The following is a 72,089-nucleotide window of genomic DNA, read 5'->3' as shown; positions in this document are numbered from 1 at the left end:
TCATATGTATACACAGTAATCATGAAAAGATAGCGTTTTCTTCTGTCCTTTTCTCAATACGTATTTCAATGTTTATAACCGTAAAATAGTACATGAAAATTCAAATTTTTACAAACTTCAAAACGCTACAGAATATTTACTACTGAATATTAATAAGATATTTTTTTACTAAAATTTTTCTTAAATTCTACTCTACAAAATAGCTATCTTAGATTTTTTTTTTACATTTTATTTAAAATTTAAAAATAATTAATATTTTTAATAAAATGTAAAAAAATTAATTATTGAGATATAGCTATAGACCTAACGTCTAACTAATGTTAAAAAAAAAAATCAGCTAAAAATATTAACTGGATCAAAAGTTATTTAAATTGTCAGTGAGTGGTGGGCCACTCTGTATATAAAGTTCGTTAAATTTTTTTTTTAATAAAATCATATCATATGGATCATTTGTATTATTTTGCTCTATAATAAAATTAAAATATTGCCCCAAAGTCCAAACCTTAACACTAATTTTATGTAAATTAAATTTTTTTAAGTTTAAATAAAATATTATGTATACCGCGATTTCTCCTCTATGTCCTCAATTTTACTCATATTATAAACATATAAGAAAATTGAGAAATTATACACACAGACACAATTTTTTCTCTCTCTCTGGGGAGATTATTAAATCAGAAAATTTGATAACTAAATAAAATTATATATATATATATATATTGCACTAACCTTGGGTCTTCCGGCTAATGGTTTCAAGTAATCCTTGTACTGTAGTGATCGATGGACCTCATTGACGCAAAATTACACGGACACACAAATTTCGATACATTCGAGTTTGGCGCCATTTTATGTCGCACGTCGGTAGTACCCCGACGTAGACACAAAACGTAGTACACAAATTAAATAATGTTTTTGACGACGAGTTCGTCGTTTTTAGCTCTTCTCGAGTCCTCCCGTTGGATACACTGATCAGCCCCAATCCCTCCAATTAGTGAACTACTAAAGGGTAAAAGGGTAGAGTTTAGACCCGTCAGTTGATAAAATTGACAATTTAAGCTAATTTAAATTTTAAACTTACTTTTTTCAAATTAAAAGCAGCAAAAAAATTTTAATTTAACTTTAATTTCTGCGTCAATTAGTTTTATATAATATTCATGAAAATCAGTGTACTCCCCTTATAAGGTATTTTAAAATAAATTAAAATACAATACCAATTATTTGAACACAAAAATAGCATATTTTTAAATATGGTAGCCATTTTTAAGGCTTCGATACAAAAATTTTAAGAAGATAATTTGTGGTTAACTATAAATAAATGGTTTACAAGAAATTTTCTTTAGAGTCAAATATATACTTTTATAAAACATACAACTTTTATTAGTGCCACTACTCAAAATTATATGATAAAATGTTGTAGGGATATTTTAGTAAAAAGATAATAGCATAAGTAAATAAAGCTAAATACTTTTCTATATTAGCAGACGAGACTACTGATACTAGTAATGTTGAACAATTATCAATTAGTAGGTAGATATAGAAACCAAAACAATTGGAGAAAATTTTGTTCAGTTTTTGAAAGTTATTGATTTGAGTAGAAATGCTATAGGAAAAGCTATATAATATATATAAAGTTATAATTGAGCTGTTAAATAAAATAGGTTTAAGTTTAAATAATTTAAAGGATATTTTGGGGCTACTAATATGTCAGATAGAATTAGAGGAGCTGAAGCTTACATTACAAAATATCAACCTCTTGCTACATTTGTTTACTGTTATAGTCATTATTTGAATTTAGCTTTAGTTAAGTCATGTTCTATTCAACATGTAAGAAACGCAATTGGAATTTTTGAAGAAGTAACCAACTTTATTATAGACTCTCATAAACAATTCGAAATGTTCAATAGTAAAATTGACGAACATTGTCCAAGTATTAAAACAAACATATTATTAAAACTATGTACAACTAGATGGGTTGAACGTCGCCCAAAATTTAATTATATGTGCATTACCTTTACAAGTCAATTTCAACTTTTGATATTTGTGTAGCAAGAGGTTCATTTATTTTTTTAGCTTTCTTTTGGACAATTTTAATAACTAATACATCAGAAGAACACGATTTTAATCATGTTGAACTTATGATTACCAGATATTGGAACAAAATCCTTTCATTTTGTCAATTAACACAAATATCACAAAATTATGCTACTGTAAATAATGGTCTCTTCAAAATAACTTTTTTAATAAAATATCTTCAAATTAATAGGAGTATAAAATTGGTTCTTATATTGAATTACACAGTAAAATCACATCACTAAAATATACTATTTATAAATAATGATAGACCAATATACAGAGTGGCCCACCACTCACTGACAACTTAAATAACTTTTGATCCAGTTAATATTTTTAGTTGATTTTTTTTTTAAATAATAGTTATACGTTAGGTCTATAGCTATATCTCAATAATTAATTTTTTTACATTTTATTAAAAATATTAATTATTTTTAAATTTTAAATAAAATGTAAAAAAAAAATCTAAGATAGCTATTTTGTAGAGTAGAATTTAAGAAAAATTTTAGTAAAAAAATATCTTATTAATATTCAGTAGTAAATATTCTGTAGCGTTTTGAAGTTTGTGAAAATTTGAATTTTCATGTACTATTTTACGGTATTAAACATTGAAATACGTATTGAGAAAAGGACAGAAGAAAACGCTATCTTTTCAATATACTTTTGAATGAGAGTGATAAGTAATAATTGCCTTATCTAATTTCTTATCATGGTATTTATGCCAAGTTTGTAATGTATACACACTATCATCATATGTATACACAGTAATCATGAAAAGATAGCGTTTTCTTCTGTCCTTTTCTCAATACGTATTTCAATGTTTATAACCGTAAAATAGTACATGAAAATTCAAATATTTACAAACTTCAAAACGCTACAGAATATTTACTACTGAATATTAATAAGATATTTTTTTACTAAAATTTTTCTTAAATTCTACTCTACAAAATAGCTATCTTAGATTTTTTTTTTACATTTTATTTAAAATTTAAAAATAATTAATATTTTTAATAAAATGTAAAAAAATTAATTATTGAGATATATCTATAGACCTAACGTCTAACTAATGTTTAAAAAAAAAATCAGCTAAAAATATTAACTGGATCAAAAGTTATTTAAATTGTCAGTGAGTGGTGGGCCACTCTGTATTCTTTACTAAACCAAATTTTTAAATTTGATTTCAAATCTAAAATTAGATTTTTTCTATTACCTAATTTTTAAAATTATTACTTACTAGAAATCCAATATTTCCAAATGAAAAATATTTACTAAAAATAAATTTTTACTAGTACATAAAAATACACAATGCATTAACAGTTTTTACTATACTATATTATACATTATATGGAAATTCCTCAAAAAATAATATTTTTAAAATTGATAAATTTAGACATTTTTTTAAATTTTTAGCTTCGATGCGAAGCTGAGGAGGTATTAATTTTATTATAATGTGTTTTTTTTTGTGTGTCACTTTTTCTCAGCTCTCACCGGACCGATTTCTTTCTACTGATACGATCACATTTGCAAATAAAATCGAGAATTTTCACACAATAATAGCATTCGGTACCCATTTTCACCATGAAAACAAAATAAAGTCCGAAATTTTTTTTTTCCATAATAAAGTATATTACATTAGCTTTAATTTAATATATATATAAAAGTGTCAAACTTTCCGGAACATTTTCAAAAGTCAAGTTGAAAAAGTTAATTTTTTGTAAAAAAGTTGTCTTTTTAAATCCCTCCCTGTGGGCAGGTAAAGGGTCAGATTTACAAAAAAAATATACTAAATGAAAGGTAATTATATCATGCATTTACATAAAAATTATATTGATTCGGTTATTATTAAAAAAGTTATGGCAATTTTAAGTAAAAAAAATTGAAAACATTTCAAAATTAGCGATTTTTAAATTTGTAATTTTTTTGTAGATTTCCCCCATTTACGGGGAACGAGAGAATTTTTTTCAATTTTTGAGGGTAATGTCTTAGATACAACTAGATCTTTTGACGTATCATTGAATGAAATCGGTTCGGTGAGAGCTGAGAAAAAGTGATAACAGACACAAAAAAAAAAAATAATAAATAAACACATCTTAGTAAAACCTATAACTTCTCAGCTTCGCATCAAAGCTAAAAAGAATATATACCTCCAATACGTCAAGAAAATGGCACCTTAGCCATAACGGATCAGGGTAAAGCCAACATTTTAGCGGCACAATTGGCAAGAACATTTACTCCCAATACTAATTTATACTCAGACAGTAACTTCAATGAAGGAATAAAAACCTTCTTAACAATTCCACTGCCAATGGTTTTACCAGCCAAATATACAACTCCACGTGAAGTAGAGTATTTAATAAAAAAACTTCCTCTAGGGAAAGCGCCCGGTTATGTCATAAAATTTAAAAAAATGTATCACAAAAAACCATGCTTTTGTTAACATACATTTACAATGCGATGCTAAGGTTATCATATTTTCCTATAATCTGATAATTCGCAACTATTATTTTAATATCAAAGCCAAACAAACCAAAACATATCTCTACGCCTTACAGACCAATAAGTTTATTACCAGTGTTAGGAAAACTTTTCGAAAAAATATTACTCAGAAGACTACGTCCTATTCTATTATTACATAATATTGTACCAAATAGTCAGTTTGGGTTTCACAAAAGACATTCAACAATACATCAAATACACCGACTAACTGATGAAATTGCAACAACGCTTGAAAATAAACATTATTGTGCCGTTCTATTTTTGGACGTAGCCCAGGCCTTTGATAAGATTTGGCATGAAAGCTTACTATTCAAATTAAAACACTATTTACCTGCTCCATATTGTCTCATTATAAAATCGTATGTGGAAAACAGACACTTTGTCGTTCGCCTAGGAAATGAATTCTCATCATACCAAAAAATAAATGCAGGTGTACCTCAAGGAAGTGAGTTATCACCAGACCTTTATAATGCATTCACTGCCGATATCCCTCAAACTTATAAAACAATTTTAGCCACATACGCAGACGTTACAGCAGTATTATCAATTAATAGTGATCCTAACGCAGCCAGTCTTTCACTCCAATATCTTGACAACCTTATTGACTTGTGAGCAAAAAAATGGCGAAAAAAAATCAATGAAGATAAATTTGCTCAAATCACCTTCACTCTAAATTTCAAACCACATGAATGTCCTCAAATTATTATGAATAATATTCCTATACCAATAAAAGAAGAGATCAAGTAATTAGGAATTACGCTTGACAAACGACTGATGTGAAGTCCTTATCTAAAAGAAAAAAGAAACAGACTACATCTTCTACGTCCTCTCCTCATTTGAAAAATTAACTTTTTCAACTTAACTTTTGAAAATGTTCCGGAAGGTCTGACACTTTAATATATAACGTAAATTAAAGCTAATGTAATATACTTTATTATGGAAAAAAAAAAATTGACCTCTGGACTTGTCTTCATGGTGAAAACGGCTACCGAATGCTATTTTTATGTGAAAATTCTCGATTTCATAATTTACATTTTTTACTTTATAATGCTATAACTTATTGAAAAGTGTAAGGATCAACATNGCATCGAAGCGTTTCTTATGATAGTGATTTTAATCACTGTCAGATTAAATCTATCTGGACCCAACTATGCAATGTCTCCATTCTGATAAATGTACTGTAAATAGTAACTATAAAATTTCGAGNCTAGCAGATCATGTAGCTTTTGGAATAATACACCAATTTTTTAAAATTAAACACTATCTAAAGATTTGCATCGAAGCGTTTTTTTTTATAGTGATTTTAATCACTGTCAGATATCATTATACTTGATCCAACTATGCCACGTCACCACTATGCCGCAACCGCACTGTGCTGGGTTTTTTAAATTATTATTACTAACTATAAAGCCAATATTTCCAAATGAAAAATAATTATTAAAAAAAAAATTTATTATCAAGTTATTATTAATTTTTAAAAATAATCTGTACAAAATTTCAATTCACAATGTAATTTTTAACTTATTTTTTTTGATCCTTTAAAGTTATTTTTTATGATAGTTTATAATTTTAAAATGTTGAATTTTTAAACATTATTTTAGCTCAACTTGCAAGTTTAAAATTTATATCATACTCAAAAATATTCCGTGCTTAGTTTCACCTTTGATTTCGTCTTCGGTTGTGTTGTTGAATTTCATTTTAACGTATATTTTTTTGGTTACTTTTTTTTATATATGATAATACTTGTTTTTAATTAATTATTAATAATATCAAATATTAATGATGATGGAAAAAATCTAATTTCAGATTTGAAATCAGGCCGAAAAATTGATAAAGAAAACTATATTTTTGACTTTGATGAATATTCTTTGTAAACCATTTATTCATAATTAACGACAAATTATATTCTGAAAACTTTTGTATTAAGCCCTTCAATTTTTATACATATTTGCCATAAAAGTCTTAACTACTTTACAATTTTTTTTATAAATTCTCCGAAAAAAATACTATACTAAATTATTTATTATCAATTTCATACTATATTTAATTGCAATAATAAATATTTATTCTTTTATTATACTTCTAAAACAAAGAAACACTTACCAAAACTAATAAAAGAAGTAGGAATAAATTTGACTTTTGGTATATCTACCAATTTCTTAAAATTAAACACTACACCCAAAGAAAAACCTCAATCAATTTTGATAGAGAAATTTTATCAAGGGTTTATGATAATGTTTTATTAATACGAACAAAATAATTATTCATATGAATAATTATTGTTCAAGACAAGAAAAAAAATTATCATATTGATAAATATATCATAGATTCAATAGTAATGATATATTTATCAAATTGAACAATGAATTTATTATATAGATCGAGGATTTTCTCTGGGTGTATCTACAGATTTGCATCGAAGCGTTTCTTATGATAATGATGTTAATCACTATCAGGTATCATCTATACTTGTTCTAACTATACTACGTCTACACTGTACTACCGTTTTTTTGGTATTTTTTAAGTTAGTTAAATATGTACGTGGCCATTTAAAGAAATAAAGTTGACATCCTTATAAAGTATAAGAAATTAATTTAAATGAAACTTAATAATTATAAAATGAAGAAATAATTAAATTAAAAAATTCTATAAAATTTTTTTCTAAATAGTTTTTATAATTTTTAGAGAAATACAGTGGCTAACAAAAAAAAAAAAACTGTATACAAAATCTTTATAATTTTTTATAATTTCCTCGTAAAAATACTAAATTATTCAGCATCAATTTTATACTAAATTTAGTTACTATAATAAGTTTTCGTGTATTATACTAATAAATCATAAAATTCAATAAAAATTAAAGCCTTAATTTATAGTCTCTTTTTAATGGACATTAATGTTGAATTTTTATGGTGCCCGAGTCATGTCGGAATCTCGGGCAATGAGATAGCAGACCATCTAGCCAAACTGACTAACTCCTTCAACCGACCACCTATCCTAAAAATTCCCTCTTCCGATCTCCTTTCCTCTTTTCATCTAACTATTAATAAAGCATGGCAAGATAAATGGTCAAATTTAGCTAACTGGCATAAATGTATAGTTTTAACTATTTATAAACGTCTTTGGTTTTACAACCTCCCTCTGTCCCGTTTCCATATTACCTCTTTTTCCCGTCTTAGATTTGGTCATAATCGGTTACCTAGTCATGCCATTAACATGTCACTAAACCATTCCCTCTTCTGCCCCAAACACTATGATGAAGTCCCCTGTAATTTTCCTCATTTACTATTTGATTGCCCAGCTTTACAACATAACTGTTTACTCTTGTTCAATTTCCTGTCCTCCCTTAATATTTCATCCATTAATAGTTTTAATATCCTTAATACAAAATCCTCCTCAATAATTATACTTATAATTTCCTTCGTTCTTTCAGCTGGCTTCGTTATTTTTCTGTATGTTAATTTAATATCCTAGGTCTATTTTGTTTTGTTCTTTCTTTTTTAGTATTTTGAATATGTTTAATTTATTAATTTAACGATATGTTTAATTGTGTTTAATAACAATATTTTTTTTTTTCATTTGTATAGTCTTAGTTCTTATTGTATAGTCTTAGTTTCTATTGTATAGTTTTATTTTAATCGTTTAGCTATAATAATACTTCTGTATTGAAAGCTCATAAAAAAAAAAAAATTATAAAATTGTAATTGGGGTATAATTAAATAAATAAGAGTTCATGTAGCTTTTAGAAAAATTCAATAATTCCTTCAAAAAATTTAACAATATTTAAAAATTTGCAACGAAGCTTTTTTTATGATAATGATTTTAATCACTATCAGATGTTATCTATACTTATCCTACACATATCACAATCCCACTGTGCTAGAATTTTTAGGAATTAAATATGCATATTACCTATTAATAAAAATAAAGTTGACCCCTTTATACTAGATGATTTATAAAGTAATTAATAATTGATAAATTAAAAAATACATGAAATTAGAAAATACCAAAAATAATTTTCTTAACATAACTAGTATTTTTAACACGCTTATATTAGTTTCACCTGTATGTATGTATGTATGTATGTATGTATGTATGTTTGTAACTCTCCAAACGCCACGCGTTATCGCATATTCCGTTGTCTAGACTAGACTGTTATACGCATTCACCCCTCCCCACTCCTCGCTCACCACACACTGGTACACTATTCCTATAAAAATTTATTTTTAGTTATCGTACCCGTACACGCGTGCTTGTCATCAATATTATATATATGTAAACAAATTTTTATTTTGACTGACCAATAACGCCCGCGTCTAATGCGCCTTACGTATATATATATATATTCCTACCGCCGTTTATACCTCGGGTATAACGTTAGTCCGACCCGCCCGGCCATAAAACACAGCTATACTTAGTGCATGATACTTTTACGTAGTTAAGTCGCATTATTTGTATAAATATATATATTCTAATTACTATTAAAATTAATATATTAACACGATTTATTCTAATTAAGAGATATAAAGTATTCATTCCGATTACGAGGGATGATTTCCGTATCGTCATTTTTCGTCACTACCTCCACGTTCCGGGAGTGAGTAATTTACGCGCCTGCTGCTTTCCTTGGATGTGGTAGCCGTTTCTCAGACTCCCTCCCCAGAATCGAACCCTGATTTCCCGTTACCCGTAACAACCATGATATTGATAGTAACTACTATCATAACATGAAACTAAAAAGTAAAAAATAAATATAGTTTAAAAAACTAAAAAAACACGCTTTTAAAGTACATCGAACTAAAAAGTTAAAAATAATTTTTAAAATAATTATGAACAAAAAATACTAGTATTATTGTGATAAAAGCGTGGGTGCTTTGTGCCATATTTTTCGTATATTGAGCGCCCGACGCTTTTATCACAATAATACTAGTATTTTTTGTTCATAATTATTTTAAAAATTATTTTTAACTTTTTAGTTCGATGTGCTTTAAAAGCGTGTTTTTTTAGTTTTTTAAACTATATTTTTTAGAGAAATTGAGTCATTACGAATTATCGTGTATATCAAAAATATTGTATATTTTAGAGCAAGACTCTTCAAGTAAAAAACTTATTTAAAAAGGTTGACAAAAAATGAAAAATATTCCAAATTTAATTTGATTTTATAATCATTTTTTAAGAATTGCTACAATAAATCATAAACGTTTAATATATATATATATATATATTATATATCAATTATATATGTATGTATATATCAAGCATATATTACATAGCGTTATTCTTTTAACGCTAGTCACTCAATTTCTTCTATATCTTTTATAAAATAACTTTTAAATCCATCTTTTATAACTTACAGAGGTGTCAACTTTATTTTTTTTAATGGCAACATACATATTAAACTACTTTATATATAGAAATTGACTGGTCAAAAACAACTTTGAGAATTTTAAAATAAAGACTAGAGGAGAAACAAGCAAGTTGTTGTATTTATCGTAAGTCATTTCTCAAACACTCTCTCACCTATGACCAAAATTGTATAATTGATTTTAAAAGCGGTTAAATAATTATGTTGCTATTTTAAAAAATTAAGTTAACTCCCCTATAATACATAAGGAATTAACATAAAAAAATATTTTATAACAGATAATTCAAGATATGCATATAACTAACAAAATCCAAAAAAAAATTCGTTATTTTAAGAGAAATTGAATAACTAGAGTTAAAAGAAATGCTATGTGTATGATGGTATATAATTATATATCAATAAGACAAAATAGTTATGCAAGTCTTTCTCTTCTTAAAGTAGTACAAAATTGGAATCATATACAAAATCTACAGAGCTATCAATTAATTAAATCTTAATCTTCATTAATTAATTAGAAAGATGAATCCTAGAATTTCTCTAATACAAATAACTTATAATAATTATGTTTTTTAATTATTATCACTTTGAGTTTAAATTCTACAATAGAATACAGATTTTTTATTTAGGGTCAACAATATATTATAATATTTATTAACACAATAAAAACATATAAATATTCCATTTATTAATAAGGTAAGTTACATAAAATATTTTTTAATATAATGGCAACTCATAACTGCAATATTAATGTTTGGATAACTTCAGAAAAACAATGAATGTTATTTTTATAATGATTTAGCGATCTCAAAATATTGCAGTGTTGATAAATTTTAAAATAACAAAATAAATACACATTATCAACATAATTATCAAACATTCAGGCGTACAATTATTTGATTAAAACTAATCAATTACACAATGTGAAATAATAAATGTCCTGTATGGTCTATAAGTAATTGAAATATAAATATATATATATACATATATTTTTTTATATTGTTATAATTGAGAAATCAATAGAACTTTACATCTACAGTCTTTAGACCTGAGAGAATATAAATAATTTTAGGTCAATAATATATGTAACCGCGATTATCATGTACTTGTCAGTCTCTTCAACTTATCAGATTTTTAACAAAAATAGTCATATAATATAATTAATAATAAAAAGTGAAACTATCATAGTAAAAAATATAGTTTATAATTTTTTAATTATAGTCTTGAGAGTTTAACATTCGTATATATTAGTAAATAAAACTTTAAATATTCTTTAAAATTTAACTATATTATTAAATACATAAATCAAAAAGTCATTTTCGCCTCATTTTTTAAAAATATCACATGCGTAAAAAAAAATTGAGAAAAAAGAATAAATAGTTTTTTTTATAAAATTTGTTCATTTACGCGCGTTGAGATCATTAAATCCAGAAAATAAAATTTAGAATTTTTGAAATACTGGGAAATTTTAAACACAATAATAATAATAATAATATAATAGTAATAAAATAATAATAATAAATAATAATAATAACACATAACTGTATGGCATTTAGGATTGTATCCAATTTACATTAAAATAGAGATTGATATTTTAAAATAGAAATATTTTATACAATATTTAAAAAATTTATAAATTTTTCACAATTTTATTTTTTTTTAAACAGATTATAATATTACATATTATGTATAACATATATTTAAATTTATGTTGAATTTTTAACAATATAACGACAAATAAAAATAGGTCTATCTTATTATTATATATAACAAAATTATACAGCTGTAATTTATTTTGATATTTCATCAAGACCAAACAGGTTGATAATAAAAAGCGAATTTATGAACAACTCAAACGGGAAAATTACTGAACATAATTTATAATACTATTATTGACGACTATCGGTAAGAAAACTAAGTTTGTAATTATATTCCTTACTTTATTTTTTTTTTGGCACTACAAAAATAATCTATGAAATTGTCGTAACGTTTACTCTTGATTTTTTTATCGCGTCTTATGACTAAAGAAATCACAAATGGCGGACTGTGTACATTAAAACCGATTTCTTTCTTAAAAGAATGTTATGACAGTAACAGCACACTCGAAAAAGCCAAGAAAAATCATTTTCGCGGTGGCGAAATATTTTGTTTTAATTTACATTTCTTGGCGCACTGAATGCCATAACGTTTATTCATTCAATCAACACTCAACGAAGGGCACGAGTTTGGGTTGGGGGAGGATGGCAATTTAAACAATGTAAAGGCGAAAAAATATAATAACAAAATAATATCGATCGGACAATTTTTCGCGGTATTTCGTTATTAAGTAGCGGGTTCAGGATCTGGCGCCGACCACCGTCTCTTGTTCCGGCCGCCGGTTTTCTTGTCGTCGCCGGCCGACTGTTGATGATGATGAAGTGTTTGGGGCGGCGGTGGCTGTTGTAGAGGGCCAGCGTTGGTGGCCGGTAATTGCTGTCTCCGTTTACCGTAAGCGGCCGCGTCAGAACGTTTTGACAGCGAAACGCACACGTCGCCCACCTGCAACCGCTGGCACGTCAGACCGTACTTGGCCAGCGTCTTGGACGGGCTCCAGGATGCCCAGCCACGGCCGAACACGAAATAAGGATGCTCCGCACCGCTCTCCATCTCCACTTGGTGCGACTTGCTCGGCGCCAACGTCCTTTTGTTGTCCGCTCCGACCTGATGGCAAACAAAATGATTAATTCAACATTCCAAGAACGCCCTCGCGCGCGCCTTAATCTACATTGTCATGTCGAAATCAAAATATTAAGAGCTCTTTATTTATTTATTTTTTTTTTTTTGACGCACGAATATTATTATGGAAATTCGCGACCGTCGGTAGTTTTTACATGCGACACTTGTGCCGCCGATGATAGCACGGTGCGATTAACGTGTCCATAATAACACGGTGCGCACCCGTATACTTATACGAGTATTGGATAGTATCAATTTTTGTGACCGGCAACAATGTTCGTCAACGACGCTCCCACGTCTATTTATAACGTGACACGCAGAGGTGCGTCGCCGGCAGAGGACAAGGGGGTACGCCACTCATTTCTGCTGGAACGCATCGTGTCAGTCGTTCGCAGCAATTAAACTTGTGTTATTTTTTACGTTCAGACACCGTGTGTCGAGATTAGTATGAAATGGATTTTCGTTCCGCATTAAATTCACATAGTCGTTTATTTATATTCGAGTACACGCTATATTCTTGTTATGGTCAATGACGTAAACGTGCGTTGGACGGAAATGAAGGTGGCGCCGGCCCGACAAACGTCCTCCAGCAAGGCCAACTTTCGGAACAGGATTTGGTTTTTGCCAATTACACGGACGAGAAACGCGTTGCCGTGCACCGATTTAACAAAACATTACGGGCAGAGTCGGATCGGGATGAGCACGAGGAGGTTAGAGTCGACGGCCACTGGTTACGGAGAGCGCAACAGGTCAACAAACCTGCCGGCCGACCGGCGGGCGGAGGGGAAACCCGATGGACGGGTACAAACGAGCGCGGGGGACGGTACACGACGTTACTTTTTTTTTTCTCTCTACACAATCCGGGCGATGAGGACAAGGGGCATTACGACGGGGGGCCGACGGCGAAGACGACGACAGGTGAGAGGAGGAGACTAATGTAAAATCCTACTACAACTATACGTTAGCCTACATTAGTAATGACCCTGCCTTGCCTCAAGGACGAAATTCCCCCACCGCCGGTCGGTGGTGGTACTGCCGTGCTGCGCAGACCGCATATATGCTTAGTGCGTTTCAGCCGCGGGTACATGCACGCACTTCATGTACACGCGAGAAAACGCATACTCGACTTAATAATAGTAAATTGGACAATTTAATCGTATGGCTCAAAGGCCAGCGGCCGGTACAAGTGTAACGCCGTGAATGCGATCGGACGCGGCCTCGCCCCTGGTCGGCACAACTTTTCAGCGGTTCACGTACCTCCTCCTCATTATCATAAGCGAACACACGACGGTCGATGCACAAAAATTGCACGGTCTGGGTCACATCTGTACACCTCCTAAACGAACATTTAACGCGTCCCATTTAAACTGAAATTATCATGAACTCGATTCGTGTTAACGTTACAAAAACAGAACGGTTCGATAGCGTCGAATGAAAAAAAAAAAAAAACACTCATCAGATTTGATTGGCTTCGCGACGATATATTACTACTGAACACGTACTACGATCATATAAAAAAAAAAAAAACTATCGACGATTATAGAGATCAAAATCGCGTATTTCAAAACAAAATTATTCACGTGCCGTTCACTGCGAACACCCTAACAAATAAATAAATAATAATATTCATTTTTGGTGACTAATAAAAAATTCATCAGGCGAAGAGTCCAACAATTATCATATTTTCATCTGATGTTTACTTCACGACTATTTCGGACAAGTTATTTTTTTCCTAGACACCCGATCTGTTTGTAGAGAAAAACAACTCTAGTCTTTCAACAGATGAACGTTCTGACACTAAAGTTATTTATACAGAAGTTTATGTCTGCGGATTAACTAAAATGGAGTTTTTTTCTCGAAGAAAAATGTATTAAAAAAAAAAAAACACCTTCGATCGCACAGTATAATTAGTTAGTATTTTATTGCTTTCGCTTTATTTGTTTTATACATAAAACAGTTGACTCGTCAGCAATGATATCAACACAACATAAAAAAAAAAATTACAATAAAATATTTTGAATACTCTCAGTCAGTCTAGTTATCTCATACTGTATTGTTACTTGTAATCAAACTGTATCGCATTGCCGTTACCGTACACGGTAGTAATTACATCTGCACAATATAAACCGTTATGAACACACTCGATGATAATTTTCCACAAATTCAATGCAAACCCAGACGCGGCCTATCGTGTAAACAGTGATAATCGATAACACGGCTAGCTCAATACTTCATCCATCAGACGCCTACTCGTTTTTTAACCGGCAGCAAATAAACAGACTATAGTCGGAAAACGCCGAGAGAATTCGCCATCATAAGTAGACCGGCGGCAATAGAAAACTTGCGTTTAGAGTTACAGCCCTCATAGGTCGAGTAAAAAACTGCGAATACATCAAACGGTTTTGGCAGAAGCTTACTTTGTGTCAAACAATTCGTTAAATATTTGATATACTGAAAATTCTTCTAGAGTACAACAAACGCGTAGGAACAAAAAACACATGTTGAATGCCAAATGTTTGTTTTTTATGAATGGCGAACTAATAGCAGCGAATCGATTAAGCGAAAAACATCAACGTCGTCGAGGTCAGGCCATTGTACGACGCGATACCATCCAGTGAGTGTACACAAACATGTACACACAAAATTTCGCCCACTTGCAAACGACTATCTAATAATAAAGTTGATAAACGACGAATAATTTCACAGAGTTCGGTGGACGTGTTTTTCGCAGATTTCGTTCGCTTAAATTTTGAGGTCTACGGATTGGGTGGTGTTCTTTTGCAGACTTCGGTTTTCCACAGGTTAACGTGCGCGCCTACTGGAAATGACGCTCTGCTGCGCTTTCCCGGGAACGCGGGAGGGGCGCGAAAAACGAAGGGAATTCCGCCATTGAGCGACGGCACGGGTCTTGCGGAATCGAACGGAGTCTATACATGAATGAACGCCCCCGCGCGATTCATAAGCTCACGGAAAAACGGCGTGTGCGCGCGCTCACTACACACACTGTCCGAAAAAAGTTCACACGACTTGGCCGTTTTTTTGCGTACACGACTGAATTATTGACAATTCAGAAATTACGTTTCGTGCGACGGCACGACCCAATTCGATAACAATAAAACCGTAGCCGATAGGAGAGCTTTGTGTTTTCTTATCGGTGCGCACACATGCGCTAATTTTTGTATCCAAACAGTATCTATTTTTTGTGGGTCACGCGTGAAAGTTTGTCGGTTGTGATTTGCTAAGTAATAAATAGAGAGAAAAAATATATAAATATATCGCCGCGCGACCGCAGAACTCGTTTGTTGTTGTCTTTGTTAACTGGGCGTTATCGATTTACGGCGAGTGCTTCTCGGAATCGAATGCACCGCATACACACCCTTTTTCCCGCCACAACGTCCTTTGTTCATTCAGAGCGCCGCGGTCGACCCTTAAACAACGACTGTCGATGAGGCGGACGTGAAGTGTTTGTGGTGAGGGGGGGGGGTGGAATGGAACAAAAACGGCTCACCGACACATAAACACCGTCATTAGTACGAACTGTAAGGGGAGACGGCGGCGTGGCACGTAAGACGCGTACGGATAGACATTAGCATTTCCAACCGACGTCTGCATTCCGACCTTCAGACGATAAAAAGTCACGCGCGCCCGTTCACTTTGCCTCCTCGTGTTGTGCGCGCTTCTGACGTCCATTTTATATTTCTTCGCGTATAAATCCTTACGACTACTCTCCGCCGCTCGGACGACGCGCACCGTGTCTTTTATATCTCGGCGTACGGCTGCTCGTCCGCCGCCGCCGTACGACGTTACCTTTCATGGACATCACGAAACCCGTTTGGTGCGCGCTGGGGAAGTGAAAGAAAGGACGGGCGACAAAATAAAACGAGCATTGTTATAGAACAACAATCGGAATCCCGACGACGAGAGGAGGGGCTGGCGTATTGTGGTAGCCCGAGAAGAACGTGTACGATATTGTATTCGGTACGGAGCAGCCGACGGGCGAACGCCGCGGGGCCAACCGCCGGAGAAAACGACGGCGGTCGCATACCTCGGCTCGCTTTTAATTACTCCACACGGCCCCGTTAAGTCGTGTCTGAATCGGGCCGATCGCAGTGCGTTTCTAAAGGCAACGGAGGGGGTGGCAACTGGTAACGACGCGTCCAGCAAAACAACAACGATCGGTGTATAATTAGGATTGTTGTTGAATGAAATTTATGCGTTTTCGTTAATGACTCCTACTACTGGGCGCGCGCGCGCGCGCACTAAATGCTGCTGCAGACACCGCACGGCGCAGCATTCCGTCGTACACTGCACACGGTGGTATTGTTGTAATAATAATAATGTGTTACACGCCACATTGTTGACCGGTTATTGTTAACGAGCGGTCCGATATAATATGGAGGAGCGGGCGAGGGCGTTACGCTGGCCAGGGGTGTTAATTAACAATTAAATCTGAACGATGATAATATCGCAATGCGCGCGCATTGTTGTTGCTACAGAGATTTTATAGAGCCGACGATTGCATGATAATATGCATCGTTCAAAACCATTATTAAAACAAATACAGTAGTACTGAAAATAGTGTTACATATTTTAAGGCGAGTGTGGCGGCGGCACCCAATTCGAATTTAATCGAATATCATTAAAAAACGATGGGCGCATAAGCTGTGTAACACATTAATGGCGTCAACGTTATGCACAAATCTTAAATGAAAAATCACATTAATGTTTGTCAATACATTTGGCCATAGGCGATGCGTTGTACTTCGTTTTCGATTGACAATTGGTTCGGTCGAAGGGAATGTTTTACATTTGGCAAACGGTTTCCATACGTTACACGTTGAATGGACGATGACATCAATATAGTTTGGCTTCTGCACACGCTGTTCATAAAATATGAATGCGTTTACAAGAGGCAAATTCCGTCGCAGAGGAACGTGGGCTCCGCTGATAAAATGTAATCAAAATTATTTCAATTCGAACGAAACCATTTCTCACTGTACTCGCAACGATCGGTTTCTAACAATAACGAGCAATTTCACGTCGAAAAAAAATTATGCGCTCTCGAGTGTGTGTATTGGTGACTAACGTTTTGCGTTGAACTCTACTCAGAAAGATAAAAACGAATAAATTTTCCGTGACACGTCGTTCATGAAACTATATTGCATTTGTTGCATAGCTGTAACTGTTGTTTTCTCTACAATTCCCAATCGGCGCAGAAACGGCCGTTCCAAATTAATTGTACCCGACAACAACAGACACACAACTCCTAAGGAGTTACGGTCGACCGCTGAATTTCTTCTGAATTGATAATAATTTTAAAATAACTTTTTTCGATTTTGTTTACTTTCGAGCGGTTACATATTTGTTACGTTTTTCCCTTATTACTTAAAAACCGACTTTGTTTTTTATTGATTACGCCATGTATATTTTATTAGTTATATACAAAGCGAAATGATACAACTGAGAAGAAAACGATTGACCGACACAACGACTTTTAAACGGTATTTCGGAAATTATTCATATTTTTAAATGTACACTTGATAAGAGATGTGATAAATGTTGTTTTTTCATGTCACACATCGCTTTGCCGCGCTACTCTTCCCGTCAAAGTATAAAAATATTCATAGGCTTCCTAACTAATGGTTGAAAATTTGTGATCATTTTTTACTATACGAACTGGTTAAATATCTATGTTGCCAATTGAAAAAAATAAGATGTCACTCTTATAAGGGGTACGCTCAAAATATATTTTACCCTGAAAAATCAGCAAATAAACACTACTGAAATAAGCAAAACAATTCTCTAAATTATCTTTGTTTTGGAAGAAATCTGGTGGTGGTCAATGATAAATCAACCGGATGGTACCATACGGTATACATTATTCATTGATAGCAATACAAATTTCTACTCTTATTTCCCACGTGCTCCCGCCGCTGTGCGCTATTACATAAGATCTCTCTAAATTGTCACACGGATACCAAAGCGTGACGGCAATATACAGAGAAGCGTATGATCGAAATTGTTGGCCGGTCAATTGTGCGCTAGTTAACAATGACAACACGTTGGCAAAAACTATCGACAATCTTACGGTGACTGCACGCGGGCTAGTTAATCCAATTGAATTCGATTCACGAAACGCGTACGCTGACGGCGATCGTCTTATCCCAAACGAGTTACGCAAGTCTCCGCGCGAACAAAACGGCGTTGAAATAAAAATACACGTTAAAAAACAAATGCTTCGGAACGATATTCCATGCGGACGAGTATCATGGCCGGCCGAGTCTAAGAATTTCCAAGAACGCGTGTGTAACAGACACGCGCACTTATATGGTCAACTCGTACGTACCACACAATATGGCCGCCTCCACAAACTCCGTCGAGTTGTTCTCAACACTTGTTCGACCAGAACCAGTCTCTCTCTCTCCGGAACAATGTCACTCGACATATTATACTACAACTACTACTACTACTACTACTACTACTACTACTACTACAACTACAACAGCTACAATAATACGCATACAACTACTACTATGACTGTAGTACTCTTGTCGGTGCGGACGACGGCGCGCGAGGTTCCTCTCCGTGCGGACGACGCCCAAGGTCGCCGATTTCATGCCCGTCGCCTCTTCTTCTTCACATGCCCTTCCGAGCGCACACCTCGCCCAGACCGTGATAAAATAAAAAATTATACGCTCGTCTTGGTCACATTCCAGAAGTTATTCAACGCCGCGAGTAGTTCGTTAAACCGCATACTAATGTGGCTCTCTCCTCCGCCCCTCGTCATAAAACCAATACGGCAGAGATAACACGGTATTATTATTACACTAAACTCACACGTATTCGGGGATACATACGGTGCAGAGGAATTCCCTTAATATAACGAGTAACGACATTAACTGTTAGGCGGCTCTTACCCGATTTCTTTGGTCGCCGTAACTGAGGGTGATCCTAATGATGCTGCTCCCTTTGGCAGAGGCCGCGTCCATCACCGGTTCGATTCTGACCACCGTGCTGGGATCTATCCGGTGCTTATCGCTGTTTTCAACTGAACTCAAAAAGTCTTCAGTCCTCATGTCTTCAACTTTTTTGATATGCCCGTTGGCCAGCCGTATTAACGAACCTTTGGTAAAGTTGGACGTTTTGGCCGGTGGCGAAGACGGTTCGGGCGTCGTCCTTATCTTTTTCAATGGGGGCTCCGCTGAGGCCGTGGTCACTACCGCTGGTGGGGGTAGTACTGGGGGCGGAGGCGGCGGCAACAGTTTTGGTTGAGGTTGTTGTTGTGAAACTGACTTATCTCTTCCATTAGGTACTTTGAACTGTTCCGGTGGCGACGATAGAGGACTGGTGCGACTGCTCTTGGTCGGTGGGCTGGGGTACCTGCGTTCTTGTGGCGGCTGCATCAGATGGTGCCTCGTGTCCCTGGGCACGACGGGCGTGTACGGGCTGGTATACACCCCGTAAGGCGCAGGCATTGGATACGAATGATACGGCGATGCGCTCACGTACAGTCTGGGGTGTCCGTACATGGTTGAGTACGGATGGTGCCGGTCGTCCATTCTGAGATGTTCCGACAGCGGTGGTTCTTTGGCTTGAGTCAAGTTGACCGGACGGCAATTGCCGCCGTCCGATGACAAAGGATATTTCGAGGCCCGGGGAACTTTCAACGGGTTCACCGGTGCCGGTTTTGGCAGGGGCCTGAGGAACTCTGGCGTAGCGGAGGCCACCGGTTCGGCCGATTGTGACGACGGTACCGGTACGGCTTTCAAGTACGGTGGTTCCATATACGACATACGATTGTGGACGGGATGGTTATACGGCAGATGGGTCGGCAACCCATGGCCGACACCGTCCACCACGAGACCACTAGTGATCATTGTGAATTACGAGATACGCCTGAAACAGATAAAACAAATTATTTGTTTACAAATGGATCATAGGTTATCTAAAGCCAAACAATATAACTTTGAGGTTATTCGACAAGAAACGGAGAGCACAACTAGCTGCCGCTTTTCGTAAAATCGTCTGAAAATCACTGTAAATTGCGTGTGTGTGTATGAAATTGTTTATTACAGTACAACGAGTCAGAATTAAAATTCTGATAGAAAAACAATTTAAAGGTTATTTAATGTTTAAAAAATCGAGTTATTGGTTCGTGAAGTCACTCAATCCGAACATTTTTGTACAGAAGTATTGATAAAATACAAATAATTTACTACAAGGCATTGCAATGGCTATTGAAAACCATTAACATGAAATATAAATGTCTAGACCATTAACAGCATATTATTAGGATGATAACATCTAATAGTGTTTTATAAATTTTATAAATTTATGAACACTTTCGTAAATAATAGGCCCACTGTGCCTGTACGTCATTCAAAGATAAACCTGATAATAAATTGTCTATAAATTACAAGATAAATCCGTAGTAATTAAATTTTTAATTAATTTTTTTAGATACTTCTATTCTTTTATCATAATTTTAAACATTTTATAATCAATTATTATTAGTTACAAATGATTATTAATTAAAAATGTATATACATTTTTAGTTAAATTAAAATATAATAATTGACTTGGAACTCGGAACTTGATTTATATCTCTTTTTAAATTTAATATTTCGGTTATTTTTGAACTAATTTATACGCCATTTTTACTTCCAAAAGTATATTAAAATGATAATATTCTGGAAGGTCATTTTTTAAGCTATTTATGGGTGTATAATACAGTAGTGTTATTGGTACACAAGCAATACAATAATAGATGACAATAAAGTGTATAAAAATGCTCTTGGTTTTTGTTTTTGCAAGTCAATATTTTACATAGATGTGGATCACTGCATAAACAACATTCGAACTCGGAATAATATTTATGAATGGTTCAACATGTTTATTATTAAAATCCAGTCTTATAAATGATATTTTTAACATGGATTTTTTTACATTTGCACAGTTTTTTTTTTAAATCTGGCCCGATGTGCGTAGGCATATCTGAAAGAAACGTAAAGCAGCAGCACATTATGGAGAAGCCGTGTAACACCGCAGTATACAGACAACGCGTTCAACCGCATGATAAACACACACAACAGACGACAAGAGTTAATAGAGCGATAAAAATTATGTACGATAAAATTTGCTAAGGCGTTTTAAGAAATGATAATAATTTGGACAACGGTAGACTATTGACGAGCGATGGTTATAAAATATCATCGATTTGAATCCGTGAAACGCTGTCGGAAATATCTTGTGGGGAACGCGTGGCAGTAGTGCAGCGACACGTTTGACAACAGATAAAAAATAATTATAAATTACGATAAAAATACATTCTACGGTCGCTTATCGGAGGTCTAAAAATATGGTGTATTTATTTTCCACGCGATCGGCTAAAAAAATGATTCATTACACCGGTGATGTCAATGGGAAAACGGGACAGTTCGACAGCGCTGATAATAAAAATAAACTCGGCGTTGGAAACGAAGCGGTTTATTAGCGTTTTGTTGATAAGTTTCGTTTCATTCAATGATACAACAATGTTGTGTTCCATGTCCGTTTATTACTATTGCCGCGATAGTGTGTTCGAGTGTGACAATAACGACGAAAAAAAGTCATCGCTCTTGACACGTGCATGCTGATAATTAAAATTTGTACATGGCCACGATTCGCGAACTGTAATTTTGTAATCGCTTATCTTGAATTTACGCAAATGTCGAATAATAATAATAACAATAGAAGAATAGCGAACATAAGAGAAAAAACTGGCAGAATAAAAAATAACGTCAAACAGTAGTGTCGAAGAAAAAATTGCCGGCTTCTTGGCCGATGCTCATTGAAAACACAATAATAACAACAAAAGCAAAAAATTTATATTGTCCACTTCTGGTGAAAACCGACAGCGCAAAACAGTTGTGCGTATTCGGCACAATATCGTACGGGGCAGACCGTTCGGTACCACCGGGTCCCAGTCCTTATCAATGTCTCTTATCTGGGATACTACGTTTATGTGCCGACCGTGTCCAACGGACATGTTTTTGCTCTCGGACACAGCCGAAGAGATGGGCAAATTCGAGATAAAAGCACACCGATGATGTATTTTTATTCTCGTGTCGGTGAGCTACAGAGACCAGCCGAGTTTTAAAATAAACACAAGATATCATTGGAGTTTTAACGTAACGATAAATTACGGCCGGTCGGAAAACATGCCGTCGAAAAACAAACGAATCGTTTCTTTGTTTTATTATCGTCGACACGTACGACTCGTTTCTCTCGTCAGAATTAAACGATAAAATTGCTGCGACACATTACAAAATTAGTAACCTCTAAACCGAAAAAGCGTTTGCCGATATTTACACAAAAGTAGAAAACCCTTGGGCCCAAGGCATCCTGCGAACGTTGTTATTCCGCAATCGCAATGACCAAACAATTCACGCACATCAGTTGCATCCCATGTGAGCTCGAGTCACTAATTTGTGTGATTAAAAAAAATTAACGGCGCACCGTCGGTAAAAAAACTTAATCTGAATTAAATTTTTTTTTTTTTTTTCATTTAATCAAGTCCAAGGTTAGCGATTACTACATAGTTTTCGCACCGATTTCACGAGTGGAGCTTGTAATTTTTTTTTTTTTTTAACAACCAGCGGCATAAAGAAATTTAAAATTCAAAACAACAATCGAGATTGAAACCCGCGTATTAAAGTTATTCAAATGAATTCTAACCATAGAAACTTACCTGATGTTCTGTAGGTTTGTGCGCCGGTAAGACTGATAAGCATTTTCCGTCGGGTGCACGCGTAATTACAGCGACCGGCAAACAACTAAAAAACTTCGGCAGCGGTGGTTAAATTCAGACAGTTCTGAATATTAATTGAAAACAATATTATAAAAGGTCGAGTGTGCGGCGCGCGCGAGAAGGCGATTACGTTGCACACAAACAGCACACACTGACACTCGGTCGGTACCTCACTAGTCACTATTACTACTACTACTACGGACGGCGCTGAGCCGGCTCGCGGTTCGAGACGAGGAGAAATGATGCGAGCGACGGAGAGAGAGACAGACCGACCGCTTGGTGTACACACGGTGCGCGCTCCCGGATTGAACAAAGTGTATTATTACACTGGTGGTAGTGTAGTAGTGACAACGCATGCGAAAATACGGACGGAGGCGGCGGAGGTGCGCGGCGCAAATGTACGATTACACAGAGGATAATACACGACGCGACGGCGTATACGACCGTCCAGTTTTCGGGTGGGAGGCACTGCGCGCCCGTGTCCCGGCTGGCTGTGGTGGTGGGGGCGGTGCGCGCGGCGGAGGAGGCGATATTTTTCTATAGAACGTGTCCGAATACTACAACGAGCGCACACACACACACAACGCATTTTTTTAAACGTACGACGAGCTCTAGTGTGTGTGCTCCTCCGCCTGGAGGGACGACGAGAGGAGGGTGTATGACGGCATTCCGTCCGTTGTCTGTTGTGCCGGCCGATCACGACGGCGCGGCGCGTACTACGGTCGCAGCGTAGCAGGTGGATCCGTACGCCGTAACCGAAATACCAAGTTGCGCCGGTGGTACGCGGCGACGGCTCATTCACCAGCGCACAACTTGGACGCGTCTCAATCAAATTATCTCTCGGTTGTGACCATTATGTTGTTTTAATACACGGTTTTTTTTATATTAAATAATAAAAGAAAGAGTTACCTGACGCGGCGAAAAATTCTATAAACAAGTCGGCCCGTCCCTCTCGTGAACGGCAAACTCCACAATGTTATTATTTATAGCTCACAACTCCCCCGCATGGCCGACGATGACTTGGCGGAATACCCGACAACCCAAAGATAAGGAAAAATATAAACAACGCAGTGAACACACTCTAACACCTTTGTCATAACGATAAAAAAATAATATACGAACGTGGTTATCTACGCAATATTATCGGAATTTTTTTTTTTATTCTATTTTTACAGAGCCCAGCTGAGGCCGGGATTATTACACGATAGGTGTAATTAATAAAGTCATTTATTTATTTTTATTACTGAAACAATTAATTGATATAATAAATATTGATCACTTGTACTTAACATTGTTTGAAATGAATTTATTGTATTCACAATTTCTGCTATGAAAACAAAATTTATTATAATTCGCTTGTGTTTTTGGGGTATATTTACCTGAAATTAATTACTTATCCATGTTTTACGTAGAACATTTTTTATGTAAAAACTTTTTAACTAATGATAGTCAACATTGAAAAATAAATGAATGATTTTTTTTTTTAATTATTATCCACAGAATAATTACTTAAATAATAAATCACATTTCAAATAGAATCATCTCTGGATATGATTCAAGCTGATTGACAGAAATCAAAACATTTCAAATAAAAAAAATTATTTAATGAATAGAATATTCGCGATAAATTAGTCCAATTTAATTATATATCTCGTTTTGTACATTTAAAAAGTAGGACTACCATAATTTTTAACAAGTACAATTCTTTAAAATTTACCAGCTTGGTATATTTTTACGGGACTTGTTATTTAATTTTTTGTGTTTACAATTTACTCCGCAGCTCAAACAGATAAAAATAATAACATTCACGATTGTCTTCTATTTATTTCCTTAGCAATGCTTGCAGTATTGCATGAACAGCTCATGAATAAAATATACAAATTAAACTAAAATCCTTTAGTCGAATACGCACCGAGTATGAATAAATATCAAGAAAAGTCATTGACTGGTACCTACACAGTATATTAGTAAACATTTGTTTCACAACGGCCGCAGACTTTGTGTACTAAGTAAAAGATAAAAAGTATTGCTAGTCATTTCTTTCAGTGCCGGCCAGCAAATAATAGGATTGATTGTTTTATTCAAATGAAATACCGATGTCTCGAGAATACGAATAGTATCTAAAGTTAAAAGAACTGTTCTGGATGAACTGAACAAAAGAGTTTTTATAAAAAAAAAAATACCTCATAGAATTGTCTGATTTCACAAACAAAATGTCGAACCATTACGTTCTATTTGCGAGTATTAAAAAACGCAATGTTGTAATTCCACATGTATCCGATTCGCATTAATTGTCCGTGTTGACCGATCGTTAACAGTTCGGTTTAATGGACTCGTTGATAAAATTAGAAGAAATACCAATGCGGTGCAATTAAAACGATTATTGCAATAGACGACGGTGACGAATAACGATAAGTGTTGGACGTTTTGTATTTAAAATTCAAAACGCGTTGCATAACATCCAACAGAATATGAAATACAACGGCAGCCATTGCGTTTACAATGGACAGGTAACGGTGAGATTAAACGTTTCCAATTCGACACGATACTACAATAATTGGATTCCGTTGGGGTTTTTTTCCTCGTTTAATTGCCGTATTAAACATTTACGGACGGATCAAGTGCTGCGAAACGTATTCTCATAAACTGAACGCCTCCTCCTAATGCCGTTCCTGCGGTCTCGTGTACGTGTGGCAATATTGTTGTACACTCGACGGTTGGATGTTACGCGTTCAATGTGCGAACGATGAATAATAATGATAATAATTAAACTCAAATACACGATAACATGATTATCAAGCCATTAGTCACATGTGTACAGTCAATGAGCCGCGTTGAAACAAAAATAAAATATCACGTCGTTGCGCCATCGACGTCCGCCATCGTCATCTAATTGCGCTCGATAGCGTCGTCCATCTCTAATGGGTTTTCAGAGGGTACGCGACAAAAAAAAAAGCCAAACATTTCTCGACGGCTACACTCTTTCTTTTGGCTCTGCTCAAGGGCACCTGTATCCATGACGAACGCGATTCAGTGGAGACACCACAAAGACGACTACGGCCGTACAATATGATCGAACGCGGCTGACAATGAGTACATTATAATTTCAAGTAGAGCGGCCGGATAGCGGCGGCCGAGTGTTAATAAAGCGATTTGTTGGACCGCCTCCGGTTACACAGTTTTGTGAATGACAGTGACTCGCCGCAACACGGTGAACGCGATTGTTATTGTATTATACACAATGCGAAAAACTCGTCTGATGGCGACAACGGCGGCTTTTTATCCCAACTCGGCTACGAACTCACTTTTCAATTCTAACCAACAACATTGTTGTTTATGTTGAACTACACGCTTTGCTAATTTCCATTCTCGACGAACTGAGTGTATGCTGTTCTTCACATTATGTGACTTTTGCGTACCAACATCTTGTGCTCAAACAACACTGTGTGACAATTTTCTAGTAAACAAACGTCCGGAACGCAATGGCTAGAACTCCGCGGGAAACCACATAAATGTAACATATTTTAAAACCTAACGGACTCGGCCACGACGGAAATGGGATTCGATCATTTGCCGTTTATTATTGTTGCAGTACTATTATGTTTTTGTCGTTGTACAGCAAACGCAGTGCCGCGTAATGTGGAAATGAGACCCTATTGTGCCGGAGAGACCGCAAACGACTGTCGTTCTCCAGTGCCGGACGCGTTGGCTTTCTGTGTGGCACTTGCGGTCGACAACTTCCTCGTGTACGTGAAAATGCGCACACGTGTAAAATTCAAAAAATCGAATAAACTGCACACGTCAATCGTCGTAGGGAAGAACGATTTTTTACGATTTCCGCCGTTGACACGCACTGCGCACAATGTGTGGAAATCCTGAGATTAACAACGCTGAGCACAACACTGGCGGGGGCGACTCCGCTCCCTCGGTTATGGCCTGTTGAAAGGCAAGGTGTGAAATCGGTAGAATTCGTGTGAAAATAACGGCGGCGGGCGCTCCGACACCTTTTGTCCGCGCGACGCGTTAAAACAGTGAATTATGAAAAATGTTCAATAGGCGCACAGTAAGAGGGGGGTACACCCGAACGAGATAACCGGGTAAAAGGGGAGAAAAACGATTCCATTATCGGTGGCCCTCCGATAAATCATTTTTTTTTTTTTTCATCTTCGAATCTACTCCCTTTTTCCAGGTATCGAATCCACTGTTTTGTTGTTACATTTGGAACTACACCGGCGTGACGCGGTACACATTATTACCATTGTATCGCTATATACGTACTACAACCGTATAGGTGGTGCGTTTACGCGCACAGGTTGTTCTATGGGATCAGTCGCGGCGCTACACTACGCGACTGTATTATTTTTCTTTGTCCCTTTTCACTACTCGTCCGTGTGTGTGTGTATTATTTATAATGGCCACAAATAATACTCGACGCCGCCTCCGCGTACATAACGCGGCCCTCGTGTATATAGTAATGTACGTTTTATTATGTGTGTACCTATTACGATGAACGCGTTCGCGGGACGTCTATTGTGCGCCAGCACTGCGGAGCGACGACGAAATTGGCGGTATTTCAAGTGGACCGCGCCAGCACAACAGGTACGGCAACGCGATCCGTCACGGGGACAACGGCGTGTTCGGTGTACGCCGAGATGAACACTGCTAATGACGCGGCGGTGAGATGAAACCGGCAAAAACGAATTATAACCGTTGCCCTTTTGACTGTATTGCATAACGTTTAAATTGGCACAATGACACCGTAATGGCGTTTATCGTGTTCGACAAACGGTACGCGNAACGAATTATAACCGTTGCCCTTTTGACTGTATTGCATAACGTTTAAATTGGCACAATGACACCGTAATGGCGTTTATCGTGTGCGACAAACGGTACGCCAAGACAAACGTTCACTTTTGACTTTGAAACGCTTCTACTACTAATACGTTTCGCCCCCAAAATATCGTTACACACAATCGACTTCATTGGCGTTAACGTTCATTGGCAGCGTTTACACGATTTGTATTGACCGGCAAGCTTTTGGTCGTCGGTAAATAAACGGCACGCGGCGATTAATGTTAAAAAAAACACACGAGTTTGGACACACAAAGTTTATAGAATTCCGCGCGAAACAACGTCCGACACGGTAAAAAACCCGCCGTCTTTTCATTCGCAATGAGATTGTTGTTTTTTAGTTGCAAGTAAGGGATTACCGTGCGTCTCAATGATGCGTTTTTGTAGCAAATTATTCGAGTTTATAATTGTGAAACGAATAGATAAGAAAATGGGCAAATTACTCGTTCGGTGCACGTTGATCTGTTAGTTTAAAACATTAATTTATCATATGTCTCGCGCATCCATTATTACATTAAGTTTATAATTAAATGTTTGCACGCTCAAAATAAATAGAGAATCGCTTTACTAGAAATAATTTAGTACGGCAAAACTGCGTCAACAAACTCCAACGGTTCAGTATCGATGAATTTCTATTTCAATAATATGTTGTTGTAACTCATGTCAACACAATGTAACAAATAATTTTATTAATACATAATCAGTGACTTAAATTTATACGGTATTGACTCTAACGAGTTGTATTATATCTTAAAACTCTGTATCTATATTACTGTTTGTTTACTCATGTATTTACTCTTTTTTTTTTTAATGGATTATTAGCATAAAAATATAATGGAGTTTGAAAAATATGTAATCATTATTTGTGTTTTATTTTTGACACAGAAAAAAACACATTAAAAAAAAACAATTGCTAGTTATAAAAAGGTTTATTCTTGGGCCATATAAAATTACTTGGATTAAATAACGCACAAAAATAGCACATTATATTTACGGTTTTGTTTTGTGTCGGCTGGGTATGCAATTTTATTATTGAATTTAACTATCAGATCTAACGACATGTGTTCGTCGAACTATTAACCATTTAGTTTGAAATTGTATTATTACATGGGCGCAGTCCGACTACGTTGCAGACGTTATTAACAGTAGACTAATGAATTTTCACTAATGAGAACAAATGCCGCGTCTCGGGGGGATCATTTCCCTGGAAGGCGACGCACACGGATGTGTCGAGTCAAAACGTTCGTTTGCACGATATACTCGTAAAATGAATATAATTATTTCGACATTAATTGAATCATTACACGAGCCGCGAGTAGTTTGCCACAGGAGTTACCTCCATCTAGAGCCCGAAAATAAATAAAATTTTATGTGAGAACGACTAGCAGCGAGGAGGCGAAAAAAAATTTGTGTAAAAACACTCATCCGTAGCCCCTTTCGGAAAATTGTTCAAGTTACACTGTGACGTGGACGAACGAGTACAAAATGTTCGCACTTTGGAACGCTCAAGGGACTGATATTTAGCAGCTGAAATTGTGCAAGGAAAGCTGAATATAAATATATTAATTTGCAATTATCCGGAGAACAGCAGTTTGAAAACAAAAACATTCTTAGTGTGCAATTTATCCCTCGAGCAAACCGTTTTTTTTTATCACTGAGACTGTAAGATTTCTCTAAAAATATTGCTATTGTTGCACTTATCGAATCTAATGGTTCCAGTTGCTGTGCTTAGCAAAATACCGACAGTTATTATGCGGGCAACAAAAATTGTCAAATAACCCGTTGAGAACATTTATAGAAAATAAACACCGCACCTCGAGAAGCGTATTAAAACTAGTAGGACGCAGTGAAGAGATAAAAATGGTTCTGGCACGTTAACAGCGCCTGAGACAATAGCGTCTCTTTTTTTCATTGTGTTCTAACAATATAACCGATTATACGAGCACCTCCCCTCGAGTTGTCTCCTCCGCTCCGTACGATAACAGTCGTCAACCTGTTTTACTTGACGTCCGGCGCGCGCTTAGTGCAATGCTTTTCTACGGGACGTTTCACTGCCGTGTGTTGATCACGCGGTCGTGACACTCGAGTGTTACGCTGTGAAAAAAACTACTCCAGCCGTCGACTTTGAGAAAAAAACGCGTCACACACGATGACAAGTTGTACGAGCTTAAAGAATTCGGAAAAAAAAAAAAAAAAAAAACCGTTGATCGAAACGAGTCCGACTCGGTCGTGCGTACGTAACGCGCCCGGTGCCCCCCCACCACGACTCCTTTTCTCCAAGACTGCCGGCCCAGAAATGGGGTTTTATTATTATTATTATTATTATTTTTAATAGCTCAGCGCGACGCAGCCTCGCGCGCCACGGGGTTCTAATTTGCTCCACTCTCCGGGGGCGGCGGGCCCATTGTGAACGGTCTGGCGCCATCGATTCATTGTGAGCGCGTGAGGCTTCCCCCGCCGTCGCCTCCACCGTAACCTCGTGCGTTCTCCGCATAATGCCGTGTAGTATTATATTATAGTATTTTTACCCAGAAATGCACAGAGGTCGGTACCGCATTCCTCGCCGATAGTGGCCGTCGCTTGCACGGCGGACGCCGCCGACCGGGAGACCGTAACACGTGAAACGTAACAAAGGGGCGAAAAAAAAAAAAAGAGCGGACCTTTTAATTAAACGTGCCAGTTACACACAATGACGGCAACGATGACCGGCGCGCGGTGATGAATCGCGCGTACCGATTTCGTGGAATCAACACTGTTATTACCGAATTACAAAGGAAAACGACGACGTTTTAAAAATAATAACAAACGCGACGATAATGTGTACAAATGATAGTGTTTTGCGGATTAACGAGAGTTATCATTTTGGGTACGGGCCCGGAAAATAATTATACATTGTTCAAAACGATTGGTGGTGGTGGTAGTTTTACGAGTCGATAGAGTTGTGAACGCCCAGCCGTTAATGACGTTAGGATAAATGCTTGGGGCGTGCAGTTGGATAGGGTTTTATTTTTTTCCTGGGAATTTGCAAAAGGCCCATTCTCAAAACGAGCAATAACTGAAAACGAGTCTATTTTGATGAGCGCACAATGTCGATATCGAGATCGGGATTCATTGTTGAATTGAAAACAACAAGCGACACACTTGTCTGTTAACGTTTTGACAGATTTCGAGTAAAAACATTTCCAGTTAAAATTAGTAATTAAAGAAAACGGTTTTTTTTTTTTTTTTTTTTGTTGTAAAAAATAATTTATAGCAAACGAACACGCCATTACCAATGTAATTTATTATTTTAATTACTGAATGATTTGCTGCGCTTACCTTGTCTGTGCGAGACGATACGATTAAATGCCAGTTGAATGTGATCACGACGAGGTTTTCGACTAGAGAAAACTATGCTTACTCGCTCGGTGAAAAACAGCACAATTTTATTTTTTAGTTGTAACGTTATTTATAACGCACTGTATACACATGTACAGAACATATATTTACCGAGTATATTTGAACGCAAACAATACATGTATACTTTACATTTTTATATTATTTTATACACATTTTTTTTTTGCTTCTATGTGTTTGCAAAATTTTACATACGAATCCGTATGTAATTCGAGCTTAGGTTGCGAGAATAACAGAAAATAATTTATAGTTGGATACGACGACCGAGGAGAAATAGGAGTTTTAAAAAAGGGTTGTTGCGTGGGAAGTGCACTGGCGTGTATAAAATATTGTTGGCGGGCTGACCCTGAAAACTGCTTTCCCAGTGATGAGCGGCAATCGATAGAGCCCAAGGTGGTCGGAGGGCGCACCGATTCAGCTTTGTTGTGTGCGAATATACAGACCGAGTATTTGCTAATTGAAATAACTTTTACAAAAAATTCACATTATTCGTAAAGAATATTTACCTCCTAATATGTTGCAGTTATGATAACAGCAAAGTTACAACTCCAGTAAAAACTTTTGGATATTTTCAATTGCAGTTCATTTGTAGTATAATATATTGTTGAGTCATTTCTATTCATAGAATTATGTTCTCTTTGTATAAAATATTTTCACAAAATATTCAATCGATCATTCGGAATATTTTGTTATGTACAAGCATGCATAAAAAAACGTTATGACACGCGATTATCGTTATTGTTGAGGGAGGGGTTGGTACCAATCTTCCTTCTTTCTGGACACGCTCTTGTGTAAGACGGTAGCGCAATTTCTGAACCGCTTTTATCAAAAAACGCGTGTACTGTGTGCCGCCGAGGGGTGTTGAATTCGATGAATATCAGAAATGAGATGTTTCGTCGATGGGACGCTCGTATTTTTTCTCAGAAACTCTGTCGCGTTCATTGTCACGATTCATTATCGTAGAAATGTTTTAACATAATTAAAAAACAAACCGCAACAATTACGAGAAAACGAAATTTTGTAGACGAGATAAACGGTAGTTGCTATTGCGTCGTGTTGGCGGCGGCCTCCATTGAACTTGTACCGAGAATTGCCAGAGCAGACTTGTTCTCCCGATAACTTATAATTCGATTCTTATCGTCAAGAGTATTATTACAACGCGGATTATTATAAAAACTTGGAGATGTTTTCACTGCATCGACACTGATCGATGAAGGATTTATGCATCGCGATGGTCGCGAGTGTGTACTTTGATGAAATCGAAGGACAGATGGTTTCTCAGAAATCAGCGGAAAACTGCGACATATGTAAACATAACTGTTGGAGCCATCGTCCAGAAGTCCTACGATTACATTGTCGCGTAGAGTCGTCTCGAAGACGTACAAATTATTCTTACAATTAGCCGTAACGTGAGTTTTGTACGGGTTTCAATTGCGAGACGGACAGAATAATTTTTCCTGTAGACAATAGTCGTTAGGGGACGGCAGTAGTAGTAAACACCGAGAACCGCGTCGTTGCTATGAATGGGAACGCGAGCGATTCGTCCAATCAGCTGTTTATCGATTTGTCTCGGTGCAAATTCTGTTACTATGCACTATATCCGACGGCGTGTACTCGACATGTACACGGCCGCTTTGGCACATCGTCCGGTCTCGTGGACATTCGGTTGCATAATATTGTGGTCGCAATATGCTAATCTTTCGTGCAAATCAAAATTATGAATTGGTATAACACGTACAAATGTACATAACAGCGACGTTCGCGCGAACCATAAAAAAAAATTGTGAATCGCCGCGACAGGGCCAGTTCCGCCAGTGTATCCAAATGCGAAACATTTCACCCGGTTTTTCTAGTCCTCGTGGTTTTTAACATATGCTTTTGACACACATAAAACACAATTTATGTTGCTCCAATTGCTTTGAGCGCTGTCGAAAATATACGCCTTAATGTTTTACCGGAGAATGTCATTGTTTTTTACTGACATCAAAATTGAAAATGTCTATTTCTATTTATAAGAGGTAAATGTATAGATAGAAACAGACATTTGAAACAAAGGCATGTCTTACAGTGTAAATAAAGGGAAAAAACTTTGTTGTTATATTCTCAAAATAAACCATCTTACAGTCAGGAGCATTATTTGAGGGCGACAGGGCAGACGCTCGTTTTGATTTTTTAGTAAAACATCAAGATGATGACGCTATGGCCAGTTGCCCATCAAGTACTGGCTCTGTACATATTCAATATTACTTGCGAGATGAGAAAGAGATCTGTCGAATGCCTCATCAAAAAAAAAAAAATGTTAGCAGTACAAAAATAAAGGAGCCATAATGCTCAAGAAAATTGTATTGAAATTAATGAAAAAGAGAAAGAACAAGATATCACTACTTCGATAAAACAGACTTATAAATAACCATTTTTGGTCTTTTTTTTTTTTTTTTCACAATTATGTTTTGTTGAAGGTAATATCTTATACAACATCAATAACCCTGTTGCTGACAAGTATCCGATAAATTCAACACAGTGATATATCAATGGTCATAAATAATATCGAGAAGTTATTTCAAGTCGTGTTTAATTAAAACTATTCAAAGTCATTATGAGAATCATCTAATGATTTTTTCTAACGAGGCTGCGTTACTTTGTGCAAATTTTCGCTAGGGCAGTTTTAAATTAGTTACACATTTTAATGAGACAACCATTTTTTGTATTTAACCTTTTGATTAATATAATAGCTATCAAACAAACACTGAATACTAGTGATGAATGTATTATGAACGATTTAATTGTAAATCGGTTGGCATTCACTTTTCTGGTCAACTTTGAAAAAAAGTCGCGAGAAAAATGTTTATTTTTAACAAAAGTATGAATAATAAGTTTGGGTGGCATATTGAGAGTAATACAAAATGACTGAATTTCATCATCAAAAAAAAAAAAAAAAAAAAAATATGTATATTTTGTCTCTGAACTATCTTTGTTTACATTAAAAATTATGTCCGCTTACTACTATGTCAATTATGGCTGTAATTTTTGTACATTGTGTACATTTTGTATATTGTATATGACAGTGACCTACAAGTTTTTTTGCTAGTGGAAGGTTTTGTATAAATAGAAAAAATTTCCGCGTAATAATTATTACCGCAATTATTTTTATCTAAAATGTCTACTGCATTAGTAGACACATCCATCGGCTAGTTGAAAATTACCAAATGAAATTTTACCAAAATTTATAAAAATATAATTGTAAAACCTAAAAATATAATTTTTGTTTATTGAATTTATAGAATACTGTATGAATCAAAAATAAAAATGTATTAGTATTTTTTTTATGCTTTTTCATTATGAGTTAATTGAATTACACGTCAAAGATATAATATAACCCAAGTTAGGTAGTCGAGAGTGTCTGCTATGTGCAAAGTTGATGTTATTTTTTAAAATAAAAACGAAAACGTTTGATGTCAACAAAAATCTAACTACTCGTTAGATGCGAGAAATACAATTTCAACGTTATACAAATACTAAATGAATAAATTTAAAGAAAGGTGTGTAAATATAAAATTTTATAAAAATCGTCAAGTGCTAATAAACTCTCACTGTCTATATAGTAATTTAGTTGACGCACTGTTAAGTGAAATCACTAGTTTGAAACTCTACTATATTTTTATATGTGACTAATTGTCAAACTTCCGACCTAAATTTACGCGCTAAAAATGCTTACGCCAGTATTGAGACTTCCAAACAATTAGCGTAATACTATGAGACTTGTGTTTTAATTAGGTACATTTTTTGGATTGGCAATGAAATATTTATCATAGTTCACGATAAACTTATCGTACTCGTTGAAAAAAATAATTTACTCAGGAAGAATTAAAATTTGAATTTTCATTTGTTGTTTTTTTTTGAATACCAAAAAACTACTTTTAAAAATCACCATTTAGTTAACGCCCTGTGCTATTTGAATGACCTTGTCTCATCTGATCCACGCGATTCAATATTTGAACAATCCTAGTCGAAAATAATCAATTTTATGATTGTCGTCTTCATTTTATCCTTTGCGTATTTTTAAATGAACATTAATTAAGTACTTTAACCACAATTTTCCGACCAATATGATCGTTAATGGGTAACGGAGTAAGTATGAATTGATTACTCAAAACCGGAATTTTATTCTTCCAAAAATGTATTTGTTTTTTTAGCTGTTAAAAACGATATCCAGACGATTTTTCATGGCACGCTGCCGAAAGTATATTCAATGTCAAATAGGTGATTATTTGCTTATAATACAGGCGACAAGATCATAAAAATAATATATACATGTCATAAAATAAATACTCCACCACCACCGTAATTACACATGGTGCACACGGATGGACCACACATGTTTAGCAGATGCCCATCGGGATTTTTTACTCATTCTTTTATAGCCAAGCAGTTGGCCCTCTTAAGTGGGTGTAGATTGTCATCGTACGTTTACTAAAATATGCAATAGACATGTCAGAAATCACGTGTGTTGTACGAACCCTTCTCGCTCATCAACACGATTGACTGCCGTCTGAACGGTAGTCGCAACACAAAACGAATGTGTCGGAGGAATTAAAAAACAGCACCTTAGTACTGTCCGTTTATTATGTAGGATCAATCAAGGATGAGCGACGGCTAAACATGTGAACAAATTAAACAGAACCGAGCAATGTCGCGAGGGCGGCAAAAGTCAAAGGAGGTGCACACCTGTGACATGACAGCAATGTACGTGGTGGTATTGATTGCACGGGGTCGTTCATGCCCTTGCCCCCCGGCTTTGGCAAAATTAATTCGTGTATTTATAGAAGCTTTTGAAACACTCGCGTGCACCAGCAATATATTTTATAACTCTCGGTTAAGTAATTTTGTGTGCAGCCGAGTTTTGTGCAAATTTGTTTAATCAGACACGTTGTCGGCATGCCCTGCGTATGTGCACAGCTGTCGCCATCACGAGTAACGAAAATGATATTCTGTTTACCCGAAAACTGTTTGAATTTGTAAAATTCTTCAATGAGCTCACGACTACCGCGGCCATTAAAAATAGAAAAAAGAAATTCCAAATAAATCATCGACGCGGTTTTTTCAATTCCAATAAAACAAACGCCATTTGTTTTAGGTAATTGCGGCGGAACGAACGGTAAGCAAATATTTGTCGATTGTTCGAGAATTGAGCACATCTAATAATTTCGTGGATATATCGTTTGTACGGTTCACGACGCACGAGGCCATGGAAACCCAACCGGCGTATGTTTAGACTACAATGGCTATAATTCACAAGTTCAACTCAGATAACCGCCGGACAGGGAGAGAAAAATAAAAAAACCCATCATGAATTTATGCACATGAATTCGCTGATAAATTTTCGTTAACGACTGCTGCGCACTGCACAATAATAAAAAACGCGATTGTTTCACACGGACAAACCTGTACGACTTGTGCGCGCGTCACGACCATCGGAATAAATAATTTTGCCCGGACACCTCCACCGCCACCACAGTTCGCATGCCGACTTATCGGATTATAATGTTACACAATGCTCGGCTACTCGGGGGAGGCTGTGAGGAGGCCCCACAACCTGTAAATTACCACTGCGGTTATGATTTATGACGAGGTCGCGTACCTTATGGCCGACAATAACACAGTGGTGCGTGTTCAGAAATCGATCGCTATTGTTTATCTTCGCACGATTAATGTAGTTTTTTAGAGAAACCGCGTTGGTCCTGCTGCGGACCTTGGCCTATCTAAATGGCGTTTTGTTTTCCGGTGTACTTGAAGTTTAACATTTGCTCGGGCCGGCCGTCCGTCCGTGTTTATTGGCAAACTGCGGTGTTGGAATAATAGAAAAAAAGGATAAAAATAAACAGTCACCACCGGTAAAAAACTCGTACCTCGCTCGCACGATGGACCGTTGAGCTTTGCGCGTAGTCGACTGAATTAAACACTTGTTGCTTTCGACGGTGTGCGTTAAGATCACCGCCCCAAAAATTGTATTCAATTTCTAATGGCGCGCGGTGGTCGTCGTCCGTTTGGTTTTTTTTTTTTTTACGCGCCTCTTCGCGGGCACACGTGTTGGCGTTTGCACTGTGGTCGAGTACACGCACACAGCCCCGAATGAGAACGGAGTGGAAAAACATTGTACCGGACTGAGGTCATGGACCAATATCTGTGTGTACATAATAGTTATAACAATAACAACAACGCTCTTTGTATATTGTAAATAATTTACTACGGTCTGTGCGTAAAGTGTACGCACAATCCTTTTTTTCTATAGTGGTGTCATGTGTGTGTGTGTGTGTGTGTGTGTGTGTCTATACAGTGTGTATATCGTACGCTTTCATCCGGAACGCGATGTGCATGACGGTCAAGGGAATCGTCTCGAATGTAACGATCGTCCCGGACGGACTTGCCTCGGAGGCGAAATGAAGAGAATGAGAGCCGACTGCGGCTCGCATGGAACGTACCAAAGACCGAAGTACAGTGGTTAATGGAATAAAAAAACGCGCATTCACGGCAGAGGGCGTGAAGTATTTACTCGGCCGGCCGACGGTAATGAAGATGACGCACGTGGAATTACGGTCGTGGAGGAGGAGGAGATCATGTACTTTTGATAATTTTCCACACGCCCCGCGTCTACAGTTTTAACGACGGAGTAAAAAAATGTGTTGGTCGTATACGCCGATGACGAACACCGATATCAAACACCAAATACTTGTGTGCGTCTTGCCGCCACAGAGTCCGGCGATTTTGGAATTGTTCTCACGTTTGTGATTTGTGTGTGCGCACTACAGATCGGCGGTAATAAGACAAGTGAGACGGACGTGCTCCGAGATCTACAACAATAATAAATCGTTAGCAACACGCCCCTCGAAATCGTAAATACACGTAGGTATTGAATTGTTCAAACGAGTTTTATGGGTACAATTAACCACCAGCACGTTGAAATCTGTATAACAGTTTTCTAAACAAACGCACCGATTTTTTTACTGTCTTTTTCCATTTTAACCGCACACACACACACACAGTCGAGAGCGGTTATCTTCTGCTACGGAAATGGCGCCATCGTTGCGCTAGTCTAAAATAGAGAGAGACGCCGCTGTCCGCGGAATTGTGTCCAGTCTCTGTTCCCCGTCGTAAAAACGCCGTAAACGAGAACAGCGCGACCACTACGCTAATTGCAACTATTGAGCGTTTGTAAACTTCGGTTACAATACTCAACGGACTCGTTTGAACTGCGAGTCGGTTATTTGCCGTATCTTTTCCGCCGCCGTTCGAAATTACTGTTATTGTTAAGCGTACACGGTAATATACGTGCACATGATGTATTTTTTAAACAAATTTAGGACACGTGTGCCGAGCACGTTGCACAACAGTTGCATTGCATTTATTTTAAACCAGAACGCGTGCAATTCGTTTTAAAATTTGTGTTCAATAGGGATGATGGTCTTCGTTACATTCATTCATTACACAACCAACGACAATATTTATGCTGCGTGTTGAACTAATGAATCGGCGGCGGCGGCGGTAGTCATGTACGACTTCAACAATGACATGTCTATTTCGCCTTAAATGAGAATAACGCTCGTGTTATTTTTACTCGACAAATTTAACCAAGAAATAACACGTTAGGTCGACAGTAAAATATATCGTTACATTAATATAAAATAAATGTGTTATTAAGAACCCAACCGTGTATGCGTTTAGTCATCAACGCAAATATAATAAACCATCAGCTAATAACTTGTGTAAAAAAAAAAAATCAAATAAAATACGAGTGTTTTTATGTAAAACTGTAACGCCATTTATTATGTTTAATAAAATGTTCATTCTGCAACCGTACTAATCGTGTTAAAACAACTAACATAATAATATAATAGGTAATCTCAAAGAGATTATAATTAATGGCCATTATTTCAGGTTATTGACGTTCACATACGTCGTTTGATCAATTTATTGAGATTAATTATCAATTTTTTTTTTTTTTAACGTACTATTCTGAATGTTTAACTCTCGCCTTACCGTTTTACTAACATTGGCATTGAAAAATGGGGCAATCGATGCAATGTAAATACATTTTTAACTGAAATAAATTTTATTTTATACGTAACTCCGCGGTGAATTTATCCAAATCGCTTTGGCTTTCACTTAGGAATATTTGTATGGGCGATATCGATCAACTGAAATATTTTTATAAAAAAAAAATACTTGCGATAAAAAAAATTACGTACATATTGAAAGCAAATCTATTGGTCAATTTAAATATGGCAAACTTTAGACGTTTAAGTTGTTTTCAAAAGGTTAGATTATTATGAAATGGTTCTTTAAGTCCTATCCATCTCAAATGAAAATTGTTTTTTACACAAGTCTAATGCATGATTAATAATAGGTTTATTTTACACGTCGTCAGTAAATATATAATTGATCAAAACAAGTAACGGAGCACATAGTACAAGTTATTTTTAATTTTAACACTAAAATATGCACGTTACGAAATAAAATGAATATATTATAATCTAATGTCGATTAACTGTAACCACTTAAAAATAATACAAACACTTAAATTACATCTGAAAAGTAAATTTTTTAATCAACGAGACATTCGTTGTTTATATAAACTAAGCATTGTCATTATAATAGTGATTTTTTTTTCGAATAATCGTTCTTTATTATTTATCAATGCTTTCGACTTTGAAGTACTTTTATTAGATTTCTAATTTAATGAAATTTAAGACTTTTTAAAGTACTAAAAAGGTGCTTATAAATCACCAGATACTTTGAAATTAAACACATCTTATAAACTGCAAATCGAAGCCTGAAATATGTTTTAATGATACGAGTGCCGACTGACAATAAGTTTGCAATGTCTTTCTTGTCCCATTGATAATCACTAACGTAAAATACTTGTCTAAATTCAAAACACAAAATAACTTTGGACTGTAAAATTTGCATAAATTGTTTGTGTAATAATGGACCCGTGTTAACATTTTATGCAGACAGGAGAAAATAGAATTTGGGTTACTCGAGCCGTTTTAGAGAAACAAAATAGGAAATTATAATTCTTACATTTTATTACTTTGGTTGTTTAGGTTTTCAAAAATCAGAGACGTAATTTTTATTAAGCGTTTACGGAGAGTTAAAACCTCTCAGAGCCTAAAAAAGCCGGAATTTTAATATTATGCGAATAGGTATGAACAATTTAGCTCGTGTAAAATATAAATTATCCTCCCTCAATTATAAAATCCTAAATATGTCATCGTCGGTAATTTCATATAATAATTATTCTTACCTAGAAATGTGGTTTCTTCGTGTAACTTGTACAATTTGTACACAATATTATTTTTTGAAAAATACCTTAAGACGTGTCAAGTAAATTGCATTGTGCAATAATGAAGGTAAATGGAAGTTAAGCTTAGCACAGTCTTATTTACTCCTACATGTAGTATTCTATTAAAAATTATAGTTAGTGTTTTCAACGATAAAATACCATATACTTAGCGAGTAAATAATACTGAAAAATTAAAATCAATTACTTTGCTAGGACGAGTAGAATTAATATCAAGGAAATCTAAGAAAATTCAACTGTTGGCTTATTATTAATAAACCTACAGTTGAATTAATAAGTTATTTTGTAATCTATGATAATACATTCATATGATAGCGGTGTACAAAACATAGCTATTGTTCATTTGTAATAACCACTATATTTATTATTATTTATTCATTTAATCAGTAAGTGAGAAATTTTAATTAGTAGTGTAAATGTGTACCAAATGTATACATTCATTAAAATTTAAAACCAGTAGGAGTAGTTTGACTACAACCTGAGTAAATTCTAGTTTATCTATATTGACTGCATTAGCTATATCGACAGTTAGATTACCCAAACAAAACACTTAATAGGAAATTCGCGTCCATTATTCATAGCAATGTGATATTGTCTAATTAAGATTTCGAAGATTACCGAGGTGTGCCCATGTCAAACATCCAACAGACAATTCTATATATAGCAAAATAGTAATTTATAGTTTAAATATATACTGCATTAATGTTTAGCAAAAGCCACGGAGCTATGAAGTAGAAGAAACCTCCTTAATGTATACATTCAAACGATAGAATAATAATTATACTATCGTACAATACGCGACTAAAATAATAATAATTATTGTTTTAGACGCTTATTGTACAGGCCACACGAAACCTAAGTCAATTCAAAACAGTTTGGGTTTCTTCGTGAATGTTATAAAACATGTCTTTGTGATCGTTATTCGAATTTATAAAAATAGACTAGTAATGAAATCAAAAGGCATTCGGTTGTTCATTGGAGTACATTTGAATAGACTTAAATAATCCATAGTAGTTTTGGATGGGATGTTTTATTTTAATAAGAACAGTTAGTTTTTACTCTTTTGTATAGACACAACACAATTTTCAATATGTTTATTTTATTAAAAGAATAAAAAAATTAGTTGACGACATAACTGTCTTGTTTGAAGTTATATTCAAAAACGTACAGGTATTGTTATTTCTTTGTATTCCATAAAAAATTTTAGTTGTATCGAATTGCCAAAAAATAAAACACCTGTTTCCATTTTTATACCATATTTATGTAGTAATACTGTTGTTTTTTTTATTATTTTCGATTAATTAATTGATCGCATAAGTTGTGATAGAAAAAAACAGTTTTTCAATGATATTTTTTATTGACTTTTTTAAAATAATTCAGCGTACAATGTATGTTGTATTACTATTATCAGAGACGAAAGCAGGTGATTTAAAGGGTTGTAACACACCTTTTATCAAGTTATTAACAATATATATACGTTTTTTGTAGTCATATTTTTCTTTTGCTAAATTTCTCAAATAGCAATGCACAGAAAAAAAAATGTCATAAGCAAAAAAAAATAGGTAATAACCCCACCCTCGAAATTATTATCTTGTTGCGCTTCTGATTATTATTCAGCGTTTAATAATAATCATGAATAATTTAATATTGATAAATTTGTGAAATAATATTTTTACAAACAAGTATATCAAAAAAATTGGAAAACATATCTTCAGTTAAATTATTAAAGTTGTTTGTGCAGTTGAATACAAAATTTGTACTGTCAAATTTACTTAAAGAGTATATAAATGAGACACTAATAAAAAACGTAAACAATATTAAAATAAATCATTCATAAGTTATGTTTAAAAATGGATTTAGGTGTTTTTTAACAAGTTAAAGGTTATAAAATATCGAATTTGACTCTTGTAATTGAATCAATAAGTTTATTAATATTTCTGAATAAATAAAAATAGAATTAAACTATTGTTATATTAATCTATAATAATAATAATAATAATCTATAAATATATTGTATGATTCATTTTGAATCTAAAAAACATTTATACAATTTTTAATCGTAATGGAGCTAAAGCCAATAAACGAAAGACAATAAATGGAATGTCAGTATAAACTCAATGTACATGCTTAAGCGTAGAAAAGTGTAGTTTAAAGATGGAAAGCACAAAAATGTTGATATTATAATATAAATGAAAAAATCATTGTCAAATCAGAATAGTCTTCGCTCAGGGCTGTCCCGAAGTTAAAAATATGAAAGGGGGTTACAGAATTTATTTTTGCCAATTCTATAATGTTTTTTAATGATGTCACCTTTTTAAAATAAGTTTTTTTGGCAACATTCTTTTATATTACAAAATTGCCAACTAAAACGACTAAATATTGTCATATGGAAGGGTGTGAATCCCTCACGCCATTCTCTCGGGATGGCCTTGCCTTCTTCTATTCACTATCGATTATTTATCAATACAATGTTTTAGTAGCGTTTACTACATTCAATACAATTGTATAGAAAAATATTGTTCAAAATGTGCCTTTGTTCGGATTGTTAAGTTATTAAAAATGTATTGTAACTATAGAAAAACGTTTAAAAAGAGATTTTAATGATTAAATAACAAAGCTCAATTCAGAAAAGTTTAGTGCTATAGCCTTTACTCTATTTTAATAATTTGAATAATTGACCTGATGAGAATCTTCCTATGATTTTGCTTTGTGTCTCCTCTCAAAAAAACGCAAAATATTAGTGGGGGGTACATATGTATCTATGAAGAATTCAACCTTCGTTGTGTCATTCAAACTATGCCATCGCTAAGTATTCATTTAGTGGTATTCTCAAATACTATACCAAAATAGTATCGCGGGATAGGACCCAACGCTGTTGGACAAATCAAATTCTATCCTATTTGTTTGAACAAACATTAATTTTTTCTGGAAAATGTACGAAAAAAATTTTTTTTGCTATTCCAAGAAAAAAGTATTTATTTTAAATTATATATTTCTTCATCACAGTTGATAGAACTTCCTCATCCTCAGTAAATATACCATCGGTTATAAATTTTTCTTGTTATTTATTATATTATAAAAGTATTCTTGTTTTATTTATAAATGTATAAAAGGTAAAATAATTTAGTGAGGTATAAAATTTATATAGAAGAAAACACATAAATTATATAAGTTTGTCACTGAGTTTAGATGTTTTAGATAGGCTTGTGTGTGTGTATTGAATATGTTAATTGATTATTTTAATTTATTGGATAAATTTTGAAAAGATTCAATTTTTTTTATGATTTAAAAAATTAAATACAAGTTTCTCAAAATTGTAAAACAGCGCAATGATTTTTATAAAATATACGTGAATCTTGAATGAACAAAAAAAAAAAATGTTTATTTGCGTACAAATATAAGCTACAAATAAGCAATTCTACAAATTTATTTTTCAAGTATCTGAGCTATCCGTTTAAATAAAAATTATAATAATTTATTTTAATAAAAGTATACTTAAAAACAATGCTATTCTAATAGTCAAACAAATTTTTTATACATTTTTTTTTTTATATTTGAATTTTTATTACTTAAAAATAAGTGCAATCCGTTAAATATTATTTTTATCGACGCACACAAATATATATTAGAGAAAAAACATTACAACTTAATTTATTAACCATAAGTGTATAATAAACGTTATAACAGGTTGAATACACATATCGGAGCAAACCTTTATAAATCAGATGAACTCACTCTAAGTATATTTATAGAGTAAACAGCGTAAAGCGTATTTTACAACGTTAATTTAGTCAATTGAAATTGAGGTACACCAATAATGTTACAAAATAAAATATATTTTCTAATGACCGTTGACTGAAAGGATATTCAAAAAATGTATCCGACAGTAAACCCGAAGGAGTATTTCATTTGCCCACTCAGTTTGCTTCTCTAAAACATTATGAATTCATTTGGATGCGCATCGATTTTGTATTTTCCGTTAATTTTATCGTTATTATGTAAAATAATATCTCTGTGAAACAGTTCATGTATCGCCATGTACATATTATATGACTAATCTAAACCGATTTACAGTGTAAAAGTGAGCAACAGCTGCCGCGGTTTTATAAATATACGGCGCCACTGCACAGTTTTCCTACTACGGCCAGATTTGGTCCTTTGGTATGCGTCTACTACGATGTTTTACTACAACAAGTAACCGCATACGATCGACGTGTGTGGATATTATTATACATGTACACGGATACAAGAGGAATACTACTAAGAGCTGCTACCAGCGCTTTGGATCCAGCGCAATGTCGGACGCGAGCAGTGTCGTAAAAAAAAAAAACAAGGATTTAAAAAAAAAAAAGAACCTAACCCGATCACTACCGGTTTCTCTGCCCAATAATAGTTATGACTGTGTACATAAATACACGTGACATGGCGAGTATATTATAGTTCCGATGGAAAGGGCAGGGCGCGCTGTGAGTCACGATGAAATAATTAAATGCGTATGACATCACTTTGCGGACGACAGTTGGAAATTCGACTGGTATTTTATGCAACTTGTTTTACGATAATTGCAACTACCCAAGTCACTTCGAGGGGACTTTCTGATGATCTCCGTTAGCGACCATATCTCTGTTATCTCTGCCGGGGTCGGTGGGAATACATTTTGGGAGTGCGTTCGGTTTTTCGTGGACAGAAGAATGCGGTTGGGGCAGTAAATGTGCTGTGTGAGCAGTCAGAGGAGTATACATTTTTATTACACCGCAGTCTCCGGCGACGGATAAAGGCGACCGCGCGTAGGACTGCGCGAGAACGAGTTTACTTTATGGTACACGGCCATAACAACAATAACAACGTTAACGAAAAATAAAAAACGACCGGCCGGCCAATCAGATCGTTCGAAACGATAGCAGTGTGTATACTCGGGACATTTGATTTTTTTTTACAACAAAGACGGCCGCACAAAAGGATTCTATGCCGCAGTCCGCTGTCGTGTGGGGTGAAAGTTTAAAAATATAACGCAGAGATCACTCACACGTACAAGATCCCGACTAGCAATCGTGTCGCTCAAACGGACGGAATATTGAACGTTAAATAAAAAAAACAAACGATTCCACGGATAGCGTATGGACATCACATTTTTTACGTTCTAAATTTATCTTTGGCATCCCATTGGCTTTTGACAGTTGCTCGAATATTTTAATTGTCGCGCTGTTTTACTCGTCGTGTGAGATGTTCAACGTTTGTTTTTCAACGAGTAAAAGCGTCAACGATGGAATTTCGGTTTGACGTGGTTGGCGCGAATCGATATGTCTGGAGGTAATAATCTCTTTGTCCGTTTTGGGAACGTTTACAGAAAATACCTCAATTTCCGATGGCGCAATCCACCGGCGTCGGAACAATGCGGTCACGTGTGGTATGCTCGTTTCATACCGCGACAAGTCGTCCCATTCTTCCTCCGAGCTCATAATAATAATAATAATAATAATAATAATACAGTGCGCCCGCTTTAATCGATCCGGTAGTCCGGAGCATATTATTCTACTATACTGTTATTATAGTGCATAGTAGTAACAGCCCCAAGGTCGTTTTCCTTGACCGGGTGGTGGGGGGGGGGGGTGTAGAAAAAATGAATTATCAAAGAACGTCGACGGGATCACCGCTCATACGAAAGTGTTCACTAAGCGTAAGTGTACACTACTCATATGATTCATACGACAGTAGTCGACAGTCATCAGTCGAATAATACACACACATATACAGAAAGAGATAGAGACCTCGACCTTAAGTGACAAACTTTTTACTCGTCGCTAACAACTTTCAGTATCAGTTTGAATGTCCAAGTGCATTTAAATGGCAACGGTCAAATGTACTACTCGCTGTTTGGGAAGTGTAAAATATTTGCTATAAAAACAAAAAAAACAATTGTACTTTTTAGGGTGTCATGAAAAATCATATATTTTTAACAAAAAACACTCACGGGGGATATGAGTATCATACATATTTTTTTTAAACTCGCTATTAGGATTTTCAACAATGTTCTGAATTATCGTTTTTTTTAAGTGTTAACTTGTTAAGCAAAAAAATGTTAAGTGTGTCGGAATAATAATTAAAGATTACGTAATAAAAACTAATGTCATTACGTTAGTACATATTTGTAATTTATACATATTTTTTACGATTCGCTTGTATTGACTGGCATTAGCAAAAATAAATTATAATATTTAATAATTAGTATGATAATAAATTCGTATATTCTCCAAACCGTAATTTTCATGATTTGAAAAAATTTCTGCACATTGCAAGGCGAATAGCTGAAATTAAATAATTAACTTTCAATTTCATACGATATTTGTAATTTTTTTCATGTTATCAATTAAAGTTAAAAATTACACAAGTAACTGATTTTTTTTTTTAATTTACATAAACCTTTATTATTATTATTTCAAATAATTCGCCAAGAAACACATGCCTTATGTAGCATTGTTTGAAATTATGAATATAGTTTACTCATTAGGAATGGCTAACCATAAAAGTATTTGTTGTTAATCAAAAGAAGGTGTTACAATTAAAAATGATAAAAATCAAATAAATGCTAAACCACTATGACTATTTAATATTAACTTAGCAGTGTCATTTTTCTACAAATTTATTAATTGAATATTTATAGTGTTTGGTGGTAATGTTACCGAGTCACAAAAATTCCTACAAAATAATACACTTCGAGTATTATAAAAATAAGTTGTGCTTTTGATAACATTATTTTGACTAACCTTAACATAATTGAAAAATGTATTACTAGACATTTTTTGTAATAAATTATTGCTGCTTGCATCGTTACTCTAAGTACACGACTAGATATCATTAAACGAAGGTTGTTGGCAACTATTTTAAAATTACTGTCGATAACTACAGATAATGTAGTGGCCATTAATAATAATGTGCATTTTACAATATTGCATTTTTTATGTCTATAAGCACATATCTGTTGGCACATGTTAAACTGTTATACTATTACTATACATAGATAACGTGCGCAAATTAAATCATTCTATAATATTTGTTTCATTTGAATTTATTTATGCGCTAATTTAAATAGCAGAATTGGATACCTTACACCTGTGTTGAAACGTGAACGTATGTGTTTATCTGTACACCAGTATAATAGTGTAATAAGTAAAAAAAAATCAAAGAGATAAGAATTGAAAGGTACTATAGTCCAAATACGCTAAATATCTCTCGATGTATAATTTATTTTTTTTAGACAGATTTCTGTAGTCCATACTGAAAAAAAATTAAATTGTTTCATAGGTATATAAACAACATAGGTATATAAACAACAGATACCACATTTATCTCGACATTTTGTTTCTTAGAATATTTCCAATGCATTGCGACTACAATGTCATTTCAATAATGCGTTGGTAGGTATATCATTGGAAATCAAGAACCTAAGGAGTTCTATTACTACTACTTATAAAAACGACATTCAATAAAAAAAAAAAATCTTAAAATACCATTTTGAAAATAGTATTTTCAGCACAAAGCATAAAATAAAAGCAAGCATTAGCCTGAATGACGCCCCCTTTTTTAACTGTTGTTCTAGTAGTAGCTAATCAAATTGAATAAAACTTTAGACGACCAGATTTAGTTCTTCATTTATATTTGCCTATACAAAAACATGGCTTTCACAATCTTAGAACAAAATTTGATCCTAATCATGACAAATCGTCTTTAATTATGTATAAAATCAAGCTTAAACTAATCATCGACCATAACTAAATTATTTATGGATTTTGTAGAATACATATGTATTTATTTATCATGTCAAGTAAAACGTAACACGTTCATGCAAAGATTTGAAAACTTTATATTTACATGTGCTGTGTAGTTATCTATTTAAGGTTCTGATAAAATAATGCATAAATTAACATCGTTAAAAAGCAAATTAAAGAACGATTTCAACCTTTAAAAGATAAAAACATCAGATTATAATACTACACTCATATTACAATGCATTTAGCAAAATTTAAATCTGCAGATCTAGCAATAAATTATCTTATCAATAAAATAGTATTAGTATAAAATCATAATACAAAGTGAAGATTTAAAATTAATTCAATAATAAACCTACGGGATTTATTTATTTGCAATAAAATGTCTGATTAGTGTAAAAAAGATTTCGATCATATAATTTATGTTTTGGTACAAATAAAACATATCAATGAAATTCTAATCATACATTATTAATAGTTTCACCTAGCTAAGACCTTGCAAGTTGTGTGTTTGAATAATATTATATGATAATACAATACTTAAATAATTCATAGAACATAATTTTCATACATCACTTAAATACTTAAATAATCTTTTTTGCTAATTACTAGTAATTATTAACAAAAAAATATATATACCATTTAATATTTGGTATGTTAAATATTAAAAAATCATATAAATTTAATTATTTTATGGAGGAATCAATAGACAAGTATCCTGATTTTTTATTCAGATCACAAATCTAATAAATTGGTTTTGATATGGAAGATGAATAGAAATTCTTTCGATAGAAAATTTGATATATTGTAGTGCTAATTATTTTTTACATTGATTTTACTCAATAAGAGAACAAATTATTTGATTACCCACTAAATCTTCTTAATTTTATATTTAAAAAAAGAACATATTTTAACATTATCAAAGTGACTTCCTCTAGGGCTTATCTTGAAAACTTTGTATGGGGAGTTATTTCATAATTTTAGATAATAAATCTATTGGAAAGCTTCTTTACCATAATGTTTTATCTTCCCCTTTCTCCAAAAATTCAATACATTCACAGCCCCCATGCAAACTAGGTTAATGGATTTCTTCAAAATTATATTAAATTTACTAAGGCACATTTCCTTATGACCTGACAATTAATTACTTATCTTATACTTATGAAAATAAGTTAATTGAAATAATACAATAAAATAATATTTCTATATAAGTTTTTTGGGTTAAAATTTCGTTGCCTAGAAATAATTATGATCTTAAACATTCTTTTTTCATAAGATATTTTTTTTAGAATAAAATTAGAANTGCCTAGAAATAATTATGATCTTAAACATTCTTTTTTCGTAAGATATTTTTTTTAGAATAAAGTGATTTATAAGAAATATTCAGTATAAATAATTATATTCTATACAAATATAAATCAATTTTAAGTTTTATTTAAAACTAGTCAGTAAATATAATTTATTTTAGCCACTTACAAAACTATTTGCTTACACCGTGTAATTATTGAGTGAATTATAATTTACAAATAAGAATGTTTAGTTGCCTATTTTATGTGTATTTAGAATGATAATTTCCTTAATATTTGAACATTTGTAATAATGATTATCAAAAAAATAATTTTATAATAGCCATTCATTTTACGTTATTCGACGTTCAGTGTTTAAGGTGCGTTTTGGTGACTAATTCAGAGAATATTTTTTGTTACTTTTTTTTAAACAATAAACTTGTTTATTTTTTCAAATTTTTAGGTACTATCGCGCATTCAATATATATTTATCTAGCTTTTAGTGGGTAAAATTTTTGAAAAATGTTGGATATTTTTAATAAAGAGTTTTTAATTTACTATTTTCTTTATTTAGTCGATTATTGTACATTGTATAAACTAGATAAGTATACATAGATTATAGATTGTCATTGAAAAAAATATAGTTGACACCATTATTGGATATAAAGTATGGATCTAAAAAGTACTTGAAACTAAAGAATCCAAAAAAATATTTTCGATATTACTTATATTTTGTAAGTAATTGAGTAGATTGGGGTATACGAATCACATGTTAAGTGTATAAAAACTACAAAATAACATTATTTAGTATTTCCTATTTAATAAAAAAATAACAAAGAAAAATAAAACGTGACTTCCTTGTTTTTTTATTTAATACCAATAAAATTGATTGGTGTTAATTTAATATAAACTGTATTTCATTGTAAACTGTTTTATCATATCTTACTTATTACATTTTATTTTCATACAATATTATTTTATACTTTGAGTTAATATCAATTTTGTTGTCTTTTTTTTATCTATTCGTTGTTTTATTTATTTTTCAACAATGTTTAATTGTTACCTAATGATGGTCTAGTGCCAAATCTAGTAGTTACCATTTTACATGTATAAAACTACAGACACTTAAAAATTTTAAAATGTACATTTTATTTATTTTATAATTTGTATGATGAGAAGTTTTTTAATTGTATCACATTGAATTACAATTAATATTAGGTTTGTTTTTAACAAAAAAAATATGTAGGTCTTAATATAATATCAATAAAATTTTTCTTTTGTTTTTCTGAATCCTGAAAAATTGTTGAAATAAATATATATATCAACTTTTTAAAAATAGCACCCATATTTTAATGATACGTTGTTTATAAAACAGTTTTATATTTTGATTTAAATTACATTATTACTTTTTTTTAGATAATTTAATCAAATTAAAAAAATGTTAAAATAACAAAAAAATACTTTTTCTAATAACTAGATAATTACTTTTAAATGTTAAGTGCATAAATTAATGGCGTAATTTATCAATATATCCAATGTTAAAGAATCAATAGAAAATTACTGTATGTTGGCACTTTATTTACTAACTATATTAATAAATAAACTTCAAGACAAATTAATTTTGGAAAATAAGATTTTTTTAAATTAAATACAAGTTACAATTATTTATTAAAATTATTAGAAAAACAAAGACTTTTAATAACAGGCAAAATAAAAACTTTAATCTTAGAAAAATTTTTTATAATAAGACCATACTATACACAAACATAACTCAACATTCGTATATAATTTTGTTTGAAAAAATTACAAAATTATAAATATAATAATTACAATAGTAGAAAAATTTATTATGTTCCTATTTACACAAAAATATATAAGCACAAACTAGTATTTAATACTTGTTATGTACTGTCTACAATTTATACCAGTTAGACACGGAACTTATAACTGTAAAACTTCCCTATCTTAAATATAAAGAAATTGGGTCTTTACAAGGTTGTTGACGCAGAATGAATTTATCATGTTGCAATTTGTTATTGTTCCTTTATTCAGTTTTTTTTACTCGTTTTTGTTTAGGACTTAAAGCCTTTTGTTTATCTAAAATATTTAAAAATAAAGCACATTATGTATAATGAAATAATTGTCTATTAAAAGTAATTTACTTAAATGATTGATGACATTCTTAGGTACCCAATCCATATCCACTTGCTTAGTACTCTTAGTTCCAGTTTCTACATTAGCTCTAGCACGGCTGGGTAAACTTCCACTACGTTTCTTACCTACAGAATACAATAATTGCTGTCCACCAACCAAAAGAAGAACACATGCTGCAGCCATCAACAAATATAAGAATAAAGTTTCTCCATCTAAACCTTCTTCAACTTCAACAATATTAATGGTATCATTGTACAATTTGTTAATTGTTTGCTTTCCATCCTATAAAAATTAATTAAAATTTGAACAAGTGTAAAAGGATATATGAAAGTATTAGCTTACATAATCTCTGTAGGCCAGATTAATAACAAGACCAAAAGGGCGGCCAGCAAAAGCATCAGCAGGAATGAAAGCATAACCAATGGTAGCTTCAGAACCAGGAGGAATAGCTTTATCTAAAATAATAGTACTGAAATTTTGAATATGGAAATTGAAGTCCATTGGATAACGAAGGGAAGCATCCAATGTTTCCAAGACTATTTCTTGAGAACCTTTGTTGATAAAGCCTATAAGAAATTCTGACAAACGACCAGCTGGTAATTCTAGAAGTATATAAATAAAAAATTTGATAAATAATTAAATAACCAAGTAAGAATAAATTGGAGGCACTTTCTATGGATAATCTTTATGATAGTAGTTAAACTCAAATGTCACTTAAAATAAACTTGTTACAAAATTATGCTTAAAAATATTTTTATGTTTTGTATAATATATTTTAATAAATCATAGTAATTGAAAATATATATTAATGAAATAGCTTAAAATCATATCAATTTTTATGTTTTTTCAACACAGGTATCTAATATAGTGTATAAATAAAAAAAAAATAATTTTTGTATTTATCTGTATCCTATTATTTTACAATGTATTAATGTATTATTTAAGAAATACTATAGATTCATCAGCTCATTTAACTTTATTCTATCCATGTTAGTCAATTGTGTTTTTGACAAATTTAAGAATTTTAAACGGCTTATGAACTTTAGAAGAAATAACATGGGATAAAAAAATAAGCTTTTAGGTATTAATTTTAAGAACTATTAATGTCAAATTAAAATGAAGCAATTTATAGTTTATCGATTATAATTTAATAAGTATGTCATAAGGTAATACAGTAATTGAAGGGCTCTGTGCTAAAGACAATTCCTATTTTTTAAATCAAATTTTGATAGTTCTGAAGTAAGATTATAATGACAAATACATTTAAACAAAAAAATAGTTTTTATTTTAAATTTTCTTCTATACATGTTAAAAAAATACATTAAAAATGTATTTTTTTAACTTTCTGAAAAATTTTAAATAGTTATCTCGTTTTTGCACAGAGCTTTTAAACTATATGAAAATAAAATTAATACTATTGATTCATATTTCAAAATATCAGTTGATTAGTTAATTATTTGTATCTTACCTATACTAGCTTTATCTTCAAACACTGGTTTAGTAAATAATAAGTATGTATCAGCATCGGATTCAGACAAGTCATCAGTATTAGTTTCTTCTCCATCAGAATCACTAAGTACCTGATCTTCACTAACAGACATATCATCTTCTCCATCAATCTCATCTTCAGCTCGCACCATACCTATTTTTCCATAGCAAATAGATAAAATAGATCGTTATTAAAATTGATTATAAACAAAAAATGTTTAAAATCAATTAATTTTACTAACCACTGGTAGCAATAATCATAGATATGCACAAAAATAAAATCCACTTGAGCTTCATATTGAAATATTTTTTATGATCCTACGACCTAACTTACTATGAGTTCAACTAATAAGTGTAACGGACACGTCTAACAGTATCGTTTCATCATTGAGCGTCCACGAAAACGTCCAATGGGCTTAATGACGTTGCCGGCTGTGCTGTGGACGTGGAAAACGTCACGGCAATGATTACCCGTTGAAACGACAGGTTGGTAAACTATGTTATCTTTGGACAAATTATTAATTTGATGTTTTTTAATTCAAAGCTAGAGTTATTTTTTTAATCGTGCAATTTCTTAAATTTAGAAATTACTATTTTATTTGTGTGTTATAATTCATAATTTTGTTTTGAAACAAAGTTAACTACTGATCACTTCATAACAAATTCATGTTTGCCAACTTAAATTGGTGGTTTATTCAAAATATGATAATAAATATGCCAACAATAAATTTATTGTTTGCATTAATTACATTAACTAAGGTTGTGTGATTAAACTAGAAATGTAAAATTAATTGATTTTATAATCAATATTGAAAAGAGTTGTCCCGGAGAAAAATAAATGAACTTGTAATTATTTCAACAATGCAGAGTTAAATTCAAAAGGTTTGCATTCTATGAATTAAATGGAATAAATACAATCAATGGCGGCGCTTATAAAGAACAAATGAGACATATTTTTAGATCTATCCCTCTTATCTAAAACAATATCTCCGCAAGTATGAAATACCCCGGACTTCACAAAACCTAACGGCGTGCCGGCAATGATTACCAATATTTCATTTTTGACAATTGTAGTTAGTTCATCCACTACACGCTTACATACATTTTGGATATGTTAATAATTTAATTATTGTTAGCTTAATTATGAAATTATTTATTCTTTAACATGCTCAAAAAAACATTAATTTTTCTAGTGTGTATATCATTTGAAATGACTTTTAGACATATAGTCTCATAACATTTAATTCGAATGAAAAATTTTGGAATTAATTTCATTTAACGGTTATGTCAATGTCCTAATATATAAAACGCTAAAAGATAACAAAAAATTTACACCAAATTACATTACAACGTAATGCATGCATTCATTTTTATTTATTTAGATAAAAATATTTTATAGTAAAAAAGGAAAATAATTGAACTGTTGGAATCAGTACGATTAAAATAAATCAACATACAAGCGTTTTAAAAAATATATGTAGTTTAACTTTATTATCAATGAACATTAAAGTCCAATTAAATTCAGTTAGACATTCAAATAAATAATGACTAGTCTAACAGCTAAAATTGAGATTTTGTGTCATAATTGTAGCTATATATACAGTTTTCAATGGCACATTTACAAATTGAAAATAAATTAAAATTCTTCAATTAAAATATTTTACAAATAATACGTGTTGAGAGTCGAAGATAAGTTATTAATCATCGAAGTACCTGAAAAAAAAAATCACAAGAAAATTTAATAAATAAATTAAGTATATTATTGCCAATATTATAAAAATTACAACAGAAATCATATAAAGTTACTTATTAGATTAAATAACTAAAATATAAATAAAAAATTGACATTCTAGAACTGTTTTTTTATATAATGCCCCTTCCATTCTTCAATCACAGCTTGCTTTTTTTTAGCACATTCATAAGGCTAAAATTGTGTATGGATGTAATGTTAATTAAATTATTTTCTAAAACAAAACGTAAACATCGAAATGTTTGCCTATACAAAACTCCTCGATTAAATATTTTTATAATTTTTATTTAATTTGTGATAATTGTGTTCAGTAAGTTTTTTAATGGACAATGCGAATGAAAACATTATAATTTATAATTTTTCAGAAGATGAGTATTACTTTTTTAGTTTGTTTATAGTATTTTAAATAATTCTGTCCAACTAATAAAGCTTTAAATTACAGATTAAATAAATCATTGATACAACAATATTTTACTACTAAAGGAAGTTAACCAAGATAATTTTTAATTCAATAAGTAACTTTCGATAAATACCAGTTTTTGATTACAGTATCGATTTAAACAAAAACTTACTGCGCTTCTCTGTCCCTATGACGGTTGTTGGCTTGGCTTTGAGCTGAGCTAGATGAAAAACTAGCTTGGAAAGGTCCTACTCCGAAGCTAGCCGATTGACTTTGTGCTTGGCTTTGGCTGTGTCCACCACCATGTCCACCAGCGAAGCTACCGGCCGATGCAAAACTGCCGGCACTGCCTCCCTGATAATGTGGCTCGGGTCTGTAGTGGGACTGATGGTTGTGGTGGTAATGGGGTTTTTTATGATGATGGAATTTACGCGATGATTCTTCATCGTAATCTAAATCCGCACCACCAAAAAGGTCGAAAATAGGACTTGGTGAACGTACACGTCTAGGTACTGCAGAAGATGGATCCATTATTTCAACTTGTGCCACGGCTGGTTGATCATCAGATTGCACAACTTGGGCAGCTACAAAGTTTTCGTTTCCTAAAAATTGTTTTTAAATTTATTTTAGTAAATTCTCATTGGATTTACGAAGGCTTAATCGCAGTCATCAATAAAACAAAAGTTTAATATTTTGAGAATTTTTTTTTTATGCGTCGTTAGATGAATTTAAAGTGTACATTTTTTATTGTACTTTTGAAAAATCTTTTAAAAATTGAAAATAAAAAAAAATATATCGTCTTTGTACCTGGATACACTTCTACATAACTCGGGACAGGAATTGCTTGAACGTACAACGAGGTAATTGCTACTGTTAAACAACTACAAACAAACATTTTCTGAGCGACAGACATGTTTATTATACTTTGTTTTTTTTTTTTTTTTTAAGCGTAATGAGACTGTGAACACAAACACACCGCCAATTGAAAACTGGTAAACTGTATCTCAAGAGCTTGTAGTCAGCCGTTATATAGTTTCCCCGCCAGAATAAATATGTATGACTCTTTTCGATAGGCGATATTTTTCCAAGGATACCATCATGAACTTGGCAATATTTTTTTATTTCCGAATAGCGAACCGGCCGTCACGGGCTATTAAGGTGCTTCTTGGGAATTTCGCGGAATACATTTTAAAAATAATTAATTCAATGTTTTGTTTCAAGTGTAGTATGGGACCTACAAATTGTTTAATAAAACATTTAATAGACAATTTTATTTCATAGCTTCGATGTGTCAGATGTTTGAATGTGTAATTGAGAAATATGCAAATGAATGCAAACTCAATGACATCATTTAATGTACTCGTATTTTATTTTGAGTAATTTGAACAAAATCAATGATTCTCGATAAGTTACTTAAAAAACACTGACAATGATATTAACGACCCGCATTCGAATTTAAATAGAACAAAGAATAAATATATTTTTAGATTTCTGTCAAACAGAACAAATCTGTTTATATTATCCGATCTACGAGTAATATAAATATTTTTGAAGATTTTCAATATTTTCTATACTAGACACGCATAAAACATTGATTTAAAATTTCCGTCGAGGGATACTAAAATACATTGAACATTTACTTTTACATATTGCAGTTTGTGGGATGCAGTTTTAATATTTGTCTATTACGATAGTTTATAGTTAAGTGTCTGTAACATGTTAAACAATAGTTATATAGAAATTAGAATTCTTTATAGACTTTCACTGAATCGTAATCAAAATAAAATATTTACAACAGCAAATACTAGTTTCATTTTTTTTCTGCGGGTAAAATAAAATCTATATGTAAGACAATTAAGTAATATGTTATCAGTTAATCGCTAGTCAAAAGCTTACGATTGGTTTATTTTTAAATTAACTGATAAGTAAAATTGTGTCACTAGATATATTTATATATACTGAGTAGTGATTTTAAAGAGTTGTTCTATGATCATAGAATAATGCAGTAATTATATAAATCACTACAGGAGGGTTTCTTTGAGATTTTTAGTATGCTTCTAGCTCATAATGAACTTCAATGAGTAATTTATTGTTACATAAGCATATATACAAGCTGATGAAAAATATTGGAATTTCATTGTTTTTCTTGCTGAGATTTCTAGCGAATAGATGTTTAATTAATATTTTGAGAACATACATACATCTTTCAATCGATAGTTAAAAAATTGATAAATGTTAAATAATTATTCACACAATAATTAGTAAATTTTGTACTACTCTTATTTGTAAGTAGTACACATTTTGCTTAATTAAATATTTACGTATAACAAATAATTTCATAATTAGTTTTCAGCACTTATAATTTGAAATTATTTTTTTGCTAACAAATAGTCTAAAGTATTTTTATGTAAAATATTAATATTAGCTATGCTATTTAATTACTCTTGAGATAATTATTTAAAAAATTTATTCAATTAGTCAAATGCATGTTAAAGTTTAAGGTTAAACATTTTTTTGTAGATATTTCAAAATCTTGCTATGAATTGAATTTAAAATTTGTGTAATTCGACGACCATTCAAAAAATTGTATTTTACTGCACAGAAAATACATAAGCTATGGGTTATTTGACTTAAACAAGTCTCCAACATTTCAATTTTAGCTTTGAAGCGAAGCTAAGAAGGTATTAGTTTTACTATGATGTGTTTTTTTTTTTTGTGTCTGTTACCACTTTTTCTCAGCTCAAATTTTTTTTTTATAAAGTGCTTAAGAGACACATTTAAAATCTGTGAGAAGTAGCAAGATGAGTTTTCTTACACTTATTAACTTTATCTCTGATTATCAGGATCTCGGGAAGTTTCAGTTGAATAATAATATAATTTAGTTACTCATTGTAAGTTTTGTTTTTTTTTGTTCATTTTGTGAATTACACGGAAGAAAATATGGTTACAGTAATCATTTAAATGGTTAATATATAAATAATTGCAATTAAGATGATTGGAATAATTGAAAATTCAATTTAATCAACTATTTATTTAGTTATTTCAACTGTTTTTATTAGAGTTGTCACTATATTAACCGTTAATTTTTTCCGTGTAGGTATTTTCATGGTCAATAATAATTAACATTGTTATTAAATTTAACATTCTTTATTATTTAAAAAAAAACAAGAACTGAAAAAATGATAAAAGCTTTTCATAAACAGTAATAATATTATACTTGTACTATTATTGTATCATCACAAAATATTATATAATATAAAAATAGTGTAGATAAATGAAAAATATCATTATTTATTTGTCTATATGTTATACAATTTTAATGACTAAAAATAAATTGTAAATATCAATATATGTATGATAGACTTGATTAGTAACAAATTGTTGAGGTGTCAATTGATCCTTTTTTATTTTTCTCTTAACACGTAAGAGATTATTGATAAAACAATAAATAATATTACTTTATTATAAAACTAATGGATTGATGTAGTTTAGCCAACCATACTTTTTTTAAATAATTATTTAAGACTCAACAAAATTGATCATTTTTTTAAACTCTTTTTAATGATAATATAAAGATATTAATTATGTCTTATATTTTTATATGCCATTAATTTTACTTACCGTATTACATGCCTAAATTTTTTTTTATGGGAAATTTAACAGGAAGCAAATATCTACTTTTAATGTCCTTGATTCTTATACATATTGAACTGTATACAAACAATTTTCTTGTATAAAAGAGAATAACTAAAATTTGTAACTTATTTATTTTCGCTAGGGTCAATATAGTAGTACTATATCATTGTGGCCGATTTGATGTGGGCGTTGCGATAGTTTTAACCTTGGGTCGTCTCAATTTTAATGACTATATGGGAAATGAATATTTCCTGATCACTTGGTGTATTTTTTTCACTCGAGTTCTCCTGCTTATTATTATGAAATATCGTATTTCTCATCAGTATATAAGCAAATGTTTTATGCGGAACGCGTTTTACTTGGTTCGTGAAAAATTGGTTTCAGTTAATATGGAATCTTTAAAAGTGATATTTACCTTGAACCTCACATAGTTGTTTGTTGTTATTCTTGTCCTTGCCATAACTTCATCTTAAGTTATGCAGGGTTGTTCATAGGAACTCCCGCGGTTATAAAAATACTTCACACTATTTTGATTACAATTTAATAGAGTAGATATGTGTATTCATTATATTTCTTAGATAAATAATAAAATTAATTTATACAGTTTTTAATAAACCATAAAAATTGTAGTCAATTTATAATAAATTGAAAGTATTTGTTAAGAACATATCAATTAATATAAATTATTTTAAATCGTACACTAAAACTTAGATAAATACTGTCTTCAAATATTCGATATAATAGTAACTGTATACAATAATAAAGCCAAAGGCTATTACAAAAGTCATTTAACGTGCGAATGCCAACGGACATACAGTAATTTATACACATTATAGGTAGTTTTAAAAACAATTTATTACTTACTATTTACCACACACAAGAAATATTTGAATTAAAGTAAATGATTATCTCGAGATAGTTCTTATAATTTATCAATTACGCAATCTTAATTTGTTTAATTCAAGGAGGGCATTGCGACAAATGTCTTAAGAAATGATATTGTGGTAATTACTTTAATTATCAATCAAATATACCATTAGCTTAAATAACTATTAAATAATAACAAAATAGAGAAAAACGGCCAAGTGCGTGCTGGGTATATTTTATCATCCCATAACTGTTTTGGCTAACTCTTTATTTTTGAACACAATAAAAATTAACTTCTTATTTAGTTTATAAATATTGCTATTTATCATAGGGCCTTAAATGAAGTGAATGGAATGTAACAATCATCTTAAATGTGATTTCTGTAGGTTAAATACCATGGTAAAGTTATAATTATCAATAGATATAACTATTGCTGACACTAAATATTGCAGGTAACATTTTCTTTTTTTTAAGAAAAAGGGCATTTTTTGTTTTCATCTACTCTTGTGGAGTCTTGTGAGGCACGGGGTTAAAGGCAACTGTATTGGTGACTGCCCTTCCGCCGGCCATAAATATAACTAAAATTAAATCTCTGAGGTGTTGACAATGTTAACTTGACACAATCTGAGTTTTACGTAGCAACTTTCATTTTGAAATAAGAAGTCAAATATACTAATGGTTGAAAATTATATTTAAAATTTTATAAATAAGAGAAAAAATGATTACCATAAGCCTATAACAATTCCTTTACTATATTTCGCTTTAGAACAATTATACAATTAATAAAAAGTTAGACAAAAATAATTTTTAATTTGAATAATAAATATACTTTATGATTTTTTCATTATTATTTAAATAGTAATTATCTATTAATGTCGTCTGTAAAATTATAAATGAATATTATAATGATTAATATTTACCTATAAATTGTAGCTTAGATTCTACTTTATTCAATTTTTTTTTAATAATTATTTAATTACTATCCATTTTGATGAAAAGTTTTCCCTGCATTATAATTATAGATTATCAATTTTGATCTCGTACATACTTTTATACACACGCTACTTAGTAAATATCCATTTTAGTTTTTAGATTACTTCCGCCTTCTACTTTAAACAATGCGTAATTTATATATTCATTGTATCTATAGTTTTGAAAACACTTTAACTTCCTTCATATTTATAGCGTGTACAATATTTTAGTATCACATAGTCAGTTATCTTTTTTGTTAAATATGATTTTTAATACTTATCAAACGATTCGATTATGAAATGTTACTACTTTCTTTCTCCGATAAAAAGTTTTTTAATTATTATTTTTTAAACTGAGAAAACAAATAATTCCATAATAAGTATACAATTTTGTTAAGCGTCACTTCGAGATATTTTCAAAATGGGAATAAATTATTATTAAATCAAGTTTAAGTTTTAGTAGTAATATAAGAGAAAAACAAGCAAAATAATATAATATAACTTATAAAAATAAGTTATTTTTGTCAAATTTAAATTTGGTTTAAATAGTAAACGAGTTATGAAAGCATTTTATCTTTGATGAGTAGATAAGAAGCTATTAATTTCATTCTACTGTGTCTTTTCTTTACTTATAATTTTAGGTATTTTATCATTAACTAATGTATTAAGGTGCATAAAAATAATGTCAACATTTTTTCTTTTCGTTTTTTAATAACGTTCTAAAAAACCTGACTTTAAATACTACATTAAAATAAAGCTAATACAATGTACTCTTAGATGAAAAAAAAAACTCCCCGGAATTATGATTTCTAGTAGTTATCTGTCATCAACGCCAAAAATAATATAATTTTTTGTAAAATGGTAAATTTTTAAATAGTAACGGAATACCTGCATCATTTTAAATTAAAACTTGTTATATCAATATATGATTGAAAAAAGAAAAACTTTATGGTGACTTATACTCAATGAGTAATTGGTCTCTTAAGTCAAAAGTCATGTAACATTTATTTCGCGGGTTTCTATCGCAGTCATTTTTAACAATTTTTTCTTCCATGACAATTGAAAACCATGGTTCAACAAAGCGTCGCAACCGTATGCTTTATATTTTTTCCTAGCGAACGACTACACTGTACGCGATTCCGCTTTGTCGCCGGTCTACTGTCCGCATCGTCCCTTGTAAACATTAAACAACAAATTTCATCCATCGTGTTCCCCCATCCCACCGTGCGGTGTGTTGTCGAGGTTCTCGACCGAGATAGAATATGACAAAAATGGCCGACGGCGTGGACATAGATTTGTACGCCGACGATTTAGAACAAGACTTTGCACAGGTAAATACTGTTTAATCATAAAGTTCGAAAACGGGACACGCCATTGTACAGGACGCACGCCCGGAAACGGACGCCTTGCCGGTTTCGGACGGCGTTGGCTGATGGTAGTTACCTTTGGATACTGCATAATTTTCAACTTTAAGGGTTTAATTGAAAAATCTCTGTCATGTGTGTCAATGTCGTGTCCTACCTCTACTGTTTTGAACCAACTGTGAAATTGTTCGATAGCAATCTTCTGTTATGTCATTGATGATTTTTACAAAAGAATTTATTAAAATATAGCAAATCGTTATCCAAACTATGATTCATTATTTAGTAATTATTCAATAATTACTAAACAGTTAGTGATAGTGTTTTATATCTACTCTACTATTATAATTATCTAGAAAGTTTTGTGAAAATTGATTAATACACTTCTTAGACAACTCGATTATTGTGTAAGAAAAATTTTTGAGAAATGGTGTGTTCCATTTTGGATTATTAACTTGTTAAGTATTATGTGTTAAATATTTGTTTTGTGAGTAAAGCTCACTGATAAAATTTAAATGAAATGCTGACGATCTTATGAATAATAGGTTAGGTAAATTGTTGCAATTAATGACCCTTGTATCATATTTTGTAATGTAAATTCAAAAAAGTTACATTTTATAAGTTTTTATTTAATGTTCAAATTGTAGGAAGAGTTTTCGGGAAATGACAATGTAGATTTATATGATGACGTCATTTCTGGGACTAATGATAGTACCCAGACTCGACAAGCTGATGCGTCTCCTACTTCTAACAGCCAAAATAGTACTCCATTGGTTACAAATGGTTCATCCAATAATAGCACTACAAGTAATAATACTACTACTGGTCGTAGGTACCAGTTATATATTGGAAATTTAACATGGGTTAGTATTAAATAAGTTTTACTGTTATGAATCAATTTATACTTATACACATTGAATCTTTTAATGTTATTCACTTGATTTGTTTTAAAATAAGATAATATTAACATAGTAATCATTTTTTTATTTTATTATTATCATCATTTCCTTAGTCCCTCTATACCAACTATTTGGAGTTGACTCTACCTTATGACTTAATAAGATTCTTACACCGGTTGTAGACTTGTATTCTTATTATAGCTGAGGGAATCATTTTGGGGCAAGGTATGTTCACTGTTAAAGTTCTTGTTTGTTCATCCATTCGGGAAATAACAACAAACAGCATTATTATAAATCAACTAAAGTGGTGATTGATTCACTGTGTCACCCCACATTTACATTTTTAGTATAAAGGGTTAATTAGAAAGTAATTAATAATTAATAAATCAAGAAATATATGAAAAAAAAAAATAATAATAATAATAATTTTCTTAATATAATTATTATTTTAAAAGAGATCAAGTGATTAAGGTTAATACTATGGTTATGCTTAAGTTTTTGTTCAATTTCAGTGGACTACTGATCAAGATATTACAGATAGCGTTACAAGTATTGGTGTGTCAGATTTCATAGAAGTTAAATTTTTTGAAAACCGAGGCAATGGGCAATCTAAAGGTTTTTGTGTTGTTACACTGGGTTCAGAACATAGTTTACGGTTGGTCATGGATAGATTACCCAAAAAAGAATTACATGGACAATCACCAGTTGTCACTTTCCCGACTAAACAAGCACTTTTACAAGTTAGTTACTTACACTTGTTTACTTAAAACTTTCATTAAAATTGTATTAAACATTTTCAGTTTGAATCACAATCTAAAACTAGACCTGTGCCTCCGCCTAATAATCAAAACATGTCTGGTATGGGTATGTCTAGAACTCCTGGACAAGTTATGCAGCAACCAATGCGAGGCCCTATGATGACGCAGCAGCCAATGATGCAACAGCAAGGTATGAGACCCAGAATGCCTATGCAAAGTATGCAACAACCTCCTCAAGGTATGCAACCACCTATGGGCATGACCAATGGTCATCGAATGCCTATGCAACCAGGTGGTCCAATGGGTCCTCATCAACAGGGACCACCACCTCCTGGTTATCAAAATCAATGGAATGGCCCAAATCAGCAAATGGGTAATTATATACTTAAAAATATTTAAAAATCATATTTTTAATTTAAGAAAATAACTTTGTAGGTGGACCTAGACCAGTAATGCCACCACAAGGACCAGTTGGACAGCCACGTGGACCTCCTCCAGGAATGGTATAGTTATTTGAGTATTAATTAAACATATTTCTCAATATATTCATCTCTTTGTAGTATCCCCCTGGTCAAGGACCTCCAAGAATGGGTCCACCTCAAGGTTCACAAGGCCCTCCAGGACCTGCGGGTCCTCGTAATGATTGGAACCGTCCTCCTGGTATGCCTCCTCATCAAATGGCGCCTCCAGGCACAAGTTTTTCTACACATCAACAAGGTCCACCTATGCAAGGTCCTCCTCCTGGTCAAGGTATATATTTTTTACAATTTTTTTTGTATTTGGTAAAAATATCAATGTTACAATCACAAACATTTTTTTTACAAATTTTTGTGATAGGTCCTGTTCAAATGATGTCAAGTGGTCCTGGTCAAGCTCCAGCCCCTCATGTTAATCCTGCATTTTTTCAACAGCCAAGTGGTGCACCTCAAGGGCCTCCAGGTCTTCCTGGATATGGTCCACCTAATGGTGGGCCTGCTTCTCGGCCATACATGGGCAATGAATTGGGAATGTCTGAACAAGAATTAGAAGAAATAATGAGTAGAAATAGAACAGTTTCTAGTTCAGCTATTGCAAGAGCAGTTGCTGATGCTGCTGCTGGTGAATATTCCAATGCTATAGAGACCTTGGTAACTGCAATATCATTGATTAAGCAGTCTAAAGTTGCAAATGATGAACGTTGTAAAATATTGGTCAGTTCTTTACATGATACATTGCATGGTATCGAGTCTAAAAGCTATAGTTCCAGAAGGGGTAATATAAGAAATATTTTTATAATTATTTTCATATTAATCATTATGATTTTTTATAGAGAGATCTAGATCACCACGTGACAGATTACATCGTAGATCAAGGCGTGAACGTAGTAGATCTCGAGAACGTGATTACAGAGATAGAAGTCGTGAACGTGATAGAGACAGAGAAAGAGATCGTGATAAGTAAGACATTTATGATTTTTTTTTTACTAAAATAATTTGCTGCAAGTCTATAGTTATTCCTTTAAAATTTTTTTCGATTTTGGTCTGCAAAAATAAAAGAAGTTTAATATGCGTAAATACTAAATATTATGTTGTACTATCATTTAATAAATGATACTTTTGCCATATAAATTAAACACCATGCTTATTGTGTTGCCATAACAAAGATATGTTGACAGGTATGTTGATCGTTACTATGCAACAGACCGTGATGGTGATAGAGAAAGGGAAAGGGAAAGGGATCGTGAATACAGGGAAAGGAGTCGAGAAGACAGGTAAGACAACTAGAAAAATTAAACAAATTCCTGAAAGTTCTTTTTGGAAGCCTTTTTTACTTTTAAAAATTTCCAATCTTGTTGAGGGTTAGTTTATTTTTTAACAGTTCTGTAAAAGCAAGCAGCCGAAGTAGAAAAATCACTCCGCCTGATGTAACCGAATCTGTTCCTGTATCCTCTAAATCCAGGTAATATCGTCAATCTTCATTTCCTTTCATCAGTTTCCTTATAAAAAAAATACTTTAAATGTCTATAGACTTGTATGTTACTTATATTATTTGAAAAAAAAAATGGAAAAGAATGAATAGGTAATATCTAAAATGTTATATAGTTTCTAACATCATCCCTAAATTATTGTTATATGGATAATAATTTTAAGTTAAATTTCTTATACTAATCACAAATTCTAGATACTATGATGATCGTTATCGAGAACGTGAGCGTGATAGAGATAGGGAACGTGATCGTGATCGGGAACGTGAAAGGGAGCCAGCTTCAAGTAGACGTGCAGTTGATCCCGATCGGGATATTGAACGTGAAAGAGATCGTAGAGAAGATAGAGCTGAATCTTCACACCGTAGTTCTAGACATTAATACATATGTGGTGAGTAATAATATGGTTGTAAGTATTATACTTAAGAGACAACCTTGTGATATTTGTTTGTTATGCATTAATTTAAGGTATATGAATTTTACAATTTTCAATTTCTTTTTAGTATGTCTCCATCAATTATTATTTAACTACTTTTTTTTCACTGCCTTTCTTTAATTGATATACTTTATTTTATTCAATTTTACTTTAAACATTGTTTGTTTATAAAACAATTATTAATTTCTTTACAAATCGTGAATAAAATATAAGGCTGATTGAAAAATATAATAACACATTAAACTATTGTTATGCCTATCATGTCTTATTGTGATATCTGACCTGTGATAATAATAAATTGTAGTATTAAATAAATGTGTTAAAAAATAATAATGTTAAGATGATCTCTATTTGAGATGTATTATTAATATTAGGTCAAAAATAGGTTTTTTATTAGCTAAGTCAATATTTGCAAGAATTTTTGTTGAAAAAAGTAGTATAAGATTATATTATAGTAATATCAAATAATTTTACAATTTATGAAATATTAACCAATTAATTATTGGGGCTATTATTAATGATAAATTTCATATTTATTATATACATATTTGTATATATTATATTGTGTATATTTCTAATTATATAGTATAGTACTATTTTGTTAATATTTATCATCATATTATATTTTTTACATTTATTTGTGTTCCCATTTGAGGTTTAAAATGAGTTTATTTTATATTTTTTTACATTTATTGCAGGAATTTTTTATTGTTAGAAATATTTTCTATTAGTTAATTGTTATGATTATTTATTTGATATAAATCTTTGACTCAATATAGGATTTTAAGTGTAACAGATAAAACATATTAATCGTTTATTACTATTGTTAGTGTGTAACTAATTAATAAACACAATGAATTTGTTTTGTATTGAGAATTCCCAAAAGTAAAAAAAAATTGTTATTTCTAAAGTTTTAGATTTGATAGCTATCCTAGACACTAACTGTCATCAAATATTTTCTTTGTTTTAAATTATTCATTTGAATTTATCTCACTTATCGTTCTTGCATTTTATGTAAATATGTATTTTTAGTCTTCATTATGTACATAATTTCATGTGAATAATATATCTATTATTATTTGTACTAGTCCAAATATAAGCAAAAAAAATTATTATCATGTTTTTTTTTTTTGCCAGACAGTCCTTTTTATATAATTTGATATTCTTATTTGGGATTATGAAATGTATTGTTAATGAATAACAAACTGGACCTAATTATTCAAAGATGAATGTGGTTTAGTGATAATTTTTAATAATTTTGCATCAAATTGATTAGTTGATTAGTCTAACATGATTTATATGAATATTTTTGATCAATTATTTACTTGAACATTTAGGTTATTTAATTTAGAATAATAGATCCAATTTTTAATTAACACAGTCATTTATAATTGTGTAGACTGCCAACATAGCTAGAAAGTAATTATACATATATTTAAAAGAAATTCATTAGATTTTATCCAATTTTCTCTAACACAAGATTTACCAAAGAAGTAACAAAAAATGACTTGTTGGTACATATTTAAAAATAGATCTCGTAGACATTTAATAAGTTTTTTATAAGTAGTAAAGTAGAATTATGATCATAATAACTTGTAATAAAGAACTGGTTGGTTGGGTTGTAAATAATTAATATTTTTTATAATATAATTTTTAACTATTAAGTAATAATCATCAGGAAGATGCCTAAAATTGTAGGTAATTTCAACAAATATATGTTGACTGTTATAGTAAAATAATTCTACAATTATATTGCTGTTAATTAATGTTGAAATATGTGTTAAGTTAATGGGAGAGGTGGTATAAATATGAGCTAGGAATTGATAAAAATTCAGGTAAAAGAAAAATCCCTAAAATTCATTTAGGGACATTTTTTTAGTTAATATTATTATATTAATAATTATATTTTCAGCATGAGGTAATAGAAATAAAATTGTGTGTATTTTTTAGGATCTATTTTGTAGAATTCATAGTAACAAAGTTATAAAATAATGGTAACAAGATGAATGGTCTAGAACTCATTATTAAAAAAAAATTCAATTTTACATATTTTTTTTTATAATAAATTTAAGTTAAAAATTTTAATAATAATTTAATGGTTTTTGTGAGAAGTTGATCAAAGTTAAACTTAGTCATTTTTTATTTAATTATTGATTTATTTTATTGAAAATTGGCTACTGTATTTAACTATATTAATGTTATTGTAGATAGTTTAATTATTATTTTATTGTGATTTAAACTTTATAAATCCATTTTACTTACTGAGTAAAGTTATTTTGTGTGTTTGGTCTATTGAAAAAAATATTTGACTAAATTCTTTATTTCGTTCTCACAAAAATTGTCCAAATATTAAATCCTATTTCTTTAGTTAGGGATAAATAAAATTTGTATTCTGAGTCATAATTATTAAAAAGTAATTATAAACACTATAAGAAATAATCTATTAATTATTTTGAATAAATCTTTTTTGTTATTTGGTAATATAAATAATTCATAAAATTTTTTGTCCTTACAAGTACAACAAGGTAAAATATACCTTTTAATATTACTACAAAGATTAAATTTCCTATTTTTGTGCAATTTATAGCACTATATGAATAATACAAAAAATGATAATTTGTACTATTCATTTAAAACTATAATTATGATAATGATTATCATAATTATTTTAATTTAAAAATAATTAAGATAATATTATGTTTATTAGTATATGTTATATAATTTTTAATTAAGGGCTTATGATTCATCTTTTTAAAATTTAATTATTTATCGTGTTGGTATTACAAAATATTATTTTTAAATAGTTTTCTTGAATTTTATTTAAATAGCTATTTAGAGCTAAATTTAATTTTCTATTTAAAATGATTTACAATTATTTTACTAAACAAATAATTTTATAATTTTTTTCTATTTAGAAAAATGTATATTCTTAAAGAAGTATTTTGAAGTTTGGAAAATATTAATGAATTTATAATAATAAAATAATTTTAAATAATTTATTATTTTTTTGTTCATACATTACATTTATTAAAATATATTTTTTACTATTTGTAATCTCATAAAAATATGTTTATATTTTATATCATTAAATTTTTTAATTTAGTTATTAGTTATTAGTTATATTATTTGATTTATATTTTTTCCTTTTAATTTATATTTTCTTTGGGATGTTATTGCTGCTATAGATTAAATTTTTCATTGTAAATAATAACTTATAATTCATCATTGCAATATTTTTAATTTGTTTACAGGCGTCGCTGATCCATCCATTAATTTTGTATTAATACAAGTTTGTGCAAGACTGTATCGTTGAAATAATGTATACATTTGTAATTTGTACAAAAGTCATTGGTCATAAATTGATTAATATTGTATTCTTAACATTTATGTTTTGAGGGTGGTTTTTAGAACATTATTATCAATAATATTAATATTGAACATTTTCATGTATTTTTTTCTCTCCAGTTTAATATTTTTACTGTAATTGTGTCATTTCTTTTCTTATGTATATTAAAATAACTGTTAAGATTGATATAATATGGCGTATATAGACATCATATGACATCTGGATATTGAAATACAATTTAGACTAGATATTTATGTACCTACTTTTGTATTACATATTATTAAATCGTCTATAATTAACTTTTTTTTAATATGTTAAATTTTTTATTAAGCATTAATTTTATAATGTTAATGTTTAATGAAACGTATCTATTCAAGTAGTAATTAAATTTAATACATTAGTGTAATAATAAAACTGTTGTATTAGATTTTTTTTTATTTTTTTCAAATCTGTCCTTTCAATTTATCTTCTACATCTACCTTGTATATGTTTTAGTAATTTTGTGTTAAAGTAAATTATAATTATGATTTTATAACTTATATTATTTCATATGAGACTTGTATGCATTTAATAATGTATTAGATGTGGAAAATAGAACGCATCAAAATATTTTTTATAATATGTTGTTGAGCGCCAATTGTAAATTATTGGAAATTTATGTTAACTATATACATTTGTATTGTCTAAATCGATATCGGTTTATTCATTGGTCTCAACATAATAACTATAGTTTTGTTTGTTTTTTTTTTACTTTTTTATTTATACATAGTAGTATTAACTATTTATAATGCCTTTTGTGAGAAAATTTTGTATATATTAGTGTTGAGAACTCAATATCATTTGATAACTAACTATTATGCAAATGTTTTATCTTTTATCTTTGCATTTGAAATGAAATAAATTATTGGCTGTCAACATTTACATGTTCATTTGTAGAATGTTTCTATTAAAAATAAACGATGATATAATTGAATGGTCAATGTTGAATGTATATTTTGACTGGGTTAAAAAGGTGAATTTTGAAAAGTAAGCATAATCAAAGAGATTCTATATACTAGTGCTGCTTTTATTGGTTTAAACTTTAATTACTGATACGGTGGTTTACAGTTGATAATGTTCACCAACATCCAGTGAAAACTATATTTTGTTTTGTGATCTTGAGTACTCTTTATTGTTTATTATTGTACACATAAACCTATTGAAATACTAATTTATAAGGCATAGTTTCCAGATAGTAGTTTTTACTTCGAAGACTAGATTGAAATTTTAGTTTGTCTAAATTTTTTAATCAGTACATCTGAATTAAAATATTGTGGTTTATTATAATCATGAGATAGATTGTACTAAAACCAGAATGTCTGGTTAGTAACAAATTAAAATAAAGTTTCTATTTTAGTCTAAAAAACATTTTTATGTTTGCAGGTCGCAAAAAAAGACCGTCCCTGAAGGTTCAAATGCCTGATGCACCAACTGTTGTGTAAGTGTGTAGGTATAAATATGTAAATCATTATGTTAACTAAATTACGTTTTTCTTTAGAAATCTTCCTAGAAATCTAGATAAACGTACTACTATTACAATTGGTGATAAGACTACAACAGTCGAGGCAAGTGATTTAGAAAAAATATGCGATCTTGGGCGGGGTGCTTATGGTATTGTAGAAAAAATGAGGCACATACCTTCTGGTACAATAATGGCTGTTAAGGTTAGGATTAGAAAATGAACAAAATCTTAAATATAGCTATCTGAAATTTATCAAAAATATTGATTATGTAACAATGAATGTGTTGTATAGAGAATAGCTGCAACAGTTAATACACAAGAACAAAAAAGGTTGCTCATGGATCTTGATATTTCTATGCGTTCATCAGCTTGTCCTCATACAGTTCAATTCTATGGAGCTTTATTTATGGAAGGAGATGTATGGATTTGTATGGAAGTTATGGACACTTCATTAGATAAATTTTATGCAAAAG

General features: G+C 32.0%; 5 protein-coding genes across 8 annotated transcripts in view; 2 read left to right on the top strand and 3 right to left on the bottom strand.

Annotated features, from left to right (window-relative positions):
• Positions 1–11,864: 11,864 nt before the first annotated feature.
• Positions 11,865–31,691, bottom strand: LOC126907748 (ataxin-1-like). 2 transcript variants are annotated; one of them, XM_050689331.1, is made up of 3 exons: positions 31,599–31,691; positions 19,558–20,536; positions 11,865–12,625 (listed from the first exon to the last, which is right to left on the bottom strand). In XM_050689331.1, exons 2-3 carry the CDS (start codon positions 20,515–20,517, stop codon positions 12,248–12,250), a joined length of 1,338 nt encoding a protein of 445 aa, XP_050545288.1. In that variant the 5' UTR covers positions 20,518–20,536; positions 31,599–31,691; the 3' UTR covers positions 11,865–12,247. The 2 variants fall into 2 exon arrangements, with proteins under 2 accessions (XP_050545288.1, XP_050545287.1); XM_050689330.1 differs by lacking the exon at positions 31,599–31,691 and adding an exon at positions 23,370–23,841.
• Positions 31,692–51,701: 20,010 nt separating this feature from the next.
• On the bottom strand, positions 51,702–54,165 carry LOC126907757 (translocon-associated protein subunit alpha). Its single transcript, XM_050689346.1, has 5 exons — positions 53,971–54,165; positions 53,709–53,882; positions 52,583–52,842; positions 52,249–52,522; positions 51,702–52,183 (listed from the first exon to the last, which is right to left on the bottom strand). The coding sequence occupies exons 1-5, from the start codon at positions 54,023–54,025 to the stop codon at positions 52,131–52,133; spliced, it is 816 nt and encodes a 271-aa protein (XP_050545303.1). The 5' UTR covers positions 54,026–54,165; the 3' UTR covers positions 51,702–52,130.
• Positions 54,166–55,190: 1,025 nt separating this feature from the next.
• On the bottom strand, positions 55,191–56,889 carry LOC126907759 (uncharacterized). The gene is made up of 3 exons (XM_050689349.1): positions 56,686–56,889; positions 56,051–56,480; positions 55,191–55,441 (listed from the first exon to the last, which is right to left on the bottom strand). The coding sequence occupies exons 1-3, from the start codon at positions 56,789–56,791 to the stop codon at positions 55,426–55,428; spliced, it is 552 nt and encodes a 183-aa protein (XP_050545306.1). The 5' UTR covers positions 56,792–56,889; the 3' UTR covers positions 55,191–55,425.
• A 5,594-nt stretch (positions 56,890–62,483) lies between these two features.
• On the top strand, positions 62,484–70,129 carry LOC126907731 (cleavage and polyadenylation specificity factor subunit 6-like). 3 transcript variants are annotated; one of them, XM_050689289.1, is made up of 12 exons: positions 62,484–62,683; positions 63,361–63,576; positions 64,125–64,352; positions 64,413–64,743; positions 64,806–64,873; positions 64,931–65,120; positions 65,208–65,621; positions 65,680–65,806; positions 66,025–66,120; positions 66,228–66,308; positions 66,531–66,724; positions 70,021–70,129. In XM_050689289.1, the coding sequence occupies exons 1-11, from the start codon at positions 62,615–62,617 to the stop codon at positions 66,712–66,714; spliced, it is 2,004 nt and encodes a 667-aa protein (XP_050545246.1). In that variant the 5' UTR covers positions 62,484–62,614; the 3' UTR covers positions 66,715–66,724; positions 70,021–70,129. The 3 variants fall into 3 exon arrangements, with proteins under 3 accessions (XP_050545246.1, XP_050545247.1, XP_050545248.1); XM_050689290.1 differs by lacking the exon at positions 66,228–66,308; XM_050689291.1 differs by lacking the exons at positions 66,025–66,120; positions 66,228–66,308.
• A 1,201-nt stretch (positions 70,130–71,330) lies between these two features.
• The window catches only part of LOC126907754 (dual specificity mitogen-activated protein kinase kinase 6), a 1,851-nt gene continuing 1,092 nt past the window's right edge, over positions 71,331–72,089 (top strand). The window contains exons 1-4 of the mRNA XM_050689339.1: positions 71,331–71,476; positions 71,538–71,592; positions 71,653–71,818; positions 71,909–72,089. The exon at positions 71,909–72,089 is cut by the window's right edge and continues 56 nt beyond it. Of these exons, the coding sequence (XP_050545296.1) occupies positions 71,470–71,476; positions 71,538–71,592; positions 71,653–71,818; positions 71,909–72,089 (409 nt within the window). The 5' untranslated portion in view covers positions 71,331–71,469. The remainder of the gene's footprint in view (positions 71,477–71,537; positions 71,593–71,652; positions 71,819–71,908) is intronic.

This window comes from Daktulosphaira vitifoliae, unplaced genomic scaffold, assembly GCF_025091365.1.
Source record: "Daktulosphaira vitifoliae isolate Bord-2020 unplaced genomic scaffold, ASM2509136v1 Scaffold_5, whole genome shotgun sequence".
Taxonomy (NCBI): domain Eukaryota; kingdom Metazoa; phylum Arthropoda; class Insecta; order Hemiptera; family Phylloxeridae; genus Daktulosphaira; species Daktulosphaira vitifoliae.
This window is presented reverse-complemented; position numbering and strand designations above follow the sequence as displayed.

Excerpts from the sequence above, each read along its gene's own strand:
- LOC126907748 (XM_050689331.1), bottom strand. The coding sequence starts at position 20,517 with ATGATCACTAGTGGTCTCGTGGTGGACGGTGTCGGCCATGGGTTGCCG. Across the intron at positions 12,626-19,557 it reads ACGGCGACCAAAGAAATCGG|GTCGGAGCGGACAACAAAAG; the intron begins GTAAGAGCCGCC and ends GTTTGCCATCAG.
- LOC126907757 (XM_050689346.1), bottom strand. The coding sequence starts at position 54,025 with ATGAAGCTCAAGTGGATTTTATTTTTGTGCATATCTATGATTATTGCT. Across the intron at positions 52,523-52,582 it reads ATCTGGCCTACAGAGATTAT|GATGGAAAGCAAACAATTAA; the intron begins GTAAGCTAATAC and ends TAATTTTTATAG. Across the intron at positions 52,184-52,248 it reads GAATGTCATCAATCATTTAA|ATAAACAAAAGGCTTTAAGT; the intron begins GTAAATTACTTT and ends TAAATATTTTAG.
- LOC126907759 (XM_050689349.1), bottom strand. The coding sequence starts at position 56,791 with ATGTCTGTCGCTCAGAAAATGTTTGTTTGTAGTTGTTTAACAGTAGCA. Across the intron at positions 56,481-56,685 it reads TTATGTAGAAGTGTATCCAG|GAAACGAAAACTTTGTAGCT; the intron begins GTACAAAGACGA and ends AACAATTTTTAG.
- LOC126907731 (XM_050689289.1), top strand. The coding sequence starts at position 62,615 with ATGACAAAAATGGCCGACGGCGTGGACATAGATTTGTACGCCGACGAT. Across the intron at positions 62,684-63,360 it reads TAGAACAAGACTTTGCACAG|GAAGAGTTTTCGGGAAATGA; the intron begins GTAAATACTGTT and ends TTCAAATTGTAG. Across the intron at positions 66,121-66,227 it reads GAAAGGAGTCGAGAAGACAG|TTCTGTAAAAGCAAGCAGCC; the intron begins GTAAGACAACTA and ends ATTTTTTAACAG.